This window comes from Notothenia rossii, assembly GCF_949606895.1.
Source record: "Notothenia rossii genome assembly, chromosome: 1".
Taxonomy (NCBI): domain Eukaryota; kingdom Metazoa; phylum Chordata; class Actinopteri; order Perciformes; family Nototheniidae; genus Notothenia; species Notothenia rossii.
Window position 1 is genome coordinate 42,213,598 of NC_136912.1, and position 60,948 is coordinate 42,274,545.

Here is a 60,948-nt window from a genome sequence, read left to right on the forward strand (position 1 = left end):
GTATCACATTTTTTCCCATTTAAAAATGGTGTGTTCAATCAAAAACACACAGCTGTGTCTTCCTGTCTCTGGATTTCCACCTCACGGTCACCTTTACACCTCAAACCAATAACGTTCGGTCCGCAGGTCTGTTTATAACGTGACGGTGAGGTGTGGTGCAGCTTTGATAAAAACCTATCAATACAAATTAATCGAGATAAGGCCTCGCTGCACATGAGGTTTATATAACAGTGTGGACTCCCTGTGGACTCCAAACAGCTGAGTCAGCTTTATGGACGGTGGTCCAGCAAGAGATGTAAACAAAGCAAGAGGACACATGAAGCACACACACGGACACACACACCTGTCCGATGTTTTCCCCAGCTGTGAGTACAGTGTGTCAGACACGCACACAGTCAGACACACAGGAACACCACACACTCTGTGGTTTAGCGATGTCACATCTGGCTGAGTTTGAAGTGTATCTTCAGGGCTATGATTATTATTCTGCACTACAAACATACACACACAGGCACAAACACAAAGCACACACTCTTCTCTGGAGAGCCTCAGTTGAGCCGGGGACTCATCCAGTGTGAAGGCTGCAGTGGATGACGCTGCTGAGTGCGGTTTAGCGCTGCCTCGGGCCAGTTTGATCCAGACCTGTGCTTACTCTCTGCTCGCTCCACTGAGCGTCCACACAGACTCACACACACAAGCTCTGTTCACTTCAAGGACTCATGAGACAAGAAATACTTTGTCTATGATAGTTTGGTGCGTGACAGGAAACAACACAGGTGGTGTGCTGTACACCATCTGCACGAGTGGTTTCTGTTATGTTTGCGTTCTATAAATTCTTCTTGTTATAAATATGCTCCATAGATTGACTTCAAGTCTCACCTTTTGTCTTACACACATTGCTTTAATTCGAACAAATGACCTGTTCTGCTCTGGTGTAAACTGATGTTACCTTACAACAAAACAGCATGTCTATTTCATTTTTGAAGGGATTTTCTCCCAGATTCAGTTTATTTTGATACAACACAAATGCGTTTCTAATCAAAGTCTATGCAAGTAAAGAGGCAGTCGGGTAAATATGAGGGCTACAAAATCACAGGACTGCTGTCAGTGTAGAATGTGAACCAAAAGGCCATGTTGAGTTGTAACATATGTTACCTGAGTAAACATACGTAACATGTAACATTTTCGTCCTGTCAGTCGCGCACATGAATATATATTATGCTAAGTTCAGGTTCATATTTGTATTGTGTGAGAGTGTGTGGGAGAGAAACTCCCTCTGGACGAAACACCGGGATTTAAGCCTTTGCATACCATTGACATGCACAGAAGCCTATAGAAGACACTACGGGAAAGCAAATACACCCAAAAGCATCTTTATCTTGCATACATAACTTTAATTACATAACATACATACTTATATCAACCCAAACCAGGATCTTTTCCTAAACCTTACCCAAGTTTTGTTTTAGTTCAAAACGAGATTACAGTTTTGTTGTATGGGAATTTCATTTTTAGGAGACGGGGTTTCAATTTTAATTATGTTTCACTCCTTTATATCTTCATTTTGTTAAAATAAGGTCACTTCCAAAAAGGTAACTATTTTCTCTTAAAGTTTTGTCGCATACAGTTAAGGTGGGGTAGATAAGTTTGAGAAACCAGCTCGAGATACACTTTTTGTTATATTCCATGGAATGCTCTTAAGATATTCATTGCTATCGGGATGTTAAGTGCTTTGACAAAAAATCCATAAAAAGATTTCATCTGTGGAAGCCGTAGTACTGTAAAAAGCACGACCAATCATTTTAGCCGACCCTGCTAAAATAACTGGATGGCCTACCTGCCTGTCAGCCTTCCATCTGTGCACAAACTTATCTCGTGCCCTCATTGGTCATCAGTGTTGTGCTAGTTACTGAAAACCAGTAACTAGTTACCATTACTAGTTACTTTATTTCAAAAGTAACTCAGTTAATTTACTAACGAATGCGTTACTGTGAACAGTAACGCATTAGTTACTTAAAAAAGGGCTCCCATTAATGCCCTTATAGCCTTCATTTCAGTACTCTTATTGCATTGGAGAATAATACCATCTGTTGATCAAGAAATAGCAATAGAAATAGTAGAAATAGCCTGCATGTGTTCTACAACATACCGTGCAATGGCTTTATCAACTTTTCCCTGGCTAGCAGTCCCTCGGTTAAAATCCAGCCGCTGTTGCTTAGGTGGAGGTGGAGTGGCGTCGGATGAGTCTGGGTCTGTGGTCTTAGCTAGGCTACTAGCTTCGTCCCAGCATGTTGTTTCTGCAGGTGTTTCAACAGATTTGAATTGCTGTTTTGGGCAGTAGATAGGATCTTTGACCCGCCAAGACACAACTTACATTTAACTAAAACGTTCTTTTCTTTGTGCCCGACAAAAGTGAAATAGTGAGAATATCTCCAGGCAGAGAAACTCGACTTGAGCTCCGCAGCCGCCATGATAGTCTTGTTAGTAAACACACAAACACGCCCACAGCGCGTCTCCGCATGTGACACAGGAAGTATCTAAGTACATTTATTCAAGTACTTAAGTACAGTTCTCATCTCTGTTCGCCTCGCTGTTGGCGCCGTTCACCAACGTCTGGGAGCCGAGACTATATAAAAAAAATAACGGAGTAACGTGTATCATGTAGTAACGGTAACTGAGTTACTGAATTCAAAATATAACGCGTTAGAGTACTAGTTACTGCCAAATGTAATAACTTTGTAACGCGTTAGTCCCAACACTGTTGGTCATGTGCGCGTTCGTGTGTGTTGGAGGAGGGGCTCTGTAAGGAAGTGGCAGATTTTTTCAAATCCTAGCGCACTCGAGCTGGTTTCTCCAAAATGACCTACCCCATCTTTAAATCTGAAGCATTGGGTTTTAAAGTGTTTGTCTGCTTAATAGATGATTCTGAATCAATAATGACAAGACGCCTTTTCAATTCAACAGGATTTAGTTTTTTATCTGTGGAAGCACAATATGTTACAATTCATTTGTCCATTTTCAAAGCTCTTTGTGCAGTTTTCCCCACTTGAAAGGGATTCGAGTCATCTACTGGACTTTCTAACTGGAATCCCCTCAAACGATGTTATGAACTCAAACACTTGGGAGATAGGACCCGGGAGACAGAGGTAGTTGTAAGATACTTTATTTTTTCAAGAACAGCAAAATATTAACAAAAAAGGGTCTCGACAAAAATGGAGAACAAAATGAAAACGCTCACGCATTGAGGATCAAAACTTTCTCCAGAGCACAGAGAGCATAGACCTGACTGTGGCAAAAGACAAAAACGAACTGACAAAGAACACTGGGGAACAGGGGAATTTAAACACAAGACAATCAGACACAGGTGGGAACAATCAGGGACGGGGCTGACGCTGATGAGCACAGGAGACACAGAAGGGGTGACAGGTGAACACAATCAGGGCCGGGGCTGGTGTTGATGAGTCTGGAATGACAGGTAAACGGTAAGTGACAAAACAAAAACAGGAAGTGGAAAACAATACAACCAAAAAACAACATAAATCTCAACATTTCTGTCGGTGCACAACAGTACCCTCCCCCTCTAGGGCTGACTCCTGATGGCCCAGGCCGATCATAAAAATCCTCAATCAGAGTTTTGTCAACAATTAATCTTGCAGGAACCCAGCACCTTTCCTCGAGACCATAACCCTTCCAATCCACCAGGAATTGCTTGCCTCTACCCCTATTGCGGACCTTGAGCAGCTTGCAAACCTTGCAAGTTAGACCACCTTCGAAGAACTGGGGTGGTGGAGGGGGCTTGGAGGCGGGAATAAGTGCGCTCTCATACACAGGTTTAATTTTGCTCACATGGAAAATAGGATGTACTTTCATGGACCTGGGGAGTCGTAGGCGCACAGACACCGGATTGATGATTTTAGACACCGGAAAAGGTCCCACAAACCTTGGAGCCAACTTCTTGGAAGCCACCTGAAGTGGTAAGTCCTTGGTAGAAAGCCACACCTTTTGACCTGGACTGTAGAGTGGAGCGGCCCTGCGGTGGACGTCTGCTACAGCCTTCATCTGAACCAAACTTCGGAGAAGAGATTGGCGAGCTCCAGCCCAAACTCGGCGACAGCGTCTGATCAAGGCATGAGCCGATGGTACCGTAACTTCCCCTTTGTTGGTTGAGAACAGCGGAGGTTGATAACCATTGGCAAATTGGAAAGGAGAGAGACCTGTGGCCGCCGTGGGAAGAGTATTGTGAGCAAACTCAACCCATGTGAGGTGGTCGCTCCAGGTGGTCTGGTTCTGGAAAACGAGACAGCGTAGTGTAGTCTCCAGTTCCTGATTCAGGTGCTCCGACTGTCCATTCGATTGAGGGTGGTAACCTAAAGACAAGCTGACAATAGCGCCTATGAGTCTGCAAAACTCCTTCCAGAAGGCTGAAATGAATTGTGGACCCCTGTTGGAAACAATGTCATTTGGGAATCCGTGGATCCTGAATATATGGGTCATCATGACCTCTGCGGTACCCTTGGCAGAGGGAATCTTGGTTAGAGGAATGAAATTAACCATCTTGGAGAACCGGTCCACCACTGTCAGGACCGTAGTTTTTCCTCTGGACGAGGGGAGACCTGTCACAAAGTCCATAGATATGTGTGACCAGGGACGTTGAGGAATCAGCAGCGGTTGGAGCAAACCCATCTTGACCTGGGACGAGGTTTTATTGCAAGCACACACCGGAGAAGCTGCTACGTACTCCGGCACATCCTTCTTCATGGCTGGCCACAAGAAACGCTGCTTAATCCTGCACATAGTCCTTTTAACTCCAGGGTGGCACGAGAGCACAGACGTGTGGGCCCAGTGGATGACCTTAGAGTGGAGAGACACAGGAACAAAGAACAGGTTGTTTGGACACTCGCTAGGTGTCGGGTTCAACATATTAGCCTGCTTAACATCCGACTCTATTTGCCAGCAAAAGGCTCCGACCATACGGTTTAAAGGAAGGATGGTCTTGGGCTCTACAGCAAGGAGTTCTGGTTCGAAGAGGCGAGACAAGGCATCAGGCTTTTGATTCTGGGAACAGGGTGAAAGAGAGGGTGAAATTGAACCTACTGAAAAATATAGGCCATCTGGCCTGGCGGGAGTTGAGGCGTTTAGCCTTTCTAATGTACTCTAGGTTCTTATGGTCTGTCCAGACTAAGAACGGCTGCTCTGCCCCCTCCAGCCAGTGTCTCCATTCCTCAAGAGCAGCTTTCACAGCTAACAGTTCTTTATTCCCCACATCATAATTCTTCTCTGCCATCGTCAAATTACGCGACAGGAAGGCACATGGGTGCATCTTGTTGTCTTCACCGGATATTTGAGACAACACCCCTGCAATACCCTTATTGGAAGCATCGACCTCGACCACAAACTAGCGCTGGGGATCCGGAATGGTGAGTATGGGAGCTGTGATGAACCTTTCCCTGAGGCGCTGGAAGGCGACGTCAGCCTGGGGAGTCCACTTGAAAGGAACCTTAGGAGAAGTCAGAACATGCAGAGGGGCAGCAACAGAACTGAAGTTTATAATAAACTTCCTGTAGAAGTTTGCAAACCCCAGGAACTGCTGAACCTTTTTCCTGGAGTCTGGTGTTGGCCAATCGGAAACTGCACTGACTTTGGCAGGATCCATTTGCATCTGGTTAGGAGATATTATGTATCCTAAGAAAGACACAGTTTCTGCATGGAACTAACATTTTTCTGCCTTGACATATAATTGATTCTCAAGCAGTTTCTGCAGAACCTGTCGGACATGGTTAACATGGGACTTAGTGTCTGGTGAGAAAATCTAAATGTCATTGAGATAAAACACAGAAACATTCAAAATTCCCGCAAAAACCTCATTCACAAAACCCTGAAACACAGCCGGTGCATTACACAGTCCAAAAGGCATTACAAGATACTCATAGTGGGTGAATGTTGAATCCTGTCTTCCACTCATCCCCCTTCCTTATTCGAACCAAGTGATATGCATTTCTTAAATCCAACTTAGTGAATACCTTGGCAGTCTGAAGTAGTTCGAAAGCAGAGGACATGAGTGGCAGAGGATAGCTGTTCTTTACCGTAATGTCATTAAGAGGACTGTAGTCTATGCAGGGTCTCAGAGAACCATCTTTCTTTCCTACGAAGAAAAACCCCGCTCCAGCTGGGGAAGATGAAGGACGGATAATCCCTGATTTGAGAGAAGAAGAAATGTACTCATCCATTGCCGCTCTCTCGGGCCTTGAGATTTAATACAGTCTTCCTTTGGGAATGGGAGCCCCCGGTAGGAGATCAATGGGGCAATCAAAAGATCGGTGAGGGGGTAGTGACATGGCTTTCGATTTGTTAAAGGCTTCCTTTAAATCGTGGTAACAAGGAGGTATTTTCTGTAGATCAAGATAGTCAGGGTGATCTATAATAATCCTATCAGGGTCTGTTGGTGCATTAACAGAGCGTGAATGTTTACACCTGTTAATACAATCCTCTCCCCACTCCTTAATTTCCCTGAGTGCTAGTCAATGTGTGGGTTGTGAAGTTTTAACCACGAAAAAATCGGGTGCTGAGCAGATTTGAAAGTGTGAAACTGCATAACTTCTGTATGGTCTTTATTGACAGTGATCCGAATAGGCTCAGTGCAGTGGGTAACAGTGAACAAAAGACGACCGTCTAAAGCACTGGCGTTAATAGGGCGAGATAGCGGAACAGTATTTATTTTGAGCTGTTTGACTATGCCCCAGTCCATAAGACTTTCGTCAGCCCCTGAGTCTATGAGCACTCCCTGGTCCATGGCCTGATTGTTAACAAATGTTTACCTAAGTAACCGGTCGAGGAGGGAAGTCTGTGGGAAGCTTGCTCACTAGCGCCCTCCTCTTGGCTGGTAAGCTCGGTCTTTTCCCGGACATGAGGAGAGTTGGTGATCCGACTGGCCACAGTAGAAACAGCAACCCTCCCGAAGGCGGCGCTGCCTCTCCTCCAAAGAAAGCCTGGTCCTACCCAACTGCATGGGTTCATCTGAGTCAGGCGGAGGCGCTGTCCTCGGACGGTCCGAAGCCGCGGGCAGGAAAACTTCCCCCGGCGGAACGGCTCTCAGAGGAAAGCCCTGGAAACTGGGATGTCCGTCACGGGTGCGTCGGCGTTCTCTCTCCCTCTCCCGAAGTCGGTTGTCGATCCGGATGGATACAGCGATGAGAGACTCCAGGTCTTGTGGCACCTCCAGAGGAGCCAGCTGGTCCTTTATTGGATCCGAAAGTCCAGTCAGGAAAGCGTCACAAAGAGCCGGAACATTCCACCCGCTGTCTGCTGCTGCCGTGCGAAACTCGATGGCATAATCAACCACCTGACGGTTGTGCTGGTGCATCTGAAGAAGCCTTCTGCTGGCCTCTGTAGCAGGTGACGAGTGGTCAAAAATGTGACTCATAGTGTCTGTGAAGTCGGTTAATGAATAGTAAAGCACAGAGTCTCTGGACCATTCTGCAGTAGCCCAGGCTGCTGCTCTTCCCGTTAAATGGGACACAATAAACGCCACTTTACCATGGTCTGATGAGAAAGCCCCTGGGGTGTGCTGGAAATGCAGATCGCACTGAACCAGGAAAGCTCTGCAGTTCATGGAATCCCCAGAGAAGCTCTCCGGAAGAGCCAGCCGTAGTGAGGAAGGAACAGCCTGACTTGGTAAATTCTCAGCTGTGGATGACGTCACCGGAGGAGCAGTCTGTAGGTGAGTAACCCAATGATGCATCTGTGTTGAGATGTTTCCGTGAAAATCTGCCTGGCGTCCTTCCAGCTCTTTCCTTTCATGGGCAGCTATGCCCAGCTGTTCCTCGTGGTGAAAAATTCTCACGCCTTGTGCTGACAGAGCGGCGTTCAGCGTTCTTGGGTCGGCTGGGTCCATAATGGTCAGTTCGTTCTGTTATGAACTCAGACACTTAGGAGATAGGAACCAATTGCACGACCCGGGAGACAGAGGTAAAGTATTTGTAAGATACTTTATTTTTTCAAGACTAGCAAAAAATTATCAACAAAAAATGGTCTCTACAAAAATGGAGAAAAAAATGAAAACGCTCACGCAGTGAGGATCAAAACTTTCTCCAGAGCACAGAGAGCATAGACCTGACTGTGGCAAAAGACAAAAACAAACTGACAAAGAACACTAGGGAACAGGGGAATTTAAACACAAGACAATCAGACACAGGTGGGAACAATCAGGGGCGGGGCTGACGCTGATGAGCACAGGAGACACAGAAGGGGTGACAGGTGAACACAATCAGGGCCGGGGCTGGTGTTGATGATTCTGGAATGACAGGTAAACGGTAAGTGACAAAACAAAACAGGAAGTGGAAAACAATACAACCAAAAAACAACATAAATCTCAACATTGCTGTCGGTGCACAACAAACAACGCAGCAACTTTCCCTTTTTATGTCTTTTATTTTCAGTAGTTCCCTTTTCAGCAGCTTCTTTGACAAAACATATTTCCATTCAGTTGCAGTTCAAGGTTGTCCTTTAGGGGGGAAACCTTTGGAAACAAGAAAAGATGCAATCAGACAACAATCTTGAAATAGTCATTCAAATAAATAAATAAAAGCAGAGCATGCAAACGATACACAAACACTGCTGCCTCGTTTAAAAAACGTTCCTCAAATAATATGCAAACCAAGCACAGAACATGTATTAATTGTAAGTATGAAATCAATCTCTAACCACTTCATGTAGGCTCCTTTTTCATTTCAGCAATTTAAATTAAATGGATTCCATCAGCAAGCTCTTTAGTAAATCAAATTAATTCTATTCGAACAAGAAAGATGTTTTTTTAGAAAGAATATTTTATTGTATTTGTTTGTTTATTGCACTTTTAAATTCAATGTATTGACTTACTTAAATAGCTTTAGTTATATTTCCTTTTGCCAGCTATCAGAGCGATTTGTTAATTTCCCCTCTCATTACCGATTTAAATATGATTTAAATAAACATATTTGTACTTTATATATATTTATATATATTATTAATTGTCAACTTTAGTCTATATTTGTAAATTCATTTATTAGAGCCCGAGGCTCTGTTTGACTGTACAACATGTCAGAAACTCCCATGTGTATTTCCTAAAGCTCTATTTAGCCCCGCTCCACTAGAAGTGAGAGCAGATAAAGTCAGTATCAGTTTCATAACAGGAAGCAGCTGTTATGAGTTGTCTATGTGTATTTTGTGTATGTTTTTAGGTTTCTATACTACAATGCCCGTCCAAAAAAAAGTTGCACACTCTAATATTTGATTGGAACGCCTTTAGGAGGCACTCTGTCGCCTTGGCATCATTTCGATAAGCTGCTACAAATATCTTGTATTGATGATGGGAGAGTCGCACCGCTGCGCAAAGTCTTCTCCAGCATATCCCAAAGATTCTCAATGTGGCTAAGGTCTGGACTCTGTGGAGGTCAATCCATGTGTGTAAAGGATGTCTGATTCTCCCTGAACCCCTCATTCACAATGTGAGACCCATGGATCCTGGCATTGTATTCTTGGAATATGCCCGTGCCATCAGGGAAGAAAACTCCATTGATGGAAAGACCTGGTCGTTCAGTATATTCAGGTGGTCAGCTGACCTCATTCTTTGGGAACGCTGCTGAACCTAGACCTGACCAACTGCAGCAGCCCCAGATCAGACACTGCCTCCACAGGCTTTACAGTTGGCACTAGGCATGATGGGTACATCACTTCATCCGCCTCTCTTCTCTTTTTCCCTGATGAGCCCATCACTCTGGAACAGGGTCAATCTGGATTAATTGATTTGGTTTTTATAAAGTCGTTGGACAGTTCTTAATCCGATTTCAGTATAGCTTCAGTAATCTCCTTAGTTGTTTTATTTGCTTGATGCAGGCCAGTAATTTGACCCTTCTGAAACGGATTGACATCCTTTTCACAACCCCAGGATATGTCTTCTTCCGACATGGTTGTTTAGGAAATGAGAAGCTAAACACCACATCCGCGCAGTAATTATCCAATGGAAGGCTCTTACAGATTGGCTTAGTTAAATCCAGTTGGTAACTTTTTTTGGGGACGGGCAGTGTATGTCTTCTTTTGAAAGGCCAAAGGCATGGAGAGGACAAAGTGTCAGGGACAGTTTAGTCACATCTTCCCTTAGGTGATCATTGCATGGGACAAAAAGCTTAAGCCGTGTGTCTGTGTGTGTGTGTGTGTGTGTGTGTGTGTGTGTGTGTGTGTGTGTGTGTGTGTGTGTGTGTGTGTGTGTGTGTGTGTGTGTGTGTGTGTGTGTGTGTGTGTGTGTGTGTGTGTGTGTGTGTGTGTGTGTGTGTGTGTGTGTGTGTGTGTGTGTGTGTGTGTGTGTGTGTGTGTGGCGTTGGATCAGTTGTTGGGAAACAGTGACACACTCTCAGCTAAGCTTTGTTAACAGAACAAACATTGAGCGTTTGTCTGTCTGTGTGTCATTACTAGAGGCGTTTGGCATTACTTCTGGAAGAAATGACACAGCACTTGCTGACGATGACACACACACCGTGCCACTCACTGGAGGAATATATTTTTACAAGCTCTCTGTTACAATATCCTGTCTGTTAACGGGTTTCTAGGCAGACTGCCGAAACCAGATTTATTGCATAAATGTGCAATATTTTACCTGCTGTATGTGAATATCCATTCATTATTTTCACCTTTTCATTTGGACTCAAAATACGTTGTGGGTAAAACCTCATTTGCAATAAAGCAAAAATCCTGGGCACCATGCAAATAAAAAACTTGGAACAACATGGCAATAAAAAGTCAAACTAATAAAAAGCCAGTTTAGTAAAAGAATACAACTTCAGAGTAAATAAAGCTATATAAATTGTAGCAAATGTATCAACCAAACGATATGTGATAGTGTAGATAAGGATATAATGGTTGTGATTGAAGACTAGAAAGGCCCAGAGGCCCACAGCTCAATCTGGTCCCAGGGCCCCAACATAATCATTTTACATTAAAAAAAATATTAGCTTAGCCCTGGGAATCTGGCTATTTACAGAGTTCAGAACCACATCAAGCAATATCTCTACAGCTCACTGTTGTTGTTGTTGTTGTTGTTGTTATTGTTGTTGTTGTTGTTGTTGTTGCTGTTGTTGTTGTTATAACAGCTCAAGTTTAGTGCTCTAGCTATAATTTCTTAACTAGTTGTTTCATATGTTAAAGGTACGCTCTGGAGTGAATCAGAAAACTGCCAGCTAGTACACATTTAAAAGTTACTCAAGCATTTTTTGCTGAGTAACTGTTTTTTTGTTGATTTGTTTGAAAACTCTAGAAGGCCCCTTTAAGCTAGGCTAACCTCTCTCCATGTTCAGCTCTGTGCTGCAAATAGACATATGATACAAGTTGTTGAACCATTCCTTTACAGTAAGTAACTTGAGCGTGCGTGTATGTGTGTGTGTGTGTGTGTGTGTTTGTGTGTGTGTGTGTGTGTGTGTGCGTGCGTGCGTGCGTGCGTGCGTACTTGCGTGCGTGCGTGCGTGCGTGCGTGCGTGTGTGCGTGTGCATTGGTATGTGTGTAAGGTGCAGTTGCAAAGTGAAGCAGATGAGAACAACAGAGAAGAGTGGAATGTGTTTGGATTGGCAGTTAACATACAACACTAAATCTTATCTGTAACACTGTCGGTGTGTGTGTGTGTGTGTGTGTGTGTGTGTGTGTGTGTGTGTGTGTGTGTGTGTGTGTGTGTGTGTGTGTGTGTGTGTGTGTGTGTGTGTGTGTGTGTGTGTGTGTGTGTGTGTGTGTGTGTGTGTGTGTGTGTGTGTGTGTGTGTGCAGACGTGTGCGGAGGTTATCAGCTACCCAGAGTTTACTGCCTGTGTTAAAGCGCTTCCACCAGAAAAATGTTTTGATCCGCTGCCACACATGGTTAAGCATTCACCATCTGACTCCGCTTGGTTTCACACAGCGGCCTGAGGGAGAAAAGACAGAGAGAGGAGGCGCAGAGAAAGTCCAAGTTGTGGAAAAAGAGGTGTAGAGCTGGTCAGGCATGCCTGCCCCCCCCCCCCCCTCTTACCTGGCCCCAGAGCTCCCTGAAGCATAGACACAGGACTGCTGTTTCCAACCTGCATGGACATTTTCCTTCTTTCTCTCTCTCAGGCCACACTCCTGCAGCAATGGGAAGTCTTTCAAAATCCATAATTCACGCTTCACTGCTCCACTCCCTCTCTTGTCTCCCCCCATATATTCCCTCTCTAGGCCTGTGTGTGTGTGTGTGTGTGTGTGTGTGTGTGTGTGTGTGTGTGTGTGTGTGTGTGTGTGTGTGTGTGTGTGTGTGTGTGTGTGTGTGTGTGTGTGTGTGTGTGTGTGTGTGTGTGTGTGTGTGTGTGTGTGAGAGAGAGAGAGGGAGTGAGACAGAGACCTAAATGCAGCTGCTAACTCCTTTGAGGAAAAAACGCTAACAAACATATGCTTCTGCACACACACCGTTTCATGCACATTTACAAACACACACCTTATGTACATGCACACACCACACAATACATCCTTGTGTAAGTGGTTTCTCATTTTAATGATTGTGTATGAAAAGCAGAACAAACATGTTTTAATGATACTGTATGCAAATGAGAGAGATATTTCCACTGACACATGCAGCACATGAGAAGTAGCCCGGTCTGTGCAAGGCTTCTGGGCGTGCAGGCCATTTGGGAAAGATTGAGCTCACTAGAAAATACACTCTGAAGAAGAAGAAGCTTTGCCAGAACGGGTTTTTCTGTAACGCAGAGTAGAAGGCTCATTTGCGTTTAAATTATTTGTATTGTATATATAAAATATGAATTCCCAGCTAATGGCAGAAACATGAATGTTATTTTCAAATCCGACATAACAGTTCTCCTATATGATAATAAATCCCAAAGGTGAATTTAGGTTACAAGCTGTTCCAAAGCCTTTGGTCATAAGATATTAACAACAGGCCTCACAGCACACATTGGGACCCGTGAAAGCAAAGGCACATGAGAGGATGTATATTAGCTTGTTCAATTGCATGAACGCTGTGTTGTAACCAGGCCTCTATGTCCCTTAAAGAATCATTCTGATTTTTGAACAACTTGGCTCAGGTTGTTGTGTTTTTTTACATCCCACATTTCAGCAATTGATGTATTGTCTGTGTACAAAGTGATCGCCTCTGAAAAAGGTGATGGACAAAACTGCTCAAATAAGATGAATGTTTATTCCAAAAATCCAAATCAAACCTTTTTATAATAAAATAAGTGTTATTGTAATCTGTTTCTTCCACAGAAATAAAATATAATTAAAGTACAGTTACTAATAACAATTTTGGAAAATGCAAATGTTTTACGTCTTTATAATATTATGATAATTCAGTTAGAACCAAAACCTTCATTCTGCTGCTCTGCATCTTTTCAGTGTGTTATTGCCTTCTTTTGGCAACCTGCTGGTCAGAAACGCTTTTGGGACAAATGTGAGTGCATCACCATCAAGGAGCTACAGCAAGGCAAGTTTATTTATAGCACATTTCAACACAAGGCAGTTCAAAATGCCTTACAAAAACATGAACGCCTTAGAAACACAAATAAAACAAGCTGAATTAGGAGACGGGCATAAAATACAAGGATAAGATGTACAGTGCAGTGTAAGACATGAATAGCTATTTAATTGAATACAAAAGAAAAGTGTGTAGTCTTGATCAAAAAGAGGCTAGAGTTGCAGCAGAGCTGCAGCTTTCTGGTAGCTTGTTTCAAATACATGGAGCATAATAACTGAACGCTGCTCCTCCATGTTTAGCTCGGGACAGAAAGCAGACCAGAAGACCTGAGAGTTCTGGTTCGTAATGTGGCAGGAGATTCAAACCCTTCAGTGCTCTATAAACCAGCAGCAGTATTTGAAACGTTGACAGACAAGAAGTAAAGATCTTAAACCTGGAGTGATGTGATCCACCTTGTTGCTGTGTAAGACTCAGGCCGCAACGTTGTGATCCAGCTGCAGCTGATTTTTTTAGAAAGACACTGTTACAGTAGTTGAGTCTACTGAGATAAATGGATGGAAAAGTGTTGCGTGGACATCAGAGGAACTCCTTTGATTTTGCGGTATGTGCTCACATTTTCAATATGGTTTATATTTGGTTATCTTGTTTGAATTTGCGCCGCCTCTTGTCTCTAAATGAAATCAATGTGCATTTCTCCAAGAAAAGTGTGCCATGCGTGCAACCAGCTGGACACGGCAAGGCTGATGTCGAATGAGAACGCCTTTTAGAGGAAGTTCAATAATGTTTTCCTTCTTAAATCAGAAAAGAGCTTTAAAATCACACAGTATAGTTTATTTTTGTATATTCTTAAGAAACTATTTGATGTTTTCTTTGAAGTAGTTACATTACCTATTACATATTAAAACAGGTTACCACAATAAGTATACATTTGGACAATAGGCTGGAAAATCATTCTTTAATTAAAAAAATGTTTCCTTTATAAAAAGCCTTTTTATGTAAAACACTCTCTTTACAATTTGCATAAAAATAGTTTTGATCTGTTACAGATCGCATCGTTTCTAATTACTGGTTTAGGTGTATCTTTTCTTTCTGCATAACATTTTGTTATTGCTGCTGCCTTTGAGTTTTAGGAAATGTAAAGCACATTGTAAGCACTGTTTTAAAAAAGAAGTGCAGTAAAAATGAAGGTTCATATTATCATTATTACATTTCAAAAGCAACCTTTGCAAAAATCCATATACTTACATCTGTCAGTATATAAAGCATACTGCATATCTGCTCTTTTACATGATATAGTATATTCCTCTCTCACACTCTTTCAGTCACACTACCTGAAACACACAACCCAATCTCGCACCCTTGCACACCCTCAACGACACACACCCCCCCCCCCCCCCCCCCCCCCCCCCCCCCCCACACACACACACACACACACACACACACACACACACACACACACACACACACACACACACACACACACACACACACACACACACACAGTGATCTGTCTAATAAATCAGCAGGCTTTCTGAGAGGGCCGGAAACCAAAGGACAGCTCAGACACGTGGAGCAGACACAGCCAAGACCTGCTGCTCCCCCCCACCCCCTCCCTCTGTGTCTCTGTGAGGCTCCGTCCATATTTATGGCTGCTTCTGAATGCTTATTCCCGTGTGTGCAGCATGTGCACGTTTATTTGTGTGTGTGTGTGTGTGTGTGTGTGTGTGTGCTTGCGTGCGTGCGTGCGTGCGTGCGTGCGTGTGTGTGTGTGTTTGTCTCCATTGAATGTGCGCTGCTGTGTTTTTCTGGCCTCTTGTCTCTCTCTCTCTCTCTCTCTCTCTGAGCTGTCTGGACTTACACTAGGCCTCTAAGTTATGAATCTGCAGACAGCCCTCCCTCTCCGGCCCCTCAGCCACTTGGCTTTTAAACAGGCAGAGCATTCAGTGTGTAGGTGTGTGTGTGTGTGTGCATGCACATATTTGTTTGTTTATATTAGTCTTACAATAGTTCTCCAGTAAAGTAATTCTGCAATTACAGTCACTGGCTACTTTATCAGGTACACCTGTTCAACTGCTCGTTAAGGTGGCATGGTTGTTTGTGCCAGACGGGCTGGTCTGAGTATTTCAGAAACTGCTGATCGACTGGGATCTTCAGGCACAACCATCTCTAAGGTTTACATAGAATGGTCAGAAAAAGGGTAAATATCCAGTAAGCGGCAGTTCTCTGGGCCAAAGATGCCAGAGGTCAGAGGAGAAAGGCCAGACTGGTTCAAGATGATAGAAAGGCAACAGTAACTCAAAGAACCACTAGTTACAACCAAGTTCTGCATAAGACCCTCTCTGAGTGGATAACACGTGGAGCCTTGAAGCAGATGGTTCTACGGCAGCAGAAGCCCACACCGGGTTCCTGTCAGCTAGGAACAGGAAGCTGAGGCTACAATTCACACGGGCTCACCAAAACTGGATCATATAAGATTGGAAAAATGTTGCCTGGTCTGATGAGTCTGGATTTCTGATGCGCCATTTGAACAGTCGGGTCAGAATTCGGCATAAACATGAAATCATAGATCTGTCCTGCCTGGTATCAACAGTTCAGGCGGGTGGTGGAGGGGAAATGGTGTGGGGGATATTTTCTTGGCATAGTTTGGGCCTACCTGAGTGTTGTTGCTGACCATGTCCATCCCTTTATGAACACAGTGTACCCATCTTCTGATGGTTACTTCCAGCAGGATAACGCACCATGTCACAAAGCTCAAATTATGACTTCATGAGTTCACTCTCACTCTAATGGCCTCCACAGTCACCAGATCTAAATCCTATAGATCACCTTTGGGACGTGGTGGAACCAGAGATTCACATCATGGATGTGCAGTCGACAAATCTGCAGTAACTGTGTGATGCTATCATGTCAATATCCATGGACCAAAATCTGTGAGGAATGTTTACAGCACTTTGTTGAGTCTATGCCATGAAGAGTTAAGACAGTTCTGAAGGCAAAAAGGGGGTCCAACCTCGTACTAGCAAGGTGTGCCAAATGAAGTGGTTGTTGAGTGTAAATGTGCTGTTATCAGTGCATAAGTGCATGAGTAGGACAGAACGCACTGTGAGTAAAACAATTCTCAAACTCCATGACTACCCTCTACGTCAGAGAAATCTTTCAACCTGTGGTGTTCTCGGAAGTTTTAGAACGCCGCTGGTTCAAGTGTTGAATCAGTCAAGTTCAGTTTTGCTTTAGAACAGTGCGTGCGTGCGTGCGTGCGTGCGTGCGGAACGAGGCATTTTGTGTGCGCGAGAGAGAGAGCGCACTGGTACCGGAGATCGTTGTTGTTAGCTTCTGGTGCTAGCGAGCTACGCTAACGGATATAAGGAGTTTTTTCAGCAACAAAGTGGAGGAGAGTCCTCTCCTGTCAGACTGAGAGGCTCAGTGAGCTAAAGGGGTTCCCAACCTTTATTGTGCCAAGGACCGGCAGATACATTAAAAAAATGTGCGGACCGGTTATCAATTTTAGCTGATTTTAATATTTACTCACCAGCAGGTGGTAACAGAGGCTAATTGTATTTAACAGCCTGAAGAAATACCAATATGCATCCAAAACATATTAATAACGTTTAAAACCAGGATACAATTAAAACAAAAAATTAGGACCGCTTTACAAATATTAATATAATATATAATATAATATAGCCTAATATAGGTGACAACAGTGGCTAATTGTATGTGACAGCCTGAACAAATAATAGAACAATATGCATCCAAAACATATTAACAACGTTTAAAACCAGGATACAATTAAAACAAATTAGGACCACTATACACATATTGATACAACTGAAATGTCAGGGAGACCCCTGGGCTTGTTTGCCAGCCATAATAACGTCATACCGGGGCTTTCGTTCCGGTGCAATCCGACAGTATTTAGCACTACATCGAGATTAAGATTAAACTAATTTATTTTGGGAACACCCACATACCTATGGAGTTGGCCAGATGTTTGTAAATTACTGTTCATGGTAATTTGAAAACAAATGCCGTTGTTGGACAAACACAAACACACCGAACATACACACACACACACACACACACACACACACACACACACACACACACACACACACACACACACACACACACACACAGCGGAGCTGAGCAGAGCACATACACACACACATCATGTGCCTTTGTAACCGGACATTTCCTTCATACAACGAGTAATAGGGGGAATAATCGGGCCGTTCGATGTGTGTGTGTGAAACGTAGCAGCCTGCAACGGGGAACACAGTGAAGGCGGTGTGTACGCGCTGGTGCTGCACTTCTCAGAGGCTGCCTCCTGATGCTGCAGCCATTTCATGAAGTGAAGGTGGTTTTACACATTTAAAAAAATAGCTCTACACCCCTGGCCGCAATGTCCTTAAAATGAAGTCCGAGTTCGAAATATATCTCAAATAATGTATGCACTGCCATTTCCCCACATAAACATAACAGTTAAACGGTTGTCTCCTGTGTGCTCCACTTCCTATTGGCGCACCGGTAACTTTCTCAGGCTGAGACTTTATGCTAACCAATGTTGATTTATTTTGTATGTTTTGGATGAAATAATATGACTGGTATAGGTGCGAACATTTAAAAATATATATATATTTTATAAAATATTTTTTTATATTTATTATTCTGCAAATATTACGATAAACTCACAGCTATTTCGCGGCCCGGCAGTAACACATCCGCGGCCCGGTACCGGTCACCATTAATGTAAACAATTATTTCCGAGGCACACGTTTATATGATCATTATAGTTATAAAAAAATAAGAGAATAAATGAAAAACAGCTATGAAATACTATATGACAGTAAAACAAGAATAAAGTTTAAAAGGGTGATTTGTAAAATATCCATAAAGAAAAAGTGAATCTGTTTACAGTTCTGTTTCATATGGGTGTTGAGAGATGCATAGATCTCTTCATGTTGCTCTCAAAGTGCACCAGATTGATGCGTTTAACTTCAATATTTAAAAATAAATCTTCCCGGGGGAGCTTGCCCCCGGACCCCCCTATGTGAGGTCCACACACCACCTATAAAAATAGCACTTTACCCCTGCTTACACCTATATGCCGTGAGCTGATTATCGAGCCTTCATTGTAACAGTCGCGGGTACGTTGTGTATATGCGTGGAGATTGTTGCAGTAGAAAATTCCACTGTAGCGACCGGTACATTAATGGGAAACCCTAAATGTTTGAGCACCCTCTATGAAACGTCAAGCTACCCCACAGCACCCCCAAAAGAAATCTCTGGCGCCGCCACTGAGCCTGACTATTTGTGTTGGGGGGGCCCGACTTTTTTTTTTCTCCAAAGGGGGGGCCTGACAGAAAAGGTTTGAGAACCACTTCTTGAGAAAAACATCATGTAATTGGAGGTATTTTTTCAGTGTAGGCTATTCCCCAACAATCTTTTCCATTTATGATCCCTGTAGTTGACATATGACTTATGTTTGCTTCAGACAGAAACACTCAGCACACTTTAGATGTTTTGAGTGCATGATTGTGTCCGGATGTGAAGTATGGAAAAAGGCAGTACACTAGATTCCCACTCTTAACCATGTTGGCTACGTAACAGAAGCTACACGACAAGCTGTGACTGCAGTTGCACCAGTGAACACAGCACTCTACAAATAAAAGTTAAAATAATTTCAGGATTTAAGTGCTTGAAAAGAAGCCATCATTAATTATATTGGATTACTTGAGCAGTCTTTAATGATTTGGCACCGCTAACAATCGTTGTTAACTTGCTAGCTAACAGCGACAACGGTCACTTCCTGTGAGGGCAAAGCAGGCATTTGCAATTTGAAATTCAAACACTGCATTAAAGTGTTCACAGTTCACAACATGGCAGTGTATCTGAATTGAGACACAGCGTTGGTCTCATGCACTTGTCTCTTACCTCTGATGTTTATTCCTGGCATTTTCTCCTCACCCGTGCTGTTCTTTATGTTCCTCGACGACAAACACACTCTAAACTCGCACTTAACGAGCTGTTGATCCTCAAATGAGCCTGACCCCCATTAATGGCCACCTGTTCCGGGCCTATGAGGAACGTGTGGTAGTCAAACACAGTGTTGTTTAACATGATTAACACACAACAATGCGGGGGGCGGAGGATGGAGTGCGCATCAAAAGGAAGCTATTGGTTTTTAATGACGTTTTTCAGCCTCTAACGGACTCAACACAGCCGCACAGACGAGAGAGCATTGAAGTGAGACGGCAGCAGGAGAGTGTCTTGTTGTCTTTTGTGCGTCTGTGTGGGACTGTGAGTTATTTATGGGCTCTTTAACACACTGAGGGGGCAGAGGAGGGCTGCAGAGGTGAGGGTGGACGGAGCGGATGGCTCATTCAACAGAAGCGCTGCCAAAGAGGACAAGCTTTTCTCCGTCTCCCTTTACAAAATTCCTTCTCATTCTCCCCCACCCCCCTTCCCCCTCCACCCTTTCCTCTTCCATATCCAATACTTTCCACAGATCTGAGGGATAATTCAGATTTCTTTCCCCCTCCCTCAGCCTCTGAATCAAATCTAATTTCACTGAGGTCCACTCCTGCTAATTTGCCGTTAATGCTTCAACCCCGCTCCTCCACCTCTCTCATCTCTCTGCAGCTCTTTTACTCACAAGGAAATTCTAGTGTAATTTAAAAATCTCCCACTGAATCAAATGAAATTTTTCTCACCTTCTCTCACATTAATGTGTATTTAAAAAGATCTAATGCTTTATTTCACTCTGTGATCTCTGTGCTTCTGGTTCTCCGTCCTTCTCCTATGTGTTTCTCTGTTTCAGCAGCAAATGAGAGAAGTAAAACTGACCAGTTTAAATTCACACTGTGTTTTCAAACAGATGAAATCTGTGTTTTCACCCTCTCCGTCTCACCTTTTTTTCACTATTATTTCCCGTCTCACTCTCCATTTTCGTCTCTCTCACACTTTATGTCTCACCCACCCCTTCACCCCCAACACCATTTTCTCCCCTCTCCCCCATCCTCTCTCCTCGTGTGTGTAACCAAGGGTGCGAGGTTTCTGGTCCCGGAAAATGTTCCCACATATCAAAAGGCTCCTGGGTTCTGAGTGGATCGGCCAAGGGAAGGAAAAGGTCAAGTTGAATCCAGTGGTGGAGGATGGAGCGTGAGGGCAGCGCTGAAAGGGCACTGAGGGAGGAACTCATACTGGACTGCTTTGTCCTTTATTTCCTCTTTGAAGCATCCATTCAGTGCTTCCCCATTGTCTCAATCAATGTGTTCAAATCATCATGCTGTAGCTTGATAATACTCGCATATCTTTTTAATCAGTATAATCAAAAAAATTAAGATGTTTTTTGTTTTTAAGATGATCTTTTGGGTTCACCTGTGCTTTTATCAGAGAGACAGTTTCCATTCCACCCCGGTATAGACTGGGGTGGAATGGAAACTGTCTCTCTGATAAAAGATACCTGGTAGTTACCAGGTAAGATACAGTATACAGCAGCCCAAGATCTTTTTATTGATTAGCATGATAAATAACCATATTCTGAAGGATCCAATATTACATTTTCCTCATTGTTAACAAATCCCAGGAGCAAAAACCTGTGTATTTAAACTGAAGACAACATAGTTACAAATAATTCACAAATATATAGTTATTTTGTTTTAGTTGTATCCCTTGAATCAGCTTGGCACTGTAGTTTGTCGGTTTAAACCAAGTAAACTATTTGTCATTCTAATTCAACAGTGTGGCCCACATTGTGTTTGTAATCATGTTGTGACGAGTTCTAATGCACACAGAATATGAGATATCCTGCTTTGACAACACAGTAAGACAGGAGGATCTATTCATTATTGAAATAGAAAAATATAGAAAATATCTGTTTTGTTATTTCAAATGAATTATTCATAGGAAACATGTTAACTTTATAGAAGAAAATAACCCTCTTTCCAATCATATCTTTCAAATCCCTCCCTGAGTGGCAGCCATTTTCATTCAGATACCTTGAGTCATTTCCATCCTCACTCCCTCCCTTCCTTCTGGTCTCTCCACACCATGAAGTGTAGAACCCTGAAAAAATAAATAATAATTCAATCACAATAAGCAAATTTGCTCCCCCACAGGACATCATTGAGTGGCACACAGCAACAGTGCAGAGGCTCCAATCAATGGCCTTGTTCCCTCAACACAGGCCCGCAGCTCCTCATTTGCATGACATTGGACCAGTAGGCCGACTCTCTCTCTGACTCTCACAGCCACTAACACACTGCACGCATAGAATGATCACACACTTATTGCACAATAAAACACATTGAAGATAAGGATATTAACACAGGAACAATGCTGGACCACGTTGGCTCAAACAATAAATAGTTACAAATGAACACACACACACACACACACAAAGTGAGAGAGGAAAAACTCCAGTAATATAAGGGGCGGGTCGTCCTCATGACACATAGATGTGAAGTTTCCACTGAGCGTTAATCTAACTTACTGCAGCTTGTCTGCTGCTGCCGCTGGTCGGACAGTAGACCTTGACCGGTGTGTGTTTTTTGTTTGTGTATGTTGTGTTTTCTACAAATAAGTTTGTTCATGGGTGCTATGTACAGTAATTCACGGTTCACTTAACCCCTCCCATGAACAGTAGTTGTCCAATCATAGCGCAGTACAGGCACTGCCCGTCTGTCAAGCTTTGGAGTCTCAGCGCAGGGAGGGATGAGCAGGAGGCTGTGATAAAGAAATATTTAGTATGCATAGAGAATTGGAGGTTGGTTAATATTTGTTGCCTTTCCAAATCAAAAAGCACAAGCTCAAAATGAAGTGTTCCGCACTACAGGTTTAATATGAGTGCAAATTTGCATAGCTGCAAACATTAACATTCATCCACGCGTTCAGGCACCCACACACGACCTCACAATCACTTGAGATCACTGTGGCCGCCAAAGGGTGGAAACATTATTGTGGACAGTCTGACAAACAGAACTGTAATCTGCTGGTTGCAGATAATAAAAAAACGAATTAAGGACACGTTCACTGCGTTGGAGTTGAGGGTAACTTAATTATAGCAGCTCTGTTCTGCACTTAAATTCATTTGTAGAATTCAACCAAAACATCTATGTAAAACTCATTTCTAATTCCATAACTTTAAAAGCTTTACTTTTGAGAAAGTAAGCCATATTGTTTGAAAATTCTACAATCAGTGTTGAGATGATTCCACTAGTTGGGGATTTGCCCTGTATATATACAAATATATAGAATACTTCTACAGACCCAGCAGCTTAAAAAGACCCGGCTAACAATGAAAGATGAATGTAATGTTTGTGTTGCTTTTGTTTATTCTTATGTTGTATTTCAAAATAATAACCTAGCTAGCTGATCAAATCTGACATTGACAGTTGTTTTTTTTCATCTGCCGCTGACTACAAGTGTCCTCTGTCTGAAACCTGTTCTTCCAAAAGTTACTATTCATTTCCAGCTGTAACACTGTTAATGTTATTGTAATGCTATCAGAAAGGAAAGCTTGAAAGGCATAGCAACAGTAACTAAGGAAGGAGGGGCCTAGTAAACCTCACAGATAATACACACACACACACACACACACACACACACACACACACACTGTCTGCCTCCTCTGTAGCAGGTGAAGGGCAGAGAGAGGGTTGTGCATGCAGGCAGCTAAGTGGCTCAATGCCATCGACTCGCTCACCGTGGCAACCTGCAGAATTCCACCGCCTCCCCACAAGCCTGGCAGACTATCTGTTCACCCTCCCTTCCCTCCTCCTTCCCTTCCCTCCTCCTTCCCTTCCCTCCTCCTTCCCTTCCTCCCTCCTCCCTCTCTCCCATCCCCCACTCCAGTAGCTCCAGGGAGGCGGTGACGTGGGAGCTCCCTGAGAGTGGAGAGAGAAAGGACGCCTGGAATAGAGCGAGGGGGAAAGAGAGAAGCAGAGCTGCCTCACTACTGGGAGAGAGGGAGAGAGAGCTGGAAATAAAAAGATAAAGATCCTCCCTCTCCCAGTGCTCGCGGACAATGACACTGGGAGAGTCATTTCGAAGCAATGAGCCAGAAAACGCAGAGCCGCCGCTGCCATTCATCCTCCTAAGCACGACACTCAGTCACCACCACGACACAATCACATCCATCTCTGAGAGGAGAGCACGGCTTCATACAAAGTATGGCAGAGCGCTCAGCCTAGTGACTCACATTCCTAAAGAAAATTATAGAAAAGTAGATAGGGATACGTCCTCTCCTGCTCAATTTAAACTGAAATGGGTTCAAAATAATAATGTGTGCATTGGTAAAAGGTTTGTGCTCACACCATGATTTAATATGAAGATAATAAATAATATGCATATTTAGTTGTTTGATCACCACAGTGTTATAGGACACTAGAAAAGCCTCAATGTCAAAACGGTTTCACTTTCACAGCAGAGATGTGTCATTTCATTGCCGACTTTAATCAATATAACAATCCAACAAAGACTACTAAAAGAAATTGTTGTTTTAGGGAACAGGAAAAAATACAGAACTCTTGAGGAGGCTGTAAATAATAAAATGTACAAAAATGCTAAACAAAAGTATGTATCGTCATAAACCAGTCCCTTAGATATCTCATATGAAATTACACAAAAATGACTACATTCCTGGCAGGCAAGTGTCACATCACTTATCCCTCTCCAAGTAGGACATCTTGTAATTGCCTGAATTGAATATTCATGTTGCAGCCACCAGCCCTACTTCACTTTCTCTTCCCCTCCACAAATAATCAGAAATACCGTTTCATTCCCCCGTCAGCCCCAGGTCATGTGCTGACGATGAGATGGAAAGCACAGCGTGTCGTTAAGCTGCCAGCTAATCAGCGCTGGCTAGTAATCCCCCCCTGGTCTCGTCTCGTCATGTCTTCCAAACAGGCCCCTTTCTCTCCCTCTACCACCAGCAGCACCGTCACCACTGTGGGATGGATGGCCCAGCCCTAATCGCCCCCCGCAGTGCACTGTCAGCATGGCTGCAGGCCGCTCTTAACATTTACGCCACATGATCACACACAATAAACACAAGCCAATAAGTGAGAATATCCACTCTCACTCCCTCTTTTTCTCACCCTTCAGGTTCCAGCTCCCTCACTCCCTCCCACCCGGCGCTCTGCTCAAGGCCCCCCCTCGCTGTTACCTTGGATGGATTCAGTGCTATGTCTGGAGGGCCGAGGGAGAGAGTCCTCCCCCCCCCCCCCCCCCGCGCGCGCGCATCCTGCCGTTATCTCCAGGCCGGAGTCTCATCATCGCAGTAGCTCTGGCCTCCAGCTGTCTCTCCACCCGCTCCACCAGGGGAGAGGAGGCTGCCTGCCAGAGGACCCGGGGGTGGGGGCCGCTGCTACATCAGCATCCTCTCATGTGGTCGGCTTCAAGGTTCCTCTCAGGCAAGCTATCAGTCAAGTCTACACACACACAAACACACACAGTGGTTTGCATCTTTTTAAACAATGTCTGAAATCGGAGATGTTAGCACATCTTGTCACACATTGTGTTGTTACAGAAGATCTACAATAGGAACATGTTCAAAATGTTTTATATTTGGGATACATTACTGCACATAAACACCCTAACCTTTATGTCCACATGAATTCTAAAGAGGCAGAGAAATCCCTTTCTCCTCTGAGCCTCAGAAGACGGGGGTCTGTATTTATCAAAATGCTAGCAGTGACAGAAACAAGTCAGGGGGCTCCAATCAGGACACTGCTTCTATTCATAGTGTACCATTATTTATTTATTTAACTATTCTTATATATTAAGTATTAATGCTAAGATATGAGAAAGTATCATAAATTGCCAACTGTGTATTTATTGGAGGGCAACATGTGCAACATACTACTCTCACTTTAAGGACACAACTCCGCTAAAATAGTTTCAGTGGAGTTGTGTCTTAAAGAAAGCACACAGAGAAAGACTATACTGCTCGACTATTCAAAATGAATTTCGCTCAATACTGATCAGTGGCCAAACAATCGGAGCACCATAAGATACAAGTCAAAAGACTTAGTGATCCAACTCTGTCTGCTGAGGAAGGAGTGAGATGCTGGTGAAATGTGAAATGATGGCTTCTGAAGGGGCATTAGTGAGAGAAAATGACCCCCATTGATCAGGAGACACAGAAGCAGGGATGCATGTGAATTGCTTTTGTTGGATTTACCACAATTGAGTGCAATATCAACTCAGCCCAGTCCAAGCCCTGTCTAAGAGACTTTTAAATTGTACTCTAATGGGGATTAAAACGGTATGACATTGTGTGACATCAAATAACCACAAACCAACAACATATAAGCACTTGTTGCACTAGGCCTTATGGGAACTTTGATGCAACAGCGTGCATACACATTGCACCGGGGGGGACTTGAGGTCAGTCAGGGCAGAACGATACATGTTTGGCCTCTAGCCTCCAGGTTCATCTGGTTTGGAGATCAAGGATATTTGACAGTGTTGTGTGAGGAGTTTAACATCAATGTGAAAGGGAATTTAAAATACCAAGAAAAAACTATCAATTTGCATCGTCGCACAATTGTATGCGAGTGGATTACCTTCTTGTCATATCTAAATCTATTAGTAAAAAAACTGGTGAAAACCATCTCTCATTTCAGGCCAACCAAGCCTTTATAACAGCTTATATACTGTATGTGCTTCTCATGTGTATTGAATGAACTATGTTCAGCAGCAGCCTGGTTCTTCTTCTTCTTTAGGTACCTGAAACAGGAGCTCCTCTCCCGTATTTGACAGGAGGCTCCTTTTTTGAGACCAATTCTCTACAGTCTGATCGTTTTCAAAGCACCTATATGAGTGTCATCTTTTTGAGAGCTTCCATATCCTGGCAGGGGTCCGGTCCTGATGGTGGGCTCTTCTCCTGGCAGCCCCTCCTCCTCCTCTTGAGGTCCTTCACTTTGAAACTGTTCCTCACCTTGGCTTAGCTCATTCTGCAGCCTGTCCCCTTTCCTTTGTGGCCTCTCTACATTATTTCAATCTGCTGTTATGGTTTCTCATATTCTTCAGACCAATATTGATGTTGCTCTCCCCGAGGTTTCTTTCATTCCTCCCACATTAACTGGGGTGTTCCTCTGGAAGTTTTCCCTGTCCGATGTGAGGGTCTAAGGACAGAGGGTGTCATATTCATATTCTGTACAAACTTAAAAGTCCCTTGAGAAAAATGTAAATGTTGTGAAAGTGGGCTATAAAAAAAGCATAAACTTCGATTTGGTGCCACTTTCGTATTCTTTATTTACATTTTTGACAATCCATCTTTTATTTATCTTTTAGCACTGCCATTCAATGTTCGTATATCCACTAAGCCCTCTGAGACAGACGCGTGTTGTGATATTGGGCTATATAAATAAACTGATTGATTGACTGAGAAAATAGCTGCTCAACAGAATTTATTTTGTTTAATTTCTTCATATTTTTGTGAACATACATTTGAATAGTTTGTAGACCCTGTATGTTTATATAATATATTATTATTAGTTATCTGTTTAACAAATTGTAAAAAAAATTATCTCACTCGGATTGGATGAAGTAAAATGCTGAAAATCCGCACTGGGAAAAAGACCCTCCCCTGCTATCCCAAAACCTCTACACTGTTCTATCATTTGAAGTACATATTGATATGAATGTTGATCTTAAAGCACCTGTAAATGTCACAGGTTTTTTTTACGATGATGGGAGAGGGCCAGGACGTAGGAGGGTGTGTTAGTATAAGAGACTTCTCTTGAGTTTTTTATAGGCGCCCCTCCAGCCTGACTCTCATCATTTGAGGCTGTTGGGCTTTAAATCAATTTGCCGTCTCGTTATGACATGTTACGGCTCTGTTTTGCTTGGCACCGCTCCACGTGACTTCCTTGTGTGCCTTTATTTTCCCAGGATTTCTGCCTGTGAAATGCATTCCCTATGCACACACGCGTGTCTGCATGGTCCATGTACACGGCGGCTCCCCTCTTGACCTGTTGACCTGACCATCAAATGAAACCATGTGGCCCATCCAAAGCTTCTCAGCTGCTGTCTCTGCGCCTCCTCCAGCCTCCCCACCAACACACACATGTCGCCTACACCGCTCCCTGACAGACACACAATGACAACCATTGGGCACCATTGGCATCGAGGTGCAGCAGACAAAAAACCAGGCGGTCAGAAGCTGCTGCAAAGAACTGCATCTCCCAGAAATCATTTGACGGCATACTGCCAGGCCAGATCAGTTTATGGTTCAAGTAAGACTTTTTCAAGTTAAGTTTTAAATCAAGATGGCATGTTTGCTGTCTTCTCCTAGTTTAAAAGGCTGCATTCCATTTCATTGATGTATTTTTCCTTTTTGTATTATTGTCCCTACCCACATTATATCCAGATAACTGATGAATATTTATAAAAAATCTTATCATGTAAGTATTTGATTAAAGCACCAGTGGCCAACCCCATAATATATCTACAGAGTTCATATAGATATTATATCTGTCCGAATATTTCGGGATATTTGATATACTTTTCATCAAGTCAGGATGGCAAATGGACCTGAAATATTTAGAAAATTCACAGATATAATGAATACTTTCAGTTGTGTGTGTGCACAAAATGTCAGAGGGAGGTAGAACCTACGTCACTGTCAACGCAGGATCCTTTATGTACTTTTCTGCTATGAGTCACCAAGAACAGCGGCCACTGCTCCAACAGTCATGACAGCTACCTGCCTCTGACGTTTACACACACAAACACACATCATCAATTACACGTCTTCATTGGAGTCAGAGGCACTGTGGTGCCTGGGAATATCTTCCTCTGATGTGCAGGAGACGCAAACAGCTTGTGTCGTGAGCAGGAGCGCGCTGGCGTGATTGTAGGAGGACTCTTTAGAAAAACGCAAGCAAAAACCCCTCATGAGTCTCATTTCACCTATGAGTCACGTGCACCTTTTAACTTCAACGTCACTCCAGATCAAAATTACTTTCAATATCAGGATTGCGCCTTGAATCGCTAATTGCATGCCGCTGATTTATTGTGTGAATCTGAAAAGCTTTTTGACTCATTCTCAAAGGAGCAGGTAATGAGTGTGACTTCATGGATCCCAAAGATCCTCAACATGTTGTCACACGATGGGAAATACGATTCTTTAGAGGCAGCTCCAGAGATAACATTTTCCATTTGTGGTTTCCTCAAAGATAAAACCCCTGAAGAAGTGACATGTTAGAGGGGTGCGTTCATTTAACATGCCACTGCTGCTTGAAATACATCATGTCAGTTTCAACACACCATGTGTCTACTTTGAAGCAATCCATTTTCTCCTGGCATGCAGACTTGTTTTATTTCAGTCACTACAGTAGGTTATTTTGCCATTCATTATTTCACAAGCTTACATTTCACATCAAATTGTAAGTCTCTTTATTGATAGGTGCTCTGTCAAAAAACATGATTGCAAAGTGTGTGACTTGACTTTAACATAATTTCTCTGCAGCTTCCAAACCCATTGTGTGTTCTCCCTCTGCAGCACCAATAAACTCCCTCAGGAGTGCAGGCTGATGTTAAAGGTGCATTCGAACCTGCCTGCTGTGCAGAGATGACTCACTTGATTTGTCATTGTGGAATAAAGCTGAAGTCCCAGAAGCAGAAAATAAAATGAACAGTGAAATGGTAGCTGCAACCTTTGCACTGTTTAAATACTTAACGTGATACACCCATTTTACTCAATTGATTTAAACCGTCATTTACAGGTTCTGTTCCGAAGTTAAACAACAGGCATTTTGAGTGTTGTAAAGGTATTAAAGCAAACATGGCAAGTCACATTCTCCAAAGCCATAGAGGAGTATACTGTCTTTCAGCTTATGGTTGACTCTGTAAATGTGGACGACTGGATGGTTTGAATGTTGATTATCCTTTCTTTTACAGCAGGTAGTCATCCTAACATTTAGGATTATGTCAGTAAATTCAGTTCTTTATGAATCATAATACACAGAAGTATTTTAGTGAGTCTCCTCCTAAATTATGTCTGCTGAACTGAAAAACAAAAATGATTTGGAACTATAAATCTATAATTCTGCCTTATGAGAAAATATGTGCTGCAATGAATCTCATTTCTTTCTCGTTAACACTTCTCTCTTCCATCCTCCTGTTTTTCCTCTGCTATCATCTGATCTGTAATCCTGCGCTGTGACGCAGACTGAGCGTCACATTTTCCTACGTGGAAATGTCATCTATCAGATGCCCTCACTTAGAGTCGTGGCGTCATCAGGGTCCATGGATCTCAGTCTAGTTGTCCGTAAACATCAATTCTCACTTCACCTGCTGCCCTTTTCCTGTGTGCAAAACCCCACTTTAATAACCCTTCACTAACACTCTTGATGATTTCCAGTTCCTCAGACTGTATGTGAGGTACTGAATCATCCTCTAATATATATATATATATATATATATATATATATATATATATATATATTTAATGTAAAGAAAATTACAATTATTAATTTAGAGTAAACTAATTTCTCCTTTTTTTAAATGATCACATTTTCCTTTTACGCCTCTCTCTTAATGACATGAAGACTAACAATCATGTGCTTTCGATGAGTCACAGGGGAAACTCACTGTCTTATCTCACTTGTAAAAGGTGCAGGTGGAGTAAAGATCACATATTCAAATCTAACCAATGAAGGAGAAAAAATAATTAACTGAATAATGATAAACATAATGATTATTTGTTGTATATCCTTACCTAAATGTGTAATACAACTTTCATGCCAGGATATATAATCTAATGTAAAAGTGGTTACAGTCAAATGTTCTGCGCTGCTTTTTCTGTCCTGTGTTTTTATTGAAAGGAACTGATCATGTTAAGCAATAACTTTGCATTAGTTAAATCAGTCCTGCATATGGAGCTGTTACTTGTGAAATATAATGTTAATCTCCATAGATTAGAAAACCTCGTCACACAGGGATAGTCATATTTATTCTGAGAAATAGGCAGCACATCTAAGCTTCTATTTTTATTGAAGACGACCTAAGGACATCAGAGGTGTGCTGTTTTAACCCGGAATCCGTTACTCAAAAGTCACCACACCTGTTTTTTCGCCTCTTTCGTCACGATTTTTCTGCTTGCTTCCGTTTTTTAATAATTTCTATAAATGATGCCTTATGGTGCATCTAAATATCATTAAGTGACTGCAGGAAAACCGGCGGAGCTGTGTTTCTGTGCTGATTTTCGATAATCTCCTTATTAGAATTGAAGCTCTTACATTTAGACAAAATGAGCGCTGTGTGTATCAACCTTTAGCATCATGTTCCACTGATTATATTCTGATGAGCCTCTGATCAATATGTTAGTGACACCATCATACTGGGCGGGTGGAGGGGCAGACAGGTGGAGGGCTGTCTCATCAAAGCTCTTTCAGTTTTTAGAGAGTTATACCTTTCACAAACCTCCTCAGCTCTAATTGAACACTGTGTTTCCTTGGCTCGTCTTTCATTTTTTAATAATGACGCTAAATTAGCAGACTCGTGCCCTCGTGCGCGCGACGAAGCTGCTTCGCGCGAGCCCCGCAGTGCCGCATAGCGGAACCAGCGAAGAAGAAGAAATGGAGATTTTGACAGTCGTTGTGCTTAACAGAGTCTACTTGAAGCAAACATTGGAGCGAGAATGTGTTAAGCTCGTTTATTAATGCGATATTTCATCGCCGGTTTGCACTCATTGCCTTATAAGGAAAGACCGTCGTGCCTTTCTGCAATAGGCCGAGCGCGGAGCCTGCGGGAACTCTGCTCCTTAACCCTTTCACTGCTGAATTGTATTAGCTCCAAGCCTATGAAACAATGTAAGGAGGGATTTAAATATTTTTTGTTTTTTTAAACCAATGCATCGAAACTGAATCCTTGCAGTAGGCCTTGATTTAAGTAGGCCTATCATGAATAGATATAAATACATAAATATATCAGCCAATAGCCGTAAGAAACTGGAATGGCTATGAGATGGTTGTAACCCTGTCTTTGTCGAGCTATACCTTCACTTTATTTAGGCATAACCCAGTCTACGTATAACCCTACTCTGCCCCTTGATGTGGAGCCTTATTTCCAGAGGTCTGTCTGTCCCTTCACCGCCAGGCCTAAGCTGCTTCACACCGTGAGTCATGTATGCCCCTGTCCGTGCCACAGAGAGAGACGGCAGTTTTACGTCAGCTCGGGGCTCAGCGCTCACATTAACCCGCTGGAGTGTGAGCCGGCGGGCAGGGGATGCTGACCTACATCGACTGCCTGCCACACAACCAGGGGCTCTCGTTTAACTTTCCTAACATCCCACAGAAAATCCCCGCGACATGGGGCCCTCTGAAATGTCCTCTCTTTGTGTGACCTTGACTCAGAGCTCTGTTCGTTGTAATGCACATCACAGCGGCCCGCAATTTGACTTTACACTTGCAATGATTCACGGTGCATTATCTTCCTATAGAGGGGGGGGGGGGGGGCACATTACAGCAGCTTCTGATGGGAATGCGTGTTTCCCTGTGACACAAGGAATCCAGTGATAGGGGAGCCCTTGTTATGGCGGCGCTGTGTATGCTGTGGCCTTGACTTTGGTGTGGCCTATTCTGTGTTTCCATGCGGAACAACTCGTTTGTGGTATTGATTTTCTCACTATCAAACGAACCCAACTATATCACGGGCCCGGCTCATAAATAGGCCTACATGTTTAGCTATAGAATGCTCACAGGTTGTAACCTGCCTATCCCAAACGAGCCCATACTGGGCAGAGAATATAAATATAAAAAGCAGAAGGCCTTAACAAGCTGTACATTGAGAGGGGCAGCACATGGAGACCGGCACGGTTCAGGACGGAACGCTGTTTTCTTTCAGAGCTCCCTCTTGGAGCTAGACCTCGATTTACATCCAGCCTCACAAGAGGCAGACATGTGGCGTTCACGATCTCATCTCAGCTCGTACTTACGAGAACCAAGTTCATTTTGGGCATTTCTGTTTGCCTTGATTGAACATTCGGAATACAATTATGTAGGATTAATATCTGTGTGCGGATTCCTGTGCCAAGAAGTATATGTTTATACATACACACATTTTATTCCCTTCACACATTCACACAATTTCTCAGGCGAAGAGGGAACCCCAAGTTAAATCAGCCGTTGCAAAAATCTTTAAATGATTTTATGTTACAAATCTAAAACCTGTGATAGAGGAAATATAGCCTGTAACTATTTTGTTTTCTTGTGTTATTTTTGCTAGACATGTGCTAGGCTACGACACCATAGTATGCAGAGTACTTTAATGTAGGCCTATGCCCTGTTAAGCTTCAGGTCAACATGAATGTCTCAATCATGCAGATTCTGACTAACAGCCAAATAAGGAGTTAATATAGCCTACATAGAATGGGACCATGTCTTAGTCTACTAAGCTGAAATGATCTGCAATTCAGTCTGGTAGGTTAAATCCAGTTGTTTCCATGGTTTCCATACCCCTCATCTTAGTGTTTGTATAGAAAAATCAGTAATTCTACAATTGTACATATTGTTCAAATGCAACCGAAATCGTGATTACACTTTCCCCAACAGCCCCTGAAAGCGGCACGGCAACTAACCCCGCCCCTATTACCGCCCCCTTGTTTACGTCACACCAACGGCTATTTGCATGCATGAGGTGTTTTCTAGCTGCAGCTTCAAGTCGCCTCCTGCAAAGCGAGTCTCTCCGAGGGGAAAGCGAGGGAAGAGGCGCAGTGAAAATAAGGAGGAGGCAGGGGGTTCTTGTGTTTCACATCAGAGGAGCAGCACGGAAAAACGGCCCGAAAGCGAGGATAAGGTGTCGGATAGCAAAAGCAGAGGGAATACACGGGAGCTACTCTTGTGTCGGAAAATGGAGCTACCCGCCGCTGGAGAGCACGTCTTTGCGGTGGAGAGCATCGAGAAGAAGCGCAGCAGAAAGGTTTGTCACGAGAGCTGAAGGACATATTTGCACACATGCACATGGAAAGGAGGATAATTATTATTTTTTTTCTTTCATCTTTATACGGACTACATTTTTTTCATTAGCTTTTTGAAGGAGACGTTGCTGTGCAGAGTGCATTTTGCTGCGTAAAGTAACGTTGCGTTTCTCTCCATTCACAGGGGAGATTTGAGTACCTGGTCAAGTGGCGAGGATGGTCTCCAAAGTAAGTCGTTTTTATAACCATTACAATACTCCCAATGATAACACAACATTTACAGCACAAGTGTTATTGCATCCGTGGGCGCGCATATGGACGGCTGCGCGTTCTTGCTTTGGGCGCTCGATGTGTTGGCTCTGATGATGGATGTGTCTTTACAATGTATTCAATCCCCAGTGTGCCAATTAAAGGAAGACATGTCTGTAATTGAACCCTATGTTTAAGAAATTCCCACATATTTACAGTTGAGTGGGGGCTTGGCCGTTGTCCCCCCTCCCTACAGCCGAGCGTAAAAGTTACTTATGATTTATTACACGTTCATCCACAGGGAGTGCACGTGTCTCAGAGTGTTGTTTACGCATGTACATGCCTACAAATATGAACTGAGGATGTATAAGTCAAAGGTCGTTAATTGATTTTCTATCTTCAGCCAAAGATCTGTTTTTGTGTGACAGGCCAGCGTGTCCTAACTGTCTGCTCTCTGAATAGATACAACACGTGGGAACCAGAAGAAAACATCCTGGACCCAAGGCTGCTTGATGCTTTCCAAGACAGGTACGTTTAGAGTCAGATAAGCACCCTCACAGGAGGTTCACAATGTCATCATCACAAACAGGGTTAAAGGCACACCCTTACATTTCCAGTTCTATACCCAACAGATAAAATATGTGTTCCTCATGTTGAAACTGTGTGTTTGTTATCTCAAACGTTGCTTCCTAGTTACTCCATCTGAATAATATTGATAATAACTCGTTTTAGTAGAGCTGCAACGATTAGGTAGACAACAAATCACAAACAATGTTGATAATGAATTGGTTAAAGTCACTTTTGCACCAACATTTCAGAAAATGCTCCTTTCAGCTTCAAATATTGCGAATGTAAGTGATTCTCTATTAAATATGTCAAAGTAATGTCTTATGGTTTTAGATTGAAAAAAATAGCAATTTAAAGAAATCATCTTGAACTTTGAGAAATCGGATTGACATTATCTTCATATGGTCTGCCATTTTATAGACCAAACAATTCATGGATAATCCAAAAATGTACATAAAAGCAGTTGTAGGCTGCAGCCCTTTAGCTTCATAAGTGTCAGTCAGTGTGCAGAAATTCAGCGGCTGGGGGCTTGGATTAGGATTAACACTGGTGTCATCAGGGGGTCAGGCTGTAAAGTAAAGCTCCGGTCAGGGTTACCAGAGCAAAGTGTGACACTTGGGTGCTCCGACGTTCTGTCACATGATAGTCACTGCGTGTCAGCAGCATCAGGTTATCGTGCTGCCTGCTGTCCCACCACCCACTCACCAGATGCACCTGTGTCATCTTCCACAGGACATGGTAACCCATAACATTACCCAATATGGCAATTAATACCAAATATGCAGTATGATGAACTCACCAAAACAACAGCTCTGTTTGGCTAATTGCTAACTGGCTATTTTATGAACAACATTATGCCTTTAGACTCTACATTTTTACAGAGACATAAAAAACTACATTTGAATAATAATGTATGTCTGATGTTTTCCTTAGTTAAGTCAGTTTTGTCTAATCGGAAACAACTTCTTCTCCCTCATTGAAACAATCCAGTAACTATATGTTGTTATTTTCAAAAGTGACTATGAGACACAGTATGTGTCCCTCCCTACTACACTGTGTCCATTCTCAGTTGGTGCTGGAGGTTTCCAGTTTCTACATCACACTTGTGTAGGTAGCATAATTAGCTTCTTAACCATATGTGATGTCCTTACTGTAAAAGGGATAGTTTGAAAACCTACGATTTTGTCGTCTCATAAATTAGTTAATTTAATCCATGGATCTGGTAAACTGAGTTTCTCCTAAAAGAATAATTAACCACTAGTTAAATCTTAGTTGACTAAAAGTATGACTCTGCTCGTCTGTCCTCAGATTTAAGGTTCTCCCTTCAGCAGATTAAAGTGGAAACAGCCTTCTAATGTCAAACTCTGCTCACATACCATTCTACACACTGAAGGCCCAGCATCCAAGTCAAGCAGCTATCAGGAAATAATGTTTTCTAAATGGATGGGGACTTTCAATCTTTTCCTAATCTGCTCATGATGTGGTGGAATTAAAGGCACGAGGAAATGAAGATTGAAGTGAGCAGCAGGAACTAAATAGCAGCTTAGTCTTGTTATAAATCATCATAGGAGTATGCGCCGCCTCAGTGTCCGGCCAGAGGAACTTCCTCATGTTCTCTATTAGTGTAGGAGATCAAAGCATGGAAATTAGCTGATTGGCTAATTGCAAAATAGTCTGTTGAGTGACTGAAGAACAGTGTCTAATTGAATGTCTGTATTGTGTGCTAAACTGTCCCTGACTTTACTCTGCGCCCCCCACCCCCCCTCACCTTTCAGGCGCAGGTCACACGTTAAAGCCAAACACTGATGTCACTCTGTGTCTGTTTTCGGAATTACCCCCCCTCTGTCTGAAGAGGGGAGATTTTATTGAAACTAATTGTGTTTCTCTCCGGGGAGCCGAATCGTCTGAATGCCAGGCTATGAAAATACACTGAGTCGTCATTGTAATTAGATGTGAGGGAGGGGGTGGGGGAGGGGACTGACATCACTCCTGTCTGCGGTATAGAGTTACTGCCTTGGAGAGACGAAGGAAAAGTTAGGGAAGTCAGAGCAGGGCTGGCCTTTATCTTCAGCTGCAGATACAAACGTCACATGCTCTAGAGGGGAGGAGAACCAATAGAAACACTGGGGACTTTCTGCTGTTGCATTCATCTGAAATAAAAGACAAAGATTGTTGTGAAAAGGTTATGACATAACAACAAAACAAAGTCAACCCGTGCTGAATGAGTTTCGCTTCAGGAAGTGTAACTCCAACCTGTAACACAGGCTCAGTGTTTTTGTATTCGAGCCAGAGGAGGACACCTGTGACGTTTTGTTGCCATGCAACGGCGACACAGCTCGGTGATGGTTTCACTGATTGGCTGCTTTCCTCTCCCACAGGGAACGCCATGAGCAGCTGATGGGATATCGCAAAAGAGGACCCAAACCCAAGCACCTCCTGGTTCAGGTGAGAAAATTATGATATTTAATCCTTCTTTATAGTTACATTTATTCCTAAATTCCATTTTCATGCATAAGTCCCTCTTAAAATCACAAAGCTATATAGATACAATTTAAAGAGCAACTTGCAGGGGGGGGGGTTTCTACATTTAGGCTTAAACTTGCTTGAAAATTACAATTTAAAAAGTGAATGCAGGATTTGATATGTTTTACAGACATAAGGGCAGGAATTCAGAGGGAAAGGAGCAATTTTGAGCTCTGCTCTTAAAAACGGCTTTTTTTTAAGGTCAAACGCGTCATATTACATCACAAAGGGGACACATCTCAGCTCTCTGACCGCGGGAATAGTTAGTAGTTGTGTTGAGCAGTTGTGTTGAGCGGTTGTGTTTTAGTGAACTGGTATTCTTCGGTAGTTTTACATTGTATTTCACCATTTGTAATCATGGTGCAGTATTGTGTTTGTGCAGGTTGCACAAATACCAGCCTGTCAGGACATCGAGTCCACAGTTTCCCTAACAGGAAAAGAAAGCTAGCTAGCTTTCGGTCCTGGGTTCGTTTTGTGCAGACAAAGAGACGGGGCTTCAATGCTGGGTCTGTGACGAAATGTATATTAATATTCTAATGTAAATATGTGTAGCTCATTCACAGTCCTGCCAGTAACGTTACTATATTATCAATGCTACTTTAGTTATAGCCTGATATATGATAGCTAACTTTACAATGTTGTGATGTGACGTTAGCTAACATTCTGTAGCTAACGCCGATCACTCACCAAGATAGCTGCCCAGTTCTCCACTGGTTCTCCTCACACCACAGCTCATTTTCTCTCCGATGGCCGTTATTTCTTCTAATCCTTGGCTGCTCCTGGTCTCTTGGACGCCTAGCAGGCTCATAATTATAAGGTTGTGGTCCGTCATATGCATTTCGAATATTCATGTTCAACTTCTTCTGTGGCTTCTGTGTCGAAACTAGCATTGGGATCCATGTTTATTAATACGTTACACCGGCCGCTCTCCCCCTTGTTTTCCCTTTGTTACGTCACACGCGGGAGGTCACGTGCCGAGGCTTTTTTGATGCGGAAGTAAAAATGTCTTACAAAAACGACGCCAGATGTCACTGTAGTGTATATTTATGTATATTTTTTTGAAAATCTAGTGTATACATCATTTTCCTACACATTTATTCACAGGTGTCTTTAACCTGGAAGTTGCTCTTTAAGTTCTAAGTCAGATTTAAAGGGGCGATTAGAAGGTTTAATATTACACCAACATAAAGTGGGGAACTCACTAGATATGAGACTGTCATAATTGAAGTCCCAAGAACCCTGGTTCAAGCTGTGGAAATGCTGGATTCTGCAAGCAATATTTTTAGACCACTGCCTCTCAAACTCAACCCCCTGTCTGTACTCCAGGCTTACTCTTATAGACGTGTGGCTGAAATACCGGCTGACATCATCAGGGTTATTGTCTAAGACTTTAAAAGCTCTTCCAGTGCCACAGAACCCATTAAACAACTATTTGTTCATAGGCTAAGTGGATTAGCATGATGACATTATTCATTTGCCTTAAATTTAACTTGTTTTATTAAGTTTCTTATTTGTGTTTCTTGTTGCCGAGGATTTTCTTTTTGTTTATTATTGTGTTGACTCTGCTTTCTTGTAAATGAAGTCAAATCCTCAATGTATTTCCAAATAAAAATAAAGGTGAGTTAAATAAAAAGTGCCCCTCTATCTTAGTTGTTGGGAGTGCTAACACGAATTGTGCATTTTGAGCATTAATCATCGGTCCAAAAGCCTGCGGGAACCCCTCAGAGGAGGGTTTGTGTTCCTCTCAGGAGGGTGTTGGTGGTCACACATGGGATAAAGTCAATGACAAAGCAGTCAGGGACATTCCTGAGAGCTGAGGTCACAGCCAGGGGAGTCACTATGAAATGTCACTGTGATGTGCTGGGCACAGGGGCTGTGGGAGGGGGCTGTGTGAACATGGACCCCGGCCCCTGAAATAAAGTGTGTGTCTCAGAAGAACCCCTCACACATTCCAACAGTGTTTCTACAGTGCCACTCAGGGGCCCCAGTGAACCGGGGCTCTTTGTTGTAGCCTGACACAGACACATAGACACTGTTGTAGGCCCATTGCTGTAAATACTTGTAAAAACAACAGATATTGATGGAGTTCCATGTTATTGTGCTCTTTTATTGACACACATCACTCTCTGGTTCCACAGGTTCCTTCTTTCGCCCGGAGATCCAGCATCCTGGCTGACCTCCATGAGGCGTCCCTGGAGGAGGAGAGCTGTCTGAAGCCCAGCCCCATGCAGATGCTCCGTCCCCAGGTCCAGCAGTACCAGCTGAACAGCAAGAAGCACCACCCGTACCAGCCGCTGTGCCGGGAGCGTGACACCGAGCCGCCAGCGCACGGCAAGAAGTTCTTCTACCAGCTCAACAGCAAGAAGCACCACCACTACCAGCCGGACCTCAAGGGCCACGAGCCCATCTTTGTTAAACCCAGAGAGGTGAAGGCTCCGGAGCTGGTGAACAAAGGGTACAACCTTCCCCCGGTGCTGCAGCAGAAGTGGGTCCGGGACAAGGACTCAGGTTGTCTGACAAAAGTCAAGGATATCACCATGGAGCTGAAGAAGCTCCCAGCGGACCTCAACGGCCACAACAAGCCGGAGAAGGTCCAACTTAAAGAGGATGCTACACTTACGCAGTCTAATGGAGGCAGCAACGGCAAGTTAAAGATCGTGAAAAACAAAAACAAGAACGGGCGGATTGTTATTGTCATGAGCAAGTACATGGAAAACGGAATGAAAGCGGCTAAGATTAAAAACAGCGGCTCTGACATCGCTGGAAAGCCGCTGCAACCAGCTGACAGCAGCACGGAGAACCACCTCGAGAAAATGAAGCTCGTCAGGAAGCTCGGCCTCATGAACGGATTTGCCAAAAACCCCAAAGACAAAACAACCTTCCCTAGTTCTGGATTTAAAGTGCATTGCCTCAAAGAAAAGCAACAGTCCCCCAAAACGGAGCCAACTGTGACGGATCAGGATAAACCTGTCAGGGTCAGGGGTCAGGGGCAGCTTTCAGAAGATCAGCCTTTACAACTGACAAGTTGTAAAGGCACAACCAAGCCTAATCTGCTCTCGCTGCCTTTGGATAGGGGAGTTCCCTCCCCACTGGACAAAAGAGGGAACCAAGGTGGGTTTCAAGGACTGAAGCGACACCTCTCTGACCCAGACAGCGAGGATCATGGGAGTAGTAAGAGATTTCTGAGCTGCAGGAGTATCAGCCCTCCTCACGCCACATCTCCACCCACCCAAAGCACCAACCAAAACACACACCAGAGTCCCACTGGACTGCAGGACTGTGGGTACGCAGACCAGGAGGAACCTATCGACTTAAGTGTTGTCAAGTCCCGGCCTAAAGCTACGCAGCCTGAAACACAAACTGAAACTGTAACACAATCTGAAACACGCACACATGATGAAACAGACACACACACGGATGTACGGACAGAAACTGAAACTACAGAGGAGGATAAAGTCAATTCATTGTCTGTGTGTAACCATGAGAAGAGAAAAGAGGAGACGTTTCCCTCTCTCCAGCCTTTCCTCGGGAATATAGTGATCACAGACATTACCACGAACTGCCTCACAGTCACCTTTAAGGAATACATTACAGCGTAACGGACCTGTGGAACTGCATACATTTACATTCAATATATTTGTATTTTCGGATGCTTGAATGTACAAACGGACCCTTGATGTTTTTTTCATTTTGTATAGTTCCCATAAAGAAAAAATATCCTTTATTGCGTTTTTGCATATTTCTTCTTATAAGCTCTCTGTTGTTACTCCTGGCGATTTTTTATCACATACGTTACCTAATTTCAGGCCAAATTAGGTCAAATAAATGTCTGAAATTGATTGAAGATGCTCTTATCTGTAATTTGATTATTCACTCAAACTGTCGGCATCTTTGACAATGCTAAACAAATGTAGGGTTAATGGAGTTTTGTAAAAAAAGATTATATTGAACCATGGTAAATTACACTGTGTGTGTGTGTGTGTGTGTGTGTGTGTGTGTGTGTGTGTGTGTGTGTGTGTGTGTGTGTGTGTGTGTGTGTGTGTGTGTGTGTGTGTGTGTGTGTGTGTGTGTGTGTGTGTGTGTGTGTGTGTGTGTGTGTGTGTGTGTGTGTGTGTGTGTGTGTGTGTGTGTGTGTGTGTGTGTGTGTGTGTGTGTGTGTGTGTGTGTGTGTGTGTGTGTGTGTGTGTGTGTGTGTGTGTGTGTGTGTGTGTCACAGATGGGCCGATTGAAACAAGGATGCATGCTGTTGGACAGATTATGCTATTAGGCATGCTTAAACAAGCAGATCAGAAAAAACTAAGCACCTTTCTGTCAGTAAATGTGATCTGCAGCTGAAAGAAAATGTCTTTCAAATGAGAGATAATAAATGGTTAATGTTTGATATACGCTTTTTTTCTATCTCTGTTCAAAGGGTTCTTTGAGTCATGAATCTCCAGATCTGATCCTGAGGAGTCACCTCCAGCCCTGAGACTTTATTTATGTAATGTTTCCTAGCAGTGCAGTGAATAAGATGGCGTTGCTTCACTTGAACCATATCAGTCACACATCTGTGTTAACACTGTTAGTTGACATGTGTACTCCCAAGATATTACAACATCAGATGGGTGATCTATGATTCACTTTCTCATGTTTCCATTCTCGGCCTCCCTCACATGTTCTGAGGCGACACAGTTATGTGGAACTGAATGGACCTGTCTTGGTGTCATATTTTACGTAACTTTTGCTACATTGCGCTAATTAAAAGTTTGTTAAAGCACACATTCTTGTCACAATCATATCTGTTCCCTCCTGTCATACATCCTTCTACTTTTGTTTCATTTTCGAAAATCCCTTCCAGCACTTTGAGATCTGAGGTGCGTTGAACAGCTCTGTGAGAATGATTATCAGAAGCACTTTTTATGTTTTGTGTGCAGACAAAAAAATGAAGGCTTCCTATGATACATTTTGCAATAATAAAATTGTTTGCAAGTAAATTATGGACTTGTGTTTCTTGTTTTAGGCACATAGTCCTATATTAAGAACATGGTTATAAACCTTGACATGTGACCTTGGCCTCCTACCGAGAACTTGAGATTTTAACCAGAAAGGGCGGCTGCTACAATGCTCCTAAATGGCCATCCTTACCTCAGAAGATTCTAAATCTGTACATGGCTCTATTTGTGGCTGTGTGTGAGTGCAGGCTGCGGCAGCAAGGATTATTACAGAGCCTGAAATGAGTTTGTTTTCAGATGGGCTGCCCCGACCAGTATTTGCCTTGTGTGCCTATACTGTAGCTACAGGTCAGTTCACTGCTGCTACGGTGACACCTTTACTTAGAAGTGGATAACAATTTTGATTGTGTTGTATGAATGCAACTGATACAGCAGCGTGGTAAAATGAACATTACATGTCAATGTTTACACATAGTTAGATGTGTGGTGTACAGGGGTTGAATGTAACTGTTTACTACTATATTGTACACATTGTTTAGATACTTGTACTTGAGTACTTTCTTTAATGCCTCTTTTTAATACCCTACTACATTTAATTGACATCATAAGTTGCATTTCACTTAATAAATAATAGAGACATTTGCACACAAAACATAACACATTTATACAAATTGATTTGTATTTTCATAAAACTACTCAACAATATAGGCCTACAAGAAGTCTTAAAAATGATTAATAATGAATTGGTTGATTCACAGAACTATATTTTTCGTTTCATTCATATTCAATGTATATAAAAAAAACAATTCCAACTTCAACTTGTAGGCCTACTTGATTATTTTCAAAGTGATATGAGTGCTTTACTTCAGTAAAGGATATGAATAGTTCTTCCATCCTCTAACTGAGAAAAAGTGAAAGATCTTGAAATGATTGGATTATGATAATAATAGTTTTTAAATGATGTTCATTAAACCAGACACTAACATATTGGTATCCACTGTGAGCTGGGAATCGCTTTATGGTTTAACAAACACTTACATGAGGATTTCAGTAAAGCTCATAATTGTGACCTGGCAGCTGTTCATGCGTGATGTCACCTGAATAAACCCTCCTGACATGCTGAGTAGCACAGCAGGGGGCTGCGGATTTCCTTACTTGACCTACAGCTTAAATGACATAACGTGGGATATGATTTTCCTGCACGGTTTCACATGTCAGCTATATAATGAGGAAGACAGTTGCTGTTCCTCTCAATAACATCAAGGCGCATTAATGTGAGGAACTCCGTGCTTTGTTGCTGCACAAACCTACCGAAAGACTAGCATTTGAACGCAAACCCGTGTGTTAAAAGGGAGGAATCATTATTATTTGCCTTTCCGATTCTGTAAATATATAAAATGTCGAGTGAAATGGTCGAGTCAGCAGCTCTCGACCATTTCCTGCAGAGCCCGGCTCAGCCCGCCAATAAACCTGCTCTCAGTGCGCGTGGATGTGAGCAGCGAGAGAGAAAATGGCTGTCCTTTCTCTGCTGCATCCACCTCTTTCCTGTCGTCTCCGGTCGTGTGTCTAACGTCTCGCAGCTGCAGCGAAACAATAACTGCAACAATGTTTGACGGGCGGTAAATTACCCCGCAGGATTTTAGAAGGCATTATTTATTCTAAGCATCACAAAACAGGTCTGTTTGCTCTTATTTAGGCAAAACAAATGCCAAAATCCGAACAAGTTGATCAGGTTTACCCATAAATAAAACAAGAAGTGTATACAATTGTGTAATAAGACTTCCTGTCGGGGATCCACCCTCTTCCTCTTATCTGCCAGCTCTCTCTCACTGTGTGCATGGCCGTTAAATGAGGCCTATATGCTCTCTGACAGACCCTTGCAGTTGGTGTGCTCGTCATTTAAAGTCACCCATATATTCAATGGATCTTAGAGAGGGCGGGCTTTTTGAAAGGGACAAAATGTTAACTGTGCTCCTAACATGTATTCCACAGAGACTTCTTCAGTAGGCCTGCAAAGCCGTAAGGTAATAAAAGTGCACGCGCATTATGGAAACAAATCTAAATCAAGTCACAACAGTTTAATAGGGGCGGGGGCTTGAATACAACATTTGCAACAAACACGATACTTTCAACATCCTGTTTTTAATTATGCAATGCAGTCGTTTTAAACTGCCAGGAACGGATCCCAGAACACCCTTCAGGCCTATCACGCTTATGCCAACAGTAGGCCTATTTTTATAGTGAACTTAACTCCTTTAAGAATGAATTCATTTTTTAAATAAATAACTCCAGCAAGGATCTGTGTAGCACAAGCAACAAATTGTATGTATTCATACAAATCCACCATTAACTGTGTAGGCCTTTATTGTTATAACTTGTTGTAAAAACCTGCATTTCCGTCGGCATCTGTAAACGCACGTTTCACTGCCGGGATCAGTTTAATGACACACAAGTGAGTAACCCGCAATTCATCCAACATTGACTTTGTCCAGGATTCAATGAGAGTAAGACGCAGGTGCTGTGTGCTTTCCAGATATCACTGTTTTACGTGTATTAGAAATGTGACGGAAAAGACGAAACAGATCAGTGCGCGTGCAGAACAGGTGTGCATTCTGTGTTCATTCTCATGTTTGTTAAATAGCCTGTTGTCTGTGCTTACGGGAAAGAATAGGCTCTGAAATCTATGTTTCTATTTGGCTATGAGGATTCAGAAAATCAACCCCCGGTGTAAACGAACTGCATGCTCTGTCTGACATGAGACCCTAACTGAAGTCCGTATCACCTTTCCATCACCCTCTTGTCATTTCTATGCGCGTGGACCCTTAAAGTGGCAGGGACGGTTGTCATAGAAATTAATTTTGGGCTGTTCAGTTCAGGATCTCCGCCGCACCTGAACTGTTCGATAATCCTCCCACCTCTCTAACCTTTCCCCATCTTCCTCTCAATGAGCATGATGCAGATTACCATGCTGTGTTCGGGCTCTCCGGGTATTTAGCACCGGAGGATCCGGCAGCAGCAGCGTCTTGCCCGGATACAAGCCAGCCAATGGTGTTGTGTCGGCGGCAGCACTGCTGCACTGCAGGCGCGCCGAAACCAATCGCATCCAGAGTGAGAGCTGCGCCCATTCCTCCGAGTCTGCGGAGAGCTGTTAGCTGAACAATCTGACAGGAAAACATAAGGGGTAGAGAAAATCATGTCAAACACACGTGCTCCTTTACTGAGAAATGCATGATGTGCATTGGCTGGCCTAAACAGATTCTAATGTATCACCACTTTACATTAAATCTTCATAATCTTATACAATCAAATGTTAGATGGCTTAAAAATAAGATATAGTGTATTATCCCAATGGGAAAACAATTATTGTGTAATGTTGCTAATCAACTTAAAGCAGTATCCACGTAGCCTATAATACATTTTAAAGGAAAACAATCAAAACGATGCAGAGAAGAATTGTAAGATGTTGAACATCTACCTCTCTGAGCTTTTCCACACAAAAAAAAGGCAAATAGTCTTATTGTCTTCTTGGCAAACAGTTATAGTGCACGCATTACATTAACAAAGAATGCTGAGCGTGCACACACCTGTCTCTCGTCCATTACTGTCTGCATGTCAATGGAGGTAGCATGGCTTTAGTTAGAGCTTCAGAAACATACAAGAAGAAGGGGACTTTAATGAATAAATTCTGCAGCTGGTATTCGTGACAAAAACAGTATTAAGAAAATTATGTTCAGGTGTGCAGTTGGCAGACGAGGCAATCAGCGCTAATTGAATTTACAACGGCTATTCTGATGAGAAGTGAATTTGATGTTAGTCAGTACATCAGTGCCCCACCCAGTGTCGTGCTCTTTTAATAGGCCAGATCTCGTTGTCTTGATCTCTGGGATCATTGTATTGACAGTATATTCAGGTGTTCTGTGTTTATAAAGAGAGCCGTGGCTCAGAAACGTTCCCTCTCAGCCGTTTGGTCTTGTCTCGAAATCTGGTTTTTAAAAAAACCCCGCTCATTGAAATCTATCGTCTGACTGAAATATCCTTCTTTGAAATTACACATTTTATTGTTTCCTCAGAATGCATTTTATATTCATTCATCAAAAAATAACAAGCTATTTAAATGTAAAAGACTGACTGAATGCCGCAGTGGCTAAAATCCAGAGTCAATACTTTTTTCCTGCAGAGCAGATTTAATTTAAATAGCCAACACAGGTTTAAAATATTCCTTTAATATTAATTTCGATTTGTTGTACATTCCTTTAAAGCTACGTGATATCGATGAAATTATGCAATAATCTCTGCTGTGAATTTGTTATTTACGATCGGCATTGGACTTTATAAAAAAAAAGGTGGAACATGTTCTCATCCTCGTTCTGTTCAGAAGGGCAAAGTTAAAGTTTACTCTATAGTTTAAAACGATTTGTTATCCTACTCTTTTTTAATCGCTTATTAGTCCTTCCAAGAAATGAGGTTGGGAAGAAAATCCAAAGGACTGTGGTAAAATCAGCTATCATCAGGTCATAAATGCGTGCAGCATGAACAAGCTAGCCGATTTGTTCTTTTTATTTTACTCTTTTAGATATTTTAGTGAAAAGTTAAAGGTTAGGGAATAACAGGGACAGCTATATATTTTTCAATCAGGTCAGACCAATATATGGTAATATCTAGTATTCAGATTTGTAATAATTTGTTTTATAAGGCCAAATTAATTTCAGACCATTTTATTGTAGGCTATATATACATTATATATTGCCCCGTTCCTTCCTTTTTTATTAAAGTGATGTTCTTCTGTCGCCATAGCTATTGGAATTATAAGTCATTCATATTTGTAATATCCTTTGTTCGTGACAATTGAATTAAATAATGAAATGTATTGTTTCTATGTCTACCTTTTTTACCCTTTGAAAAACTTTTTATTTATTTATACATTTCTTAGCATTAAAATGTAGGCTGCCTATCGGCCTGTGCATTGTAGGTGAGCAAGTGCCAAGTTATTGTCACCCATCAGTTCACGACAGGCATATAGGATTGTATTTCATTTAAAGTCAACATTTTAGATTTTTTGACTTTTACTTTAAATCCTTTTCTGCAGATTTAAAAATATATATTTTCTGGTACTCTTGTTGCGTGAGCTGTTGCATTAAAAACAGCAGGACTTGGAAGCGTGAACAGATTATTTGGGGATCCGAAGATTGGCTAATTATTGTTGTGTAATCTCATTAGCAGAAGATATTTTGAAGTGTGAAGGGTTTAAAAGGAATAGAAGAAAAAATGTATTGAAGAAAAGAAAGTGACTGCAGAGAGACGGGCAGGTAACAGTGGTCGGACCTTTGCCATATCGCAGATACACATGAAAAGCTGGCCAGACATTAACATAGCCTGCCCTGTACATCAACTGATATTGTCTTGCCTAATTATGTGTTATGAAATCGTCTTTCGTTTTCCTAACACTTTATATATGAAAGTCAGTAAACGTCTTGCGCAATAATGAGGGACATATATCACAAGGAGGGACATTTCATCCAATTTCCATTTTTAAAAGTAGCCTATAATTGAGCAGTGAGCACTAAATTAACTCACCCTCTGTAAAACATGGATGAAGGCTCTTTGATATGAATGCGATCGAATGCACAATGTGGAGATATTTGAAAATAGCAAAGCGCCATTAAAAAGTTTAAATACGCTATGCCACAAGACTGATGTGCAGCCAAACTCAAGCTACAGTAGGCCTACAGTGGGTTGTTAGATATAATATAATATGAATACAAACATCCTATAATTTAGCCTGGCAGGAAAAGTGCATTGATCCTATGCTCGACCTGAGACAGCGAAAACAGACGAAATAAATGCGGGCAGGCGTAACACAGCCTGTGTGCTTAATGCTTAATATTCCTGTAGCTACTAAACGTCAAAAGGCGAGTTTATTGGGTAAGCAAATAAATGCATATGTATTATCTTTTCAATTTACACACGGCATCTATTGCACGTCTGTCCGTCCTGGGAGAGGGATCCCTCCTCTGTTGCTCTCCCTGAGGTTTCTCCCATTTTTCCCTTTAAACTGTGGGGTTTTCTCTGGAAGTTTTTCCTTGTACGATGTGAGGGTCTAAGGACAGAGGGTGTCGTATTGTCATACTGATATTCTGTACAAACTGTGAAGTCCACTGAGACAAATGTAACATTTGTGATATTGGGCTATATAAATAAACATTGATTGATTGATTGATGGCATAGCTACATAGAATGAACCCAAATGAAGAATTTCTCCGTCTCTCGTCGCATTAATCAAACGGCCCGGTTATTTCCTGGTTTCTCTACGTTTTTGACGATACTGTCGCGTGCATACAAACTACACAACGTTTGATACCACGTGCTTTTTTGAATATCTCACATAACTTGCGCGAAATGATTCACTCGCCATACGGGGGGGGGGGGGGGGGGAGGGGGGGAAGCCTCCATTTCGCCCCCGAAAGAATTCACACAAGCACAAGCTCCTCCCCCTCACTTAGCAACCCGCGCACGTAGCAACGGCTGGACCAATGGGCGTTCTTCTTGAGGTTCCACCGACTGCGGTTCCTTAGCAACGCAGTAAAAAATTGCGCTGACGTCCATTCTGTAAGGGAGTATTATGGTCTGTCGGGAATTCAGAGTGCCTGGGACTGGAAAAAAATATCTGCTCTGCTAACGATAGCGTCCGCTGAGCTAACGGTAGGTAGCACTGGAGTAAACATGGAGCTGTCTGCTGTCGGGGAGAGGGTGTTCGCTGCCGAGTCTATCATCAAACGGAGGATAAGGAAGGTAGGCGCGAGATGTGACGTGCTCTTTTCTCCCACAGCGTTAAATATAATGCACCGCTATATATTTCTACTGTTGCCCTGCAAGCTAATGAACTAATTTGTGTTTGTTTCTGATGGCATGCAGGGTCGGATTGAATACCTTGTGAAATGGAAGGGTTGGTCTCCCAAGTAAGTCCTACATTGTGTCTGCTGTCTCTGCTTTCTGTGTTTACTGTCTCTAGTCTGTACTGTGTGAACTGCTGGACTGGCTCGGCTGTGGCTGTCGTTAGCTCGCCACAGCTAGCGAGACAGCCCCGGATTAAAACTGAGGAGTAGCATTATAGCACGTTGGAGATGTTTAGCTTGCAGGCTAACGCAATGGTCATCCCCACAGTGTGTCAGCGGTCGTTTCCTCATTTTAACTTCACGCTCATGTCTCTGTTCACAGATACAGCACGTGGGAACCGGAGGACAATATTTTGGACTCGCGCCTGTTTTTGGCTTTTGAAGAGAGGTAACGTTAAGATGTCTGGACACACAGCCAGTGAATGTAGTCCGATAAATATACGGTGTCCTCGGTGCACTTTGCTCCCGTGACACTCAAAATGGGCGTCTGTCTCTTTATTTTCCACAGGGAGCGTGAAAGAGAGCTCTTCGGGCCCAAAAAGAGAGGACCAAAGCCCAAGACGTTCCTGCTCAAGGTAAACCCAGCAGGCTGTTTCGTTTCAGCCTCATTGCATTTCTCCTTAAGGCGAGAGGCTCATTAATGATGGTAATTATGCATATTCAGCGTGTGTATTAGCTAATGGGAAGCTGTTGACATGTTACAACATGTATATTAGTTTAAAATTCCTGTTTGCAAGCTGCTGCCTTGATACATTCTTAATCTCCAACTGTATGTGATTTGTATAAGACTAATAACGGTTATTAAATATAGATGCATAACATTCACGTTACTGCCCTACATTTCTATGGGTAAAGATGCACTAATAAATACTGTTGCCTGACAGGAACCGTTTGCTGTTGTACATGGTAATGCAGTTGCCCATTAGTTCTTGTTTGCATCTACACATTTTCACACTTAAAAATGTAATATATACATTAAATGTAATAGCTGTGCTCAGTGTCAGGGTGTAATTTAAACAATCAACAGGTCTTTTCATATAACACATTTTGACATGTTACAGTAGAACACAGGTGTGAGTAATAAAATGAAAGGCTGAATTCAATTTGGCTGTTCAGGTTTCAAGGCCCTGGCATGCCACACTGTGGTGATCCTAATGATACCCTTCCAAAAGGCTTGTTAAATCCACTAAGAAATTAAAATACGAAATGGAATTATGTTTTTTTTTTTTTAAATAATAATTTCCCTCTCATTTTCATAACTTTTAATAGGCTCAGGCTAAAATCAAGGCCAAGTCCTATGAGTTCCGGGGAGACGCAGTCCGAGGAATGCACATCACCTACCCAACCCCAGAGCCGGTCTTCACTCCCAGGGCCAGGGAGGGCCTGAGAGCAGTTGTTCCCACCACCTTCTCACCCAGCACGGTCAACCGGGGAGAAAGTATGCGCATCCATCCACCAGAGCTGAGCACTCGCGAGTACCAGCAGCCCTCCCTTCAGATAAGTGGTCCAGACGAACTCATCCACCTCCCCAAAAAAAGAGGCCCTAAGCTTAAACCCCGCTTCAAGGACGGTAGCTGCAGCCCTGCGATCTTTGAACCCCACAAGAGGAGAGCTGAGGAGCAGGGTAGCCACGTCCCGCATAAACTGACTAAACTCCAGGGGGGCCAAGAGATGAGGCGGATCAAAGTGGCTCACAGACATCCAGAAATACACAGTCATAAACGCCACCATCACAACCATCATCATCATCACCACTCTAACAACCGGGGGTTCTCCGGGGGAAGCTCCTTCAACCAGCTTTACTCAGAGCGCAGCCTGCACCCCCACAAAACAGACTCGCACAGAACTAAGGACAGCTCCAGCCACCTGGCTCCTGTAACCTTCAAGCACCAGTCCAGAATGAGCCCGAGCCTGGGCCGCCCCGTGGAGCCTCCCCAGATGGAGAAGCCTTACTTCATGGACAGGCCGTCCCCAACCAGATTCGACTTGGACGTGGACTTGGATGAAGTGACGTGGAGGCCCTCCATTGGCAACGTGGAGAAGGTCATGGTGACGGATGTGACTACCAACTTCCTGACCGTCACCATCAAGGAGAGCAGCACTACGAAAGGCTTCTTCAAAGACAAAAGATGATTGTTTCTGCCACGCTTTGTTTAGCATCAGAATCCTAGTGTGAATATTATGCAACGCCCCTTTTGTATGTATTGTAAAAAAGCTAATTACTTAATGTGCATATGTGTATATATTACAAATTTGAACATCTGTTTTTTGAATTGACCAAATCAAATGAAGTCTATTTCACATCTTGCATTGGTTAACATGAATGAGTTGAGTGTTGCCTTTGCAGCTGGCTACTTATGTACAGAGCTTCTGAATTTCACTATTTTTAATTGTTAGTAACTAGAATGTATTTTTTTGATTCTCAAACGTTACAGCAAATATGATTATTGAGCCAAGGCTTAGATAATAAATGCAGTCTGTGGGTTGAATATTTCTCTATAATTTGAACCGATTTGACTGAAGAAAAAAAAAACTATTCAATTCAATGGGGTTCATATTTAAAAATGTACTCAAGCACTTTTAATTCAAAAGTATTTAGATGTATCCGTATATGTTGTATTCAAAGACCGATTTTTGTAATGTCTCTAACATTTCTAATTGTATGGTTAACAAATAAATTAAATACAGGAGTTTTCCCAAGTGTTAAACAACCTTTTCCATTAACATGGTATGCCTATATTTTACATTTTCATAGAAAACGTTCATAAAGATTTATTGTAAGAAGATCATTTCCCACTTTTTAGTCGCTTTACAATAAATACTTTGGATTTTCTCATTTCGTTGTGTTTTACTGTCAGAGTTTTTATTACAACTCGTGCGCCTCGACGTGTTTTTTTGTCATATTTAAAGATAGCGCTTGAATTAATTAAAAGATTTACCAAAACCGTAACACAAGAAGGCCTTAAGCAACCATCAATCAATTTATGTTAGAGATCATTGGGAATTATATGAAAAAAATATTATTTTAAATTCCTACAAGCTCATAAAGGCACCCGGTGCCGATGTAAAGGGCCTCGGGCTCCAAGGAAAACCTGAAGTATCCACTGCAGCAGCGGCCTGCTCATGGGGAGGTTTGCAGAGAGCGAAACAGAGCAAACCATAAACCCAGAGACCTTTATGAATATTTAATGTGAATGCCTCGAGCATCTCACGTCTGCTTTTAGGCCACTTCAAATTGAAACTTTTGAATGAAATGAAAACAATCCAGCTATTTACTCATAGACCCAAACTTCTATAGCCTACTATAAACAAATGTGTATTCAATTTCAGAATTAGCGGCAATCTTAACCATTTGTTTAATGTTTATTTATATTAATATGCTGCACACACCACCGCAGTTATGGCCTAAACTGCTTTGCATATGGGATTTTGAAATACATATTTCAGAGTTTTCTGAAACCGGCTGTTTTCTAGAGGCCTCATGCAGCCATGTGGACCTGTACCTTTGACTGCTCATTCATGACACATTAGGTCTAATTATAATGAGATAAACGAACCTCAGATGCCCGGGACTACACGCCCTCTTTTTGCGGAGGTGATAAACCCAAAGAAATAGATCCGCCTGCTGTTATCTGGCCCCCGTTATAACATGCTAGGTGCTGTATTTAAGAGACAGCATGTAGGCTACGTGAAAAAATTGAAACTGAGGTTCAGTTAGAAGCAGAAACATGGTAGGATAAACAAACACGTTTATGTTTCTCGCTGCCAAAGAAAACATAATTTGCTCCTCGAGACGAGAAACTCCCTTCTGTCACCGACTAATACCCGGAGCCATATGCCCGCAACAAGGTTAATATATAAATATTTAACAAGAGTAGGCTTTAACGTAAAGTTAGTAGCCTTCCAAATAACCATTATTAATAAATAAATAATAATAATTAAGGAATAGTAACACAACCATTGTAACCCAGTGTTGTTGCATGCATTTTAATATTTGTGATGGTATTACATTTCATTCTGATGATACATGGATACCTTTTTAATTCAACACTACGGTACACTACACAGCTGTATTACAATATGATTACACAAATGACCATATATTCTTCACATGATCATATTTCAGGAAAGATAGAGAGAGAGAACATATTTTTCATTGTTATCTTGTCCAAGTTGTCACCTCTGGTCCTTTTCTGTTTATGGAGAAAGATAATGAACAGTTAAACACGGTATATTTAGTTGCATTCAAACTCTGAAAAATATGCATATCAAACAGCAACTTTTATTTTTCTTTGTAAACAGAAAGCTTACAAATGTTTGCCTCTGTTCCAAACCACACACATTTTATTGTTTTACTGTAGACGTCTGTTAGCAATGAAAGCAGTTTACTTCAAGCAAGTTTGAAATGATTAAAACAAGACAACTGACTGAATGATTACATGATATACTGTAAGCCTGACTGGGTTTTCTGAGGTTTCCTGCTGTGTGATAAATGACAAAGCAACAGGATGTGAAATAACACACCAGCAGCAAGGAATCAGTCAGATACAAAACAGGGAAAGGCAATACAGATATCCTGTTGAACATGATTTTAAGGAATTTTACTCCGACCAAGAGGCAAGATGTGCTTATTTGTACTTGGAAATGTCATTATTTGATAGGGCATCTGTACTTATTTGTGTGTGTGTTAAATCTGAGTGAAATACAACTGATGGTTGCTGTGTATGTGCACGGTGTTGCATTGTGCAGCCATCATCACCGTGATCAGACGGGGTGTCCATAGTTCCTGTCACAGCGGGGGGAGCAGTGAGGATTCAACCAGTTCTCCATGCTGGTCTCCTGGGCCCGCTGATCCAGAGCCTGCATATGGAGCAGATGCTCCTGGGGGGGGGGGGGGGAGTAAGAAGGTGGTTAGGGGTGGAGGTACCAGCAGATGAGAAGCATGAAAAACTGTTGATCTGAACATTTGCATAAATGAAACTGAATGTTCAAAGGGGGAATCAGTGCTGACTCAGAACTTTGTATTCCTCTGCTTTTGTTTCTGCATCACAGCAGAGCAGCACATAAACAGCACAACAGAGAGAGTGAAATGACAGAGATGAGGGAAGCTTAACATGCAGGGACTTGTACAATGATGAATGGATGCATTCAAAGCATTACAATGCACAAACGCATGGAGAGAGATTCCTTTATGGATCATGGTGAAAGGAGGATTCACTTCTTTCAATTACTCATAACACACTGTAAAAACACTATGTTACAAATAAAATTCCTGTATTTGAAATGCTACTTAAGTAAAAGTAAGTAATCAGGAAAATGTATTAAAAGCAAAAATAGACAAATCCTTACATCTGGGATACTGGAAACAATATTTTTGTTTTCAAATTAAAAAAAGTCTGAAACTATCAAAATAGTAAATTTACTCCCAGATTTTAATAACGAAAAAAGAATGGCGTGAAAAGAATTAACTCAAGTAAACAAGTACCTCAAGTTTGAACTGATACTTGAGTAAATGTACTTAGTTACATTCCACTATGCTGCTATGCCATATAGCAGGTGTAGATACGTATTGCATGAAGACAGATGTGTAATATATATATATTCAAAAACAATTTTTTTAAATAGATACATTAAGTGTTGGGGGTAGTGACAGATGCCATCAGTTGAAATAAATCCTACAGTAGAATACAGTATGTAAAGAGTATGTTATTTTCCCCACAAAAAAAATCTCATTGTTATGACGTGTATTCATTCATAAATGATGCTTAGATATGAGTGTGGTTTAGGCAGGTGGTCGGAACTCAAAACTGACGTCACTCTTTGTGGGGTGTTTGCTAAATTGGTCACCATAGGAGATATCAGTTTGTATAACACTTTTTAAATAACCCTCACTTACCTCACAACCCTGGATTTAATTACCTCCGAAGGTGGGCAATAATGCAACATTTGTGATGCAAGCTGCCGTTAAACACAAGAGAAGAAGAGACAACAGAGCACTTTTTGGGGACTGAATTAGTGGCCACGAGGAAGACGGCGGGGGCAAGTTGTCTCCCACCACCAACAATATACACACTTTAACCAAACAACTATTCTCTGTTTGGAATCAGGTCAGCCCCTGGGGGGCGCAGAGGCATGTCAGGGGGGACGCGAGAGACCAGGAGGAAAAATGGTTAATAAAAAAAAAAAGATTTAAAAAAAAAAAAAAATCATAATTTGTAAATTATTGATTCGAAAATAATATGATACAGTACTATTACGTCTGGGTCTCTGTGTTTAATTAAAGCTCTGCTCTGTGTGTGTGTGGAATGAGCCATTTTGTGTGCGTGCACGAGCGAGAGAGAGAGAGAGAGCGTACCGTTACCGGAGATCGTAGTTGTTAGCTTCTGGTGCTAGCGAGCTACGCTAACAGATATAAAGAGTTTTTTCAACAACAAAGTGGAGGAGATTCCTCTCCTGTCAGACTGAGAGGCTCAGTGAACCAAAGGACTCTCTGAGTGTTTAGATAGTTAACTTTAGTCTAAGTTATCTCAGTGGATCTCAAACGTTTTGGTCACCATTAATGTAAACAATTATTTCCGAGGCACACGTTGGATCATTATAGTTATAAAAAAATAAGAGAATAAATTAAAAACAGGTATGAAATACTATTAAAAGGGTGATTTGTAAAATATCCATAGAAAAAAGTAAATCTGTTTACAGTTCTGTTTCATATGGGTTTTGAGAGATGTATCCATAGATCTCTTTTTTTTGCTCTCAAAGTGTACCAGATTGATGCTTTTAACTTCAATATTTAAAAATAAATCTTCCCGGAGGAGCTTGCCCCCAGACCCCCCTATGTGAGGTCCACACACCACCTATAAAAATAGCACTTTACCCCTGCTTACACCTATATGCCTCGAGCCTTCATTGTAACTGTCACAATGTGTATTTGCGTGGGGATTGTTGCAGTAGAAATTTCCACTGTAGTGCCTGGTTCATTAATGGGAAACCCTAAATGTTTGAGTACCCTCTATGAAACGTCAAGCTACCCCGCACCACCCCAAAATAAATATCTGGCGCCGCCACTGAGCCTGACTATTTGTGTTGGGGGGGCCCGACTTATTTTTTTCTCCAAAGGGGGGGGCCTGACAGAAAAGGTTTGGTAAGCCTTGATGTCAGCTATTGGTCGTTTTCCTTTTTTCTGACATATCTTTGTTTGCCGGTTCCTTTGTTTGAGGGAGAAGGGGAAATAGGGTATGGTATATTTCAAGCTTGTTATGCAAGTAAGTTATTGGGCTTTTTTGATCAACTAAAATTTGTTAAAACACATTTTCAACTTTAATTAATTGCATTTACTTGAAAATCGGGCTTGTTAACACATGAATACTGGGTAATGTATTTGTACATGTATATTTAAGAAGTACAATATAAAACAAGCACAAGTTTCATGTGTGGGTCATATTCCATTACACTTTTAGAATTTGCTGTGGGCCAATTAAAAATGGAGTAGCCTACAGGCCGCAGTTGGCACCCGGGCCGTGGACAGCTAACGCATGAGGCAGGGAAAGGCCCTGGTTAGGGCCTTCCTGGCCTTTCAGTATTCACCTCGAGCCTGACTATATTTACTCTGATACTTGGAAGCTATCACCCAATTTAAAAAACAAAAACAATTCATGAAATGATGTGTTTTTGAAAGATATAAGAATGTAACCCCCTAATAAATGGGGTTATATACACGTTCATTATTAGAAGATCTAAAGTTTTACATTTTGTTTCACTCCCATGAAGCATCCCAACACATAATGAATGCTCAATGATATGAATGATGTCGTTTCAACTAAGTTTGATATTTCTCATGAGATTGGAATACAATTTATAAAGCTATGATTATTATTACATAACACTATGATCAGTGGCGGTTCTAGACCAATTTGACTGGGGGGCCAGGCTGGGGCCAGTTATTTTCTGAGGGGGGCACAATAAATGCAGGAAGAAAAAGACAAAGACAGTACGATAAGAAAACAATGCAATACAGTTATTGGTATTTGTTTCAGTACACATATTTATTTCAGATACCTATAGTTACAGTTTCTACGCTCTAATGCAGGGGTGTCCAACCTTTTTTAGGATGAGAGCTACTTTCAAAAGATAAAACAAGTCGTGAGCTACTTTTATTCCTCTTTCTTTTGTTTTTTGCAGTGTATATTTAGCATATTTTAACATTATTATATGCTTACCTTTAATCTTTGTGTGCTGTTTGGGTCTGTGGGACCCGTTTTCAGAGTTTACTAAAATAACATGTATTCAATTACAAGGACCAGTATTTGAATTCAGTATTCAAGGACCTCACCTCCTCTAGGGGGGTCCGGGGGCATGCTCCCCCGGAAGATGTTTTTTTTTTTTTAAATGTGGAAGTGAAATGCATCAATCTGGAGCAATTTGAGCACAAAATGAATGTATGGATACAGCTCTCTCAGATAAAAGGGAGCTGTATACTTTTCAATAATCCAAACATCTTTAGAATATGATCACAACCAATAACAAATCATTTAAACTTGTTTATTCTGATCTTATGTTACCTAGTTAGCATTCTTTCTTTTTTATTTATGCATATTTTACTAATCACTCCCCTTTTAAACTTTATTTTTTTTACTGCTCCATTCATTTTTTCTTCTATGGAGGACATTTGGTTTTGGTCCATAACTATGAGGTTATACATGTCCTGCCACAGCATTAATTCCAATTGTACTCCACAGAGGACATCCTGGGCTTTTCAAACATATCTGGGGGTGTGGCTTTGAAAAAGACAATTTCACTGTATTTCAAAATGGTGTCCATCAACACAAGCATTATTTATGGAAAGATAAATCTTAAGTTTGTAATTTTGTAATTACCAGTGTTGTGAGGTCAATATTTTTAATTAATTATAGTAAGGGAACATCTTAGGAGTTAGTGTAGTGAGTTTCAGAGCAGTGTAATAATGATTTGACCTACAACTAAATGTTTTTATGAATGTCCTCTGAGGAGGACATGGGGATTTGCTCACTTTTTATTTCCCCTATTTTACTCAACACAAATGGAGTCCACTATGGGCCAAAACTAACACGTAGGTTTCTCTAGGGTTCGTGGCAGACGGATGCAGTGGGAAAACATACATCAAGTGCCTCAAGTGTCAGATGTATCTCTTCATTTAAAAAAAGGATGGAGTACTACAATATTTGTTGCATTTGTTGTTGTGCTCTAATGTTGTCTAAATGTACTAGTATGTTAATGTTGTTTGTATACTATGCTTCGCATAACCAACACCTGATGTCCTCTACAGAGGACACATAATAAAACAAAATTATGTATTTTTAGTTTTTGTTGGTCATTATGTTAATAACACCCTAAAGACTTGTGTGATCTAAAAAAAAACGAACATTTAAGCCTTTTTCTTTCTTGTTCTCAGGCGGATAGTACACATTGGAATGATTTCTTACTTTATTTTTTACAACTATATTAAATAGATAAAGGTGTGCTCTCTCTAGCGCTCTCTCTCTGTCTCGCTCGCTCACAGAGGCTGTGTGCTCCTCCGTGGCGATGACGGCTTGCATTAAAAAATAATAATAGACATAGGCCTATTTGTAAAGCCGGGGGACACAAACCCCCCTGGCCCCCCCTCGAACCGCCCCTGACTATGATTAATATCTGTGAAGCGTTATCAAGCATCATTTACTGTTAAATAGCAGTAATGGATTTTTCATTGCAGGAATTCTTATTGTGTCAAAAACATTAACGAACACTTAAAACGTATTTATAAATGAGTCACAGAATTAATTGTTCATAAAGTGCTTAGTAAGGGAAGTTTAAAATACAGGTTTATAGATAAGGTAAGGTCAAAGGTCAGTAGTGAAGAGGATCTCCTGGTGGAGCTCACCCTCATGGGCTCGTCGGGGTATCCGGCCTGCCTCCTGCTGCGGAGCAGCTGCTTAGCAAAGCTCTCCTTGATGATAGGGTTGGCATCTAAGGGAGAGAGAAAGGAGAGTTTGACTACAGAGAGATTCAAAGTTTACTCTCATGCTGATTCATCTTCACTGTTCCACAGATTTCCTTCTTGTCTGTGTTTTATGTCATATGAAAGTGATGTCTTTGGGTCTGGGCTAACACAATAGGACTAGAACATGTTTAACAGAATTAAGACATCACCTTGAAATTGGGATGGATATTTACCCCAATTTTCGGACTTTTTATGAACATACAATTAATTGAGTACTCAAAAAAACGAACCGCAGATTAATGAGATATTTATAAAGAAAATACTTGTTGGTTGCAGCCCTAAAAAATATATTGTAATTTTTGTAAACTCAAATGTTTGTATGTTTGAGTGTGTGGACTAACCCAGTTGTTTTTTTGTATGTTGGCTGGCTGATCACACTACCATTCCTCTCTTTGGGTGCTGTGTTCAGAGCCATGAATAACTCTCTCTCCACTTTCTGCTGCTGTGAGCTGAGGCTGACCCAAACGCTTTAGCTAGTCCATGTGAGGCTGTTTATTCCCCAGCCCCAAAAGAGCTGCTCAAACACACACACACACACACACACACACACACACACACACACACACACACACACACACACACACACACACACACACACACACACACACACACACGCGCGCGCGCGCACGCACGCACGCACGCACACACACACACACACACACACACACACACACACACACACACACACACACACACACACACACACACACACACACGCTATCTATCTCCCTCTCTCAGGCCTGTATGGTTGGTGGAAGGTAACAAAGTGCCCATTCATGCTCCTCGCTCCCCGGGGAGTCGGTCCATGCATCACGTGACCTTGAAGCCTCTCCTGCCAGAGGAGCTGCTGTGAATGAACCCAGCTCTGTCAACACCAGGCTGGAGCTGCTGCACGGGCCTCACCGTGACGTGGCAACAAACACACACATTCTGCAGTTACCTCATTAACATTTGTGCACTTTGTGTTCTAAGCAACAATGCATGCTGAAATGAAATCAACTGGACATGGTCATGCACTGGTGCAAAAATCATATGGTGATCCCTTGGCCTGTCTTCACTTTAACATCATACTACAAAAGAAAGATGCACTAAATTCAAAATCTAAACTGTTTGATAAATGAGATCACCATCATTCTATTCTGTTTACATCTCGTTTTGCTTTCCAGCTAACACCCTGCTAAAGTCATCTGCAGGTATCTGCAGGCATCTGCACCCAAGACGTTTTTCAGGTGGTTATAAAACACTTCTTCTTCTTCTTCAGTGTGTTCAAACTCATTTGACTCAGTGCCAGCACTCTCAGTGATCCTGAGTTCAGGGTGTACAGTACATTTCAAAAGAAAGCAAAATCATGCACATACTACAACATTTGTTCAAGAGCAGATTTCAGTTAACTTTGAATAGGTTTTGGATATGCGTTGGAAGGTAATTTTGAAGAGTTTGCGCCTACAACTGACTTCCTCTCTGCAGGGAAAAAGGGTTTTATTTCAATTAAGATGTCTCCCATAATTTATCATGACAGGCTACTGCTCCCTCAGGTAAATCTCTGAGTGTCCTACCTGTGTAGAGGGTCAGCAGGACCATGCAGAGCAAAAACACCACCAGCTTCTTCATCTTCTTCTTCTTCTTGTTTCTGCTTCTGAACCTTCTCTGAAATGAGGTCCAGACTTGAGTCCAGAGGGGGTGAAAGGGGAAATTCTCCTCCTACTGCACGTCACATAAAAACTGCTCAGACCTGCTCATGTTACTGAGGAGATATTTCAACCAAATCTCCCAGAATCTTATCTCCTCGCATAAGTCTTAATGGGAGACACTACAGGTGTAAAGGGTAAACAAAATATACATATCACCATGAAACTTCCTCAGTTGATGACTTAGAGTTACATTATTTTTTAATTATACGTTTGTTGTTTTATATATAAAAAAAACAGCATCAGAACATTGGATGAATCAGGTTTGAAATTCTTGTTATATTTTTGACATATTGGGGTCAAAGCTTTTTACAAAGGGAATTTGTGATATATCCTTTTATCACTCCGTATATCATAAAAAAAACAGTTAACAGCCATAAAGAAAAGCAACACGTATTCAGGAATACAATTTAAGAAAATATAGGGCTATGGATCATATGTGAACAAAGCTTCAGAATATAGCTGAGAAAGAAAGTGGAAGGTTTGGTCTAAACTGCAGGGAGATATTTGGGCTCATGAGAAGAAAACAGATTTTGAGAAATCTGCCTTTAAAGATATGGATTGTAAAATGTGGGAGGCACTCCACTAGATGGCGATGAAAACAGACATGTAGAGACAGGAGACCATTTTAACAAATGTAGCACTTTGAGAAATGGCCAGGTATTAAATAGGCTACACAGTATACCATGTTGAAATGTTAAT

At 42.1% G+C, this 60,948-nt stretch overlaps 3 protein-coding genes across 3 annotated transcripts; 2 read left to right on the top strand and 1 right to left on the bottom strand.

The window, feature by feature from the left end:
• The first annotated feature begins 33,080 nt into the window (after positions 1 to 33,080).
• Positions 33,081 to 41,692, top strand: LOC307031875 (E3 SUMO-protein ligase CBX4-like). Its single transcript, XM_079669409.1, is given in 6 exon segments — positions 33,081 to 33,143; positions 33,146 to 33,382; positions 33,565 to 33,608; positions 34,092 to 34,157; positions 36,575 to 36,641; positions 38,858 to 41,692. Coding segments are annotated over 6 exon segments (1,923 nt in total). The 5' UTR covers positions 33,081 to 33,095; the 3' UTR covers positions 40,319 to 41,692.
• Positions 41,693 to 48,285: 6,593 nt separating this feature from the next.
• Positions 48,286 to 51,376, top strand: cbx8b (chromobox homolog 8b). The gene is made up of 5 exons (XM_079680550.1): positions 48,286 to 48,439; positions 48,563 to 48,606; positions 48,866 to 48,931; positions 49,052 to 49,118; positions 49,813 to 51,376. The coding sequence occupies exons 1-5, from the start codon at positions 48,371 to 48,373 to the stop codon at positions 50,674 to 50,676; spliced, it is 1,110 nt and encodes a 369-aa protein (XP_079536676.1). The 5' UTR covers positions 48,286 to 48,370; the 3' UTR covers positions 50,677 to 51,376.
• Positions 51,377 to 52,514: 1,138 nt separating this feature from the next.
• On the bottom strand, positions 52,515 to 60,209 carry cUnh17orf67 (chromosome Un C17orf67 homolog). Its single transcript, XM_079644715.1, has 4 exons — positions 60,115 to 60,209; positions 58,439 to 58,524; positions 53,303 to 53,424; positions 52,515 to 52,736 (listed from the first exon to the last, which is right to left on the bottom strand). Exons 1-3 carry the CDS (start codon positions 60,167 to 60,169, stop codon positions 53,308 to 53,310), a joined length of 258 nt encoding a protein of 85 aa, XP_079500841.1. The 5' UTR covers positions 60,170 to 60,209; the 3' UTR covers positions 52,515 to 52,736; positions 53,303 to 53,307.
• Positions 60,210 to 60,948: the final 739 nt, after the last annotated feature.

Excerpts from the sequence above, each read along its gene's own strand:
- cUnh17orf67 (XM_079644715.1), bottom strand. The coding sequence starts at position 60,169 with ATGAAGAAGCTGGTGGTGTTTTTGCTCTGCATGGTCCTGCTGACCCTC. Across the intron at positions 58,525-60,114 it reads CCTGCTGACCCTCTACACAG|ATGCCAACCCTATCATCAAG; the intron begins GTAGGACACTCA and ends TCTCTCCCTTAG. Across the intron at positions 53,425-58,438 it reads ACCCCGACGAGCCCATGAGG|GAGCATCTGCTCCATATGCA; the intron begins GTGAGCTCCACC and ends CCCCCCCCCCAG.
- cbx8b (XM_079680550.1), top strand. The coding sequence starts at position 48,371 with ATGGAGCTGTCTGCTGTCGGGGAGAGGGTGTTCGCTGCCGAGTCTATC. Across the intron at positions 48,440-48,562 it reads TCAAACGGAGGATAAGGAAG|GGTCGGATTGAATACCTTGT; the intron begins GTAGGCGCGAGA and ends GATGGCATGCAG. Across the intron at positions 49,119-49,812 it reads CCAAGACGTTCCTGCTCAAG|GCTCAGGCTAAAATCAAGGC; the intron begins GTAAACCCAGCA and ends AACTTTTAATAG.